Below are 68,211 nucleotides of genomic sequence, written 5' to 3' on the forward strand. Positions count from 1 at the left end.
GTGTATTACCTTCTGTTACATGTTGTTTGGCCTTTTATGTATGAAGAAGCTCTATGGGGTATTCTGATCAGAAAAATGCTGGTGGGGAAATTTGGCAATGACTCTGGATTGGCTTTACTCCAGCTAGTTGGTAGAGTTGGTATAAGCAACTATTTGAATGAAAAGAATTGAATTAAGGTAGCATGGCAAGGTGTCATTGTAGTATTGCTTAGAGGCAAGACAGCTAACAGAAAAGGCTCATCTAATTTTTCTTAGTCAATCAGAATTAGAAGCTCCAGAAAGACACCTGCAGACTTTTACTTACACACAGGTCCAAGATAGGCTTTCCATTTCTCCCTAAGCCAAATTTCTTCTTACGTCATATAGAAGGAACAAGAATTTTGGAGGATGGTTGGTGACCCTTACAGTGGATCATCAGCAGGGATTAGAGGTTAAACGCCAAGCTACAATTCTCAAAACTACTGCTAAAGTTCCACACAGCACAAGTGCACAGATTCAGTGACAGCAGTTAACTCTTATTCAAACACCAGGAGAAGTTTAAGGTTTTCTTCAAGATATTACGAAGGAAGACTGACAATACGAAGTAATGTGGCGCTTGCCTTGTACTTAAACCTTGTGCCCTCCAAAAAATTGAGATTTTACAGATGGACAGAAATTATGGCATGTATTTGTACTATGGATTTTTATGCAAATGTATTATGTAAAAGAGGAATAGAAGAGAACATATTTCTATCTTTTCCCTGGCATTTTAAAGTTTAGATGTTAATTTGAGAGAGATGGGCTCGAGTCTGAATTTTTGAATTTAAGGTTCAGCTAGAAGATCATCATAACCATGAGGTATTAAGCTATTTTGGAATGGATCACCCACCATTCTTGTAAAGAACTCTGCAGTCACTAGCTCAAAGTCACTGGTTTGAGTGATGAATGCAGTTGTTGCAAAGGTGAAATAATTACAGAAAAGGTTTCCTGCAAAATATATATCCACTCCTTTCAGAAGAAATGAGGTGTGTGTGGGAGGCAGCAGGAGGAATGGTACTAAAAGCTAAGTCAGACAGATAGGCTCTCAGTTCTGGGCACTATGAGTCTTGAAGCAGAACAGCATCACGAGAAGGGAGTGGGAGTTAGAGTGCTCCTCCCCACATCCTTGTCTTCAGTTTGCTGATTAGGGCATTCTTGTGGGAGGTGAAATGCTGGTTTTGGTGCCCTGGACTCCCACATCCTATATAAGGATGTTCTCTTATCTGATGCTCCAGTAGGAAATGAAAGCATCACAGTAACAGATCCTCCTCCAGCTGTCTGTTACAGTAAGCAGTGATTCATGTTCCATTTAGAAAAAGATGTGAAAAATGCCTAGTACAGCAAGAGGGCCTGGCGAACAAAAATGCTTCTCAGTAACACCGAGTACATTTAACACAATCTCTCCTTAGGTTTCTCTGTATGCTGGTTTAGCAAGTTTCCTAAGCTATGTGTTTTTGGACCCCATTCACAGTATGGGTTAATGGGGAATCCAAGGTAATTCATTCAAGGAATGCAGATTTGGTTATGAGGATCAGAGATTTCTATCTCTTTTGGAACCTGAGGCTGCAACTCTTATATATATGTATATCATAGAATCATAGAATATCCGAGTTGGAAGTGACCCACAAGGATCATTGAGTCCAACTCCTGAGTCCCCAAAGGACCACTCAAAATACAAACAAACAAAAAACCAGATCATGCGTCTTGAACTCCAGCAGACTCAGTGTCGTGACCACTTCCCTGAAGAGCCTGTTCCAGTGCCTGACCACCCTCTCAGTGAAGAACCTCTTCCTGATATCCAGCCTGAACCTTCCCTGTCACAGCTTTGAGATGTTCCCTCCAGTGCTGTTGCTGTCAGCAGAGATCAGTGCTTGCCTCTCCACTCCCCTTTACGAGGAAGCTGTAGACTGCGACAAGGTCTCCCCTCAGTCTCCTCTTCTGCAGGCTGAACAACCCAGGTGACTTTATCTGCTCCTTATATGTCTAAACTGTTGTTAAAGCACTGCAGAGAATATTTATTCAGTGAGCAATGAGTCAGAGAAAAGTGAAAGTTCTGGATTTAAATATCTACATATATGTATATTTTATGTATTTTTTTTTCCACAAAGGAGTAATGAAAGCTCTTGAACTTAAAATGAATATTTTTAGAAGGTTTCATATCATCTTTTTTTTTTTTTTTAAAAAAAAAAAAAGAATCACTCATTTCTGTGATGATATATAAACTGTACTTGTATCCTATGTATTACCTCAGGCTTCCTTGTGATATTTCTGGAAGTCCCATTTGTTCTTTTTTTCTTTTTTTTTTTTTTGGGGGGGGGGGGGGGTTGGGGTCAGAGTAAAAGTTTCAAAAAAACCTTTTCTGATATTATTTTTGACTTCCATCTAGAATCCTCAAAAATCAAAAGTAGTTAGGGCAGATAGTTTGGGGATTTCTTTTATTATTATTATTATTATTATTTATTATTTTTTATTTAGGTCTCGGCAGTTTAAACTTGCATTTGGCTTGACTTCCAGGTAGATCTGATTTTAGTTTACCCATATTGATTTTTGCATTCTGATGGGAAGATATAGCTTTCCATAAAGGGATAGCTTCTCAGATGAAGTAAATCAATGTTGTTCAACTGACTTTAGCGTTATGCTGATCTGTACAAACTGATGATCTAGCCCAAAGCTGAGCTTGTTCATTTTATGACCTAGAGCAAAGCTGTTTTTGTTTGATTATTTTCTTGTTTTTAATTCATCTAAAAAGCAAAATTATACTTTGCCTAGACTCCTAGTTAGGCAAAACAGCTGACATCCAGTACCTCTAGTGCTGCCTAATCACTAGGAAGTACTATAGACAGCAAAACAAAAGATTTGTAATTTACTCCCATGCCTCCCTGCATCTTAAATCTACAAGATAAAAGAGCTCAAATGTTGCAGCATCTACAGTAAATTAACATTCATGGAACATTTAGTCAGTTGAATCATTTAAATGGCCTAATGAGGTTAATGAAAACACAAAAGAGACTGAAATTTGCTACATTGAAGCTAGAGGGTGATTTTCAAAAAATAAAAACTGCAATATCTTAGATATTTCAAGAGGACAGTGCAAGGATCCTTTAACTAATATACTTCACAGTAAAGGAAGAAAGTAAATATCATCAGCCTGATTTAAGAGTTTTGATTCCTAAAACAACAAACAGTGGATTAACAAATATTGCATCATATGGTGTTTTTCGTTTGTTTTCTCTTTCCTGTGTAACAAAGTAAATAAAATACACAGTTTAAAATGCAATGCACAGAGACAGTTTAATAAAATAAAAATTTTGATCCTGCTTAGGTTGATATGTTGAGATTTAACTGGAAACAAAAAGTATGAGGACTACCTTATTTTAAATGAGAAGGTTCTTGAGTTTTGCTCACTTGTAAGTGTCATAGACTTGGAGCCAACATCTCCACTGGAATCTCAGCTGCACTACTATTCTGAATTGCCCTTGTTAAAATTTTAATTTGTGCTTTGACTATGTTTCTACACTAAATTGATTCAACAGACCTGTCAGTTTTCAGTATACCTGACTATAGGTATACTGTATACCCAAAGCAAAATTAAGGAATGTTTGTTTCTTGCAGAAATGAGGAAGAGTTGCTGCCACGTCTTTCAGTAAAAGCATGTAGATGAGTTTAGATATAGCTTATTTATAGACTTACTGCTACGAGCCGCTGCAGTTTCCAGTATCTTCCTGACACAAAGATCACAATAGAACAAAACAACACTAAACACTAAATAGTGGTGGTGTTTTTATTCCTTCTTTAAAAAATATAGTCATTCTTGGAATACTTTGTGCCCAAGCTAAAAAGGTCCGGCCATCATACCTGATCTGCAAATTTTCAACCTAAAATATTCACGTAGAGCTTTCAGGACACCATAGTCATTCTTTTTTTTTTTTTTTTTCCTTTATTCATGTTTGTCACTTACTGGAGTATATAATTATAAAATAGCCATCATATATGTGGCACAAAAGTGAAATCAATTTAATAATTTCTTAGATGTAAAAGAAATCACCTATCAAGAAATAATAAAAAAAACCTGAATTTGCCTAAAGGATGGGATTAATTGTGCACTTAGTTCATTAGTAGGTAACATCCAACCATAAGATGATAGCTGCTAAGGTTAGGATTACTTTTTGCTGTAAAAATACAGACTTTTTTTTCAGATTTTCTGCAACACATTTTTGCAATGTCCATGTTTAGATATATTTCATCAAACTTTTGCAAATTAAGCAGTAATTCAACACAATAATTTCTGAACATTTAATGGGCAAAGCACTGCTGATAAGTTATTGCTTTTATCAAAATTCAACAGATATAGACAGAATGTATTCTTTAAATTAAAAGCATTTCTGAGTCCTTTGAAGAACTTAAATGCCTATAGTCTTTTATTTATTATTATTATTTTTTAAGGTCTTCCAACTTTCCTAAGTGTTTTAACTAGAAAAACTTAGTTTCCTACTAATAATCTTTCCTCAGGTGAGAGTCCCTCATTTTGGAAATCTCATTAATGCTGTAGGCAGAAACTAAGCAGGCTACCCAGGTGTAACTATTTTAAAAATACTTAAGTGAACTGCTGGTGGGGTCAGCTTGCAATCAGGATGGATACTCAGATTTTTTTATTTTTTATTTTTAGTAACTGATTTATCCAGTCCCCAGTTAGTACCTGATTGGCATTCAGAATCACATCTCATCTCACCATTTGTGCGGATGTTGTATGTCATCACTCCACTTTAATAAACATTTGTGATCTCAACTTCTCTTAATTCCTAGCAACTGTGTAAACAAAAATGCAAAGGATAATCTTGAAGAGAAAAAAAATAATAAAGTGGGGAAATAAACTCTTTCACCTGTGAAACCTCACTCTGCGTTGTTAAAATGAAAGAGGTTTAACTTGGCTCCTATTCATTTCTTAACTTACATCCCAAAATTGTCATGCATAATTTGATCCAAATGGATTGCTTTAATTTCAGGAGGCAAAACACACAGCTCAACTAGTGGAAAAGAGTGAATCACCTGTAAGTTATTGAGAAGTCAGACTTCCCCTCTGGGATAAGGTTAGGGTAATTAACTGGTCAGTCCAAACTGTGATTTGCCTGAGGAGAAATGAATTCGGTCTCTACTTTTTCATCATGACCCTTGCTGCATTCTTCCTGAATCCAACAACCTCTTCCTTATACATGACCAAAAATCATTTTCCCACTGCTAAATAGTAATATTTCTTTCAAAGACAGCAGTGGGTGTCAGCAGTCAGCTCCATTCATGAATGTCTCTAATTTCTTGCTAGTCTGCTACAGTCTTCACACTTTCTACCATTGACATTGCAGACTAAATCAACTGTAACTAGATTATGCATGCCTTTTGTTTTTCAGTGCCCCATCATTTTCTCAGTAAATACAGAAACCTGAGTTATTTGCTGCAGCACATTGCCCAAGGTTTTGCAATACAAGCACGTTTAGTCGTGATTCTTGTCTTTCTCAGCAGTTTTTTTCATATTGTATTGTTAAATGCTATATGTTTTTTGTAGCTTTATGCATGTGTAAAAATGCCTTATTCAGCAATTACAGACACCAAATCATTTAATCGCCTCCAGCAAAGACACAACTAAAGCTTTCAACTGATCTCATTATTGTACCTTAGCCAGTGTCTAGGATAATCACAACATGGGATTAAGCTCTGTCTAAGCAGTCTGTTCTACTTGCTGCACCAGAAAAATTAAAATTAGTATCTTTTCTGTAGTTCTTTAGTCAAAATCTTCCTTACACATAGACATAAACGTACACGTAGATATACACACGTATGTACACACAACTGTTAAGTTGAAAGAAAGTATTAAGATCTAAGATGAGGACTATATCTGATTCCAGCATGAGGCTGGCCTACATGCCTCTGAGAGGCTCCTTCCAACCTAAATTTTTCTGTGATTTTCAGTTAGTAACAAATACTGCTTACTGTTGCTGTCTTGACAAAGCTTCCTTAAATCACTGAATCAGTGACAAATATTTCTCTGATAACTTATCAATATTGCCAAAATTCATTCCTCTCTACTGGTCAGATTTTCATGTGTTAAAAATGGTAAAAAAGGCTTCTCATGTGTTTAATACTAGTATTATCTTTAATAAAATAAAGATCTTCTTGTGATGTGTGTTGCACAAAGACATATACAGAGACAGCCTATACTCTTAAGATAAACTAATTTCAAGGTCCTGTTTGTGGAACTAGAACCATTTAAGGTTTGGCTCATATGGCTCTTCTCCTGAGGGAGTGAGCCTGTGACTCACAGAATATAAAGAATGTAAAGTGGCATGTTGATGGGACTGTCAACAGAGATGGACAGTGGAGAACAAAAGGTATTGAATAAAGCAGCTAAAATCATGTTGTTGGTCTAAGCTAGATTAGCACAGATCTTGACTCACACATCTTCAGTCAAAAGTTTTTGCCCGCATATAAAGGTACAAATAGAACTGACATTTATCAAAGAAAACAATTTAGAGCATGAAGGTTAGAGAATGGAAAAGCCATGAAAACAAGTGAAGAAAGTGTGCTATTGTGTGGGATTTATAAGAATTATGAAACAATCATAGAAATTAAAAGATTCTGAGAAACCCAGCATCCTGAGAGTTTTGCTTACCTCTGTGGTGAATCACACTGCTGGATTGTTACTTTCACCTTGGCTCCCACCCTTATCCACATTGCATAAGGTGCAGGAGAGAACTCATAAAGCAATTGCAAGATTTACTTTTTATTTAAAAAGTCCACAGGTGCATGTGGGAAAAATAATCTGTTTTAGGGCAAAAGTTATTTAGACATGCTGTACAGAAAGATTTCAATATTCCCACAAATCAGTCAGTATCCTCAAGTCAAGTCTAACCTTTTCAGATCATACCCTGTGGTTACCACTCAATTGGTTGTTTATTTGCACAGTTCATTAAGATATCATACCATGAGCTACTTTTACAAAGTGAGGACCTCATGTATCAGCAAGTCATTTTCAGCCCTGTATAAATGTATCTTGTTTCTGCTTGCTTTCTTTTAGTAAACAATCTGTCCTTTTCTATTTCACATCTTCCTGCCAAAAATATATCACAGTTGCTTGAAGTAACGACTAGGCAGAGCTTCAGGGTGAAATTTAGTTTCCCCTTGGGGGAAAACACGTGAACACAAAAATACATATATGCACGCACTGTCAGCCACTGCCTGAGGCTTAGCATCAACCAGCTTAGATTGCTTCAGGACAGATTTCCTGTGCTCCATTCTTGTGCTATTTTGTTACTGGTGATTTGGTGACGAAACAGTATTTTTCTGCCTCTATTTGTAATCTTTAAATCATTCACAAAAGGCCTCTAAAACTGTCCAGCATATTTGGCTTTGAATACTTAAATGCTGCCACTAAGTTTGGATGAAGCAACTCTCAGTGTGAAAGCAAATGACAGAAAGCCAGTATGCTTATATTATGACTATCAAAGCAAATACAACACAAATTTGAAGTCCATGCCAGCCCATTAGAACCATTTCAGCTCACTGACAAACTGGCATTAGACTTCATTTAAACCTCATCAACAAGCCATTCAATTTAAGGTTCAGTACTTAGTTTTCATATAGGATGCAGTAGAACAACATGATCTTAGTTGCAGATATTTGTATACCACACAAAGTATAGCATACACATCAGAGACCAAGACAAATATGCATTTTTATGCCTAAGGAATTTGTTATTGCAGGCAACCTATTTTATGTGAAAATATCTTCTGTAACCTCTGTTTTACAAGATAAAAGGGAAGAGTTTAAGCTATTTCCTTCAGCTAGCCACAAAACATTGAAATGGAGCAATATTTTGATGTTCAGGTTTGATAGCTGCACCAAGATGGTGACTGAGCTATCTGCCAGGACACCTTGTCTGTCTTGCCCACAAGATCATAGCTAATACCAAAATCAGGCTAATTAGACAGATATTATCCTCCATGCCATGTTTCCCAGAATTGTGTTAAGACACGAATACCACAACGAAATGGCTGGACCGTAGCCACCAAGGGAGGCAGAAGAAAGGCATTGTGGAGTAATTATGCTCCATTTCCTTAATGTAATTTATATGATCTTGCAAGTGGTAAGGCTGATGATATACCATTCTGTAGTTACTAAGGGATAAAATAGCATTAAACACATGTATGTACTTTTCATGTGCCATCTAGGCATATGATGATCAGCTGATATCAGTGCTTGTAGTGGGTTGGCCCCAGATGGCATCTGCTCACTCACTCCCTTCTCTCCAGTGAGATTGAGAAAATAAGAGGAAGAGGAGCGTGAAAACACTTGTCAATCGAAAGGCAGAAATTGCTCACAAAGTACCATCATGGGCATAACAGACTTGACTTTGAGACTAAATGAATATATTGACAAGTAATTATTTATTAATTACTCATTTGGATATTGGGAAACAAACAAACAAAAAGACAAACATTAAAACACCCAGGGAAAAAACAAACAAACAAACCTTCCCTTACTACCTTTCCCAGGCTCCCTATCATTCTCAGACTTGCTTCACTTCAAATACATTTCTATTCTGTGCTTCAGTTCCTCACTCCAGACACCTCTCCTTCCCACTTTCACTACTGCAGCTCTTACTTAGTCCATCAGCATGACAGCAAGCAGCAGAAGAGATTGGGGTCAGGATGTTTATCTTTGCTGCTCCCTCCTTCTCATACTTTGCTCCAGAGCAGCAGGGTTACAGTCTCTCTAGGAACATCTGCTCTGCCATGGACCACCTCATCCTCCCCTTTTACCCTGGGTGTTCCTTCTGCTTTTTCTTACTCTTTTTTTCTTCTGTCTCATTTTGATTTCAAGTATTTCTGCCCTGTCTTAAATATGTATTTCCCAGAAGTGCAACCAGCTTGGCTGGTAGGTTCAGCTGTGCCCTGTTGGTGGGGCAATTCAAGCCAGCTGGAAGTGTCTGTATAAGTCACAGGGCAGGCTTGGCCTCTCCTCCTATAGGCCAATCATGTAGTCCCTCTACTACATGGCAGATTTGGCCTGCCCTGAGATATTTGTTTGGGTAGGTCAGAGCAGAGCTTTCTGTAAAGGGGTTAGACAGGATTTTAGAGGTATACGTGGGCCAAACGGGCAGCTCTTTACCTGTATCTGAGAGCAAGAAGGATTTGATTTTGCTTGAGCGTGTGTGCTAATTCCTTCTCCAAACCTCATGAATTTTTCTCCTGAGGAGTCATAATTTTAGAATCTCTACTGGATTTACGTGGCAAGGACTTGATAGCAGTGGGGCTCACAGAGCGCCCTTTGTGAAAATAGTCAAGAAGTTGTCTGATGTTAGATCAGAGTCACTGTTGGCCAGAGCTAAGCCAGTGAGCAATGTTGATTGTGCCTTTGTGAGAGCAGATTTAAGAAAGGGAAAAAAAAAAAAAAAAAAAACAACTGCTGCATGACAGCTGCTGGGAGAGTAAAGAGAAGTTCGCCTGTGGAGAGGCCGCTGGTGTAGGAGGCTGTCCCCCTGCAGCCCATGGGTCCCACATGGAGCAGATCTCTGCGCTGCAGCCTGTGGAGGAGCCCCCAGTGGAGAAGGTGGATATGGCCTGGAGGAGGCTGCGGCCCATGGAGAGCCCCCACAGGAGCAGGTCTAGGGCTAGAGCTGCAGCCTGTGGAGAAGAGCCCACACAGGAGGAGGTGATCTGGGGGAGCTGCTGCCTGTGGGGGACCCAGGTTGGAGCAGTTTGCTCCTGACGGATGGATCCTGTGGTGTGGGCCCATGTTGGAGCAGTTCTTGAAGAGCTGCTGCCTATGGGCAGCCCCCGCAGGCTCAGTTTGGGAAGGACGACATCCCGTGGGAGGGACCCCATGTGGAGCAGGGGCAGAGGGTGACTGTAAAAGAGCGGCAGAGACAATGTGTCGTGGACTGACTGCAGCCCCCATTCCCTGTTCCCCTGCACCATTTGAGGGGAGGAGGTATAAGGGGATGGACGGGGGAAGGCGGTTTTAATTTGCTTTTAGTTTGTCATTGCTCCAGCCTGTCAGTAATAGGTAATAAATTACATTAATCTCCCTATGCTGAGTCTGTTTTGCCCAGGACAATAATTGGTGAGTGATCTTGTCCTTGTCTCAATCCTTGAGCCCTTTCCATTGTATTTTCTCCACATTTTCCTTTGAGTAGGGGAAGTGAGGGAGTGGCTTTGGTGGAATTCAGCTGCCCAGCAGTGTAAAGCTACTACAGAGTCATAGAATCATAGAATGGGTTGGGTTGGAAGGGACCTTAAAGATCATCTAGTTCCAATGCCTCTGACTTGGGCAAGGATACCTTCCACTAGGCAAGGTTTCCCAAAGCCCAGTCCAACCTGGACTTGAACATTTCCAGGGGTGAGGCATCCACAACTTCTCTGGGCAGCCTGTTCTGGTGCCTCACCACACTCAGAGTAAAGAATTTCTTCCTTATATTTGATCTAAATCTACCCTGTTTCAGTTCAAAGTCATTACCCCTTGTCGTATCAATACAATTGCTGATAAAGAGCTTTTCCTGTAAGCTTCCTTTAAGTACTGGAAGGCTGCTATAAAGTATCCCCTTACAGAGAAGGAAAAAAAAAAAAAAGTTTCTCTACTTTAGGCTAAATAACCTCAATGTTCTCAGCTTTTCTTCTTATGAGAGTTGTCCCAGTCCTCTGATCATTCTTGTGGCATTCCTCTGGACTTGCTCCAACATGTTCATGTCCTTTTGTTGTGTGTCCTAAAGCTGAATGTAGTACTCCAGGTGAGGTCTCATGAACGCAGAGTAAAAGGGGAGAATCACCTCCCTCGACCTCGTTGTCATGCTTCTTTTGATGCAGCCCAAGGTATGGTTGGCTTTCTGGGCTTCAAGTGCAGATTGTCGGCTGACCAGCCCATATTTGTGCTTGGGATTACCCTGACTCAGGTGCAGCACCTTGCACTTGGCCTTGTCTGCACCACACAGCTTGGTGTGTTGGCAAAGTCATTAAGGGCGTACTCAGGCCCGCTGTCCTTGTCCGCAACAAAGATGTTAAACAATGCTGGACCCAGTACCGATCCTTGAGGAATGCCACTTGTCAGCAGTCTCCACCTGGACATTGAGCCATTGACCACAACTTTTTGACTGCAACCATCCAGTCAATTCCTTTTCCAGTGAGTGGTCCATCCATCAAATGAATGTCTCTCATGGGGACATGCAGACAAGGATGTCATGCAGGACTGTATCAAATACTTTCTGTATGTCCAGGTAGATGACATAAGTTGTTCTTCCCTTATCCACCAATGCTGTAATGCTATTGTAGAAGGCCACCAGATTTGTCAGGCACAATTTGCCCTTGGTGGAGTCATGTTGTCTGTCACCTCTCACCTCCTTATTTTTTATGTGCCTTAGCATAGTTTCCAGGAGGATTTGCTCCATGATGTTGCTAGGCACAGAGGTGAGACTGACTGGCCTGTAGGGCCTCCTTTTAAAAAATGGGAGTTATATTTCCCCTCTTCCAGTCAGTGGGAACTTCAATGGACTTCCATGACCTCTCAAATATCACAGAATCACGTTGTGGATCGTGGATTAACGTCTTTATCCACAAGTTCCCTCGGGCCTGCAGATGCTCATCAGATCCCTTGTGCACCTTCAGGTTCATTAGGTAATCTTGAACCTGCTTCTCCTTCAGCAGGCAGTTTTTCATTCTCTCAGTCCCTGCCTTTGCTTTCTGTGACTTGGGTGGCGTGGCTAGAGCACTTGCTGGTGAAGACAGAGACAAAAAACTTGTTGAGTACCTCAGCCTTCTCCATATTCTAGGTAACCAGGTCTCCCATTTCCTTCTGGAGGGTGCACACGTTTTCCCTAGTGTTTCTTTATCGCTGACATACCTACAGAAGCTTTTCTTGTTGCCCTTGACATCCCTGGAGAGATTTAATTCTATCAGGGCTTTTGCTTTCCTAACCTGATCTCATGCTGCTTGGACGATTTCTCTATATTCCTTCCCATGCAGGTCTCCTGGCCTTTCTGCTTGAATTCCTGTTTTAGGGGATGCATCAGTGCTGAGCTTGGAGGTGTTTCTTGATTATTAACTAGCTTTCTTATGCTGTTCTTCCCTCCAGGGCTTTATCCCAGGATACTCTACCAAGCATATTCCTGAAGAGGTCAAATTCTGCACTCCTGAAGTCTAGGGTAGTGAAATTGCTGTGCACAGTCCTCACTGTCCTAAGGACCTTGATTTCCACCATTTCATGGTCACTGCAGCCAAGGCTGCCCTTGAGCAATCCCTCTCTATCCATCAGTTTCACGGGACACCCCTGTAGACTCTGACCAATGGATTCAAGAGAATGGATTGAGAGCCACCCTGAGGAAGAGGACTTTGAGGTGTAGGTTGGCGAGAAACTCAATATGAGCCAACAACATGCGCTTGCAGCCCAGAAAGCCAACCATATCCTGGGCTGCATCAAAAGAAGTGTGGCTACCAAGCCAAGGGAGGTGATTCTCCCCCTCTGCTCTTGTGAGACCCCATCTGGAGTACTGCATTCAGCTCTGGGGCCCCCAACATAAGAAGGATATGGACGTGTTGGAGCAAGTCCAGAGGAGGACCACAAGGATGATCAGAGGGCTGGAGTACCTCTCCTGTCTTCAACAGGTTAAGGGAGTTGGGGTTGTTCAACCAAGAGAAGAGAAGGCTCCAGGGAGACCTTATAGCATTGTTCCAGTACCTAAAGGGGGCCTACAAGAAATCTGGAGAGGGACATTTTATAAGAGTATGTAGTGATATAGGTCAAGGCATAATGGCTTTGAACTGAAAGAGGGTAGATTTAGATTAGATGTAAGGAAGCAATTCTTCACTGTTAGAGGGTGGTGAGGCAATGGAACAGGTTGCCCAGACAAGTTGTGGATGCCGCATCCCTGGAAGTGTTCAAGGCCAGGTTGGGTGGGGCTTTGAGCTATCTGGTCTAGTGGGAGGTATCCCTGCCCAAGGCGGGGGGTGAAACTAGGTGATCTTTAAGGTCCCTTCCACCCCAAACCCTTCTATGATTCTTTGATTCTATGTCAATACAAAGGCTGTCAAACACTGCCAAGGACTCAGGTGCTGCTACCAAAAAGGTAAAGAACTGATCTTCATTTTCTGTTTGCTGTGGTTAATATCACTAGTACACCATCATGGATTCTTACATTAATTAATCTAGTGTGAAGAGTCTCAAACAATACATTTGTTTAAAGTAACATCTGTTTTAGGTTTCTTACCCTGTCCTCCCTTTAATTTATCATAAAGATCTTTCATCTCATTTTGTTGTGTTTGTCTAAGTTTACTCAAAGAATAAATATACCAAGGATTTGTGTCTGCTGAGTGAATGCCATTTCCAGAGGACAATCCTCTAATTATCTTCACCATGTGATCTATTTGTTTATAAAAATGTATTAAATGACAGTACATTTCTTCAACGTAAGAGTACTTTTTTGCTCTTGGGCTGGCTAAGTAATATTTGTGAATTGTTTATTTGATTTCTGCTTTTCTCTCACTAATTGATGAATACATTTGTTCACAAATGAATTGTGTTCATTATTTTACTTCTTTGCAGATGGTTGGATAATATTAAGCAAAGAAATGATCTGCAATATTTTTTCCTGTTTAACTGACAATCATAGTTGATTCTCGTCTCACCTTATTTGACCTCCAATTTTGCGCATCACCCAAACCACATTTAATAATTTCTGTTGGATATGAACTATGTAACAACAGTTTCCTAGATCACAGCAAGCTTTCATATACAGCTATACACAGCTCTCAAGACTTCAGTATGTCTAAATAGCCTGCTGAGAGCCACAAAAATCCTCCAAACTCGACCCACTATTTTTCCTATCTCAGGTGCACCAGGAACAACTTCTCCAGAGCACAGTGCACACCATGCCCTTGGGCACTGTCACAGCAATGCTGGACTGGGTGACCCTTACAGATTCTCAGGTTTTTGCTATGTGCATAGATTTCTATGCACAATAGATCATTGCACAGTTTCTATGTACAGTATATCCTGGCTTTCTGCTTTTTTAAGAATACTTCATCTGTAGCCAAATGTTACTGCCATTTACAGCTGAGGATGTCTAAACAGAACTAGTGTCTGGGTATGTAGCTAAAAGCATTTGACCCAAACGTTTATTTTTAAGAAAGGAATAGGCTTAATGGACTGTGTCCTGAGAAATCTGACTTCATCTCCTGTGTTGACCTCAAATGTCTTCTCAAAACTATGAAGAAAAAGAAAGGGAAAGGAGACGGAAGGGAAAGGAAAAAGAAGATAAAATAGTGGTCTTCATCAACTGTGTTCTGGCTGAGTTGCCTTCTTCCACACAGACTTTGGTCTAATGGGTAGGATATGCAAGTTTGTTTTCTTCCTTGCTTCATCACTGTGTCTATTCACTTTATTTTCTTGCACTGCATGCTCCCCTTGTATAAAATGGGAATATTATTTATGCTACCTTTAAAATTAAATTAAAAAATGTTTGGGTCAAAGACTTGCCATTTTTGTTATACGTTAGACTACCACAATGGTACTCTAATTTCTGTTTTCGTTTTAGGCATTATATTACAGTGAAATAGTAATGATTATTGTAAACAACAGTATGTTTCTATGATTCATTTCGGGGGGGTGGGGGGGGGGGGGGCGGGGGGAGAGACGCAGGGGAGTTGTTCCTGGTTTGGAGCACCATGACAAGTCATCATGACAAATGCATTATGTCTTATGTACTGTTTAGTTTAACCAGAAGTGGTAGACATCTCCTACTGCATAAACTATGCTTGCACAAGCAAAAAGCAGTATGAAATATTAATGTCTACCTTAATCAGTGAGAAACTCTTTAAAGTTCATGTTTTATTTCACTTCGGAAATTAAATCTCATTGTATCTAACAGTATGCCTTGGTTTGCCTTTAAAGAAAGAAAGGTATATTTTGGTGAAATTTTGATTGCTTTACTTTGAAACAATAATAAAGTGCAATTAAACCAATGTGCCATGAAAGCTGGGATATTTTTTCACTGCGGATTCCTCTTGTTCCTGCTGTTTAGGTTGTATAGGCTAGGTAACTAGGCTGCATATTCCACACAATCTTTAATGTAGAAATTTCAGTTTCAGTTTCTCTCAAATACTTAAACTGTTTTCTTCCTATTTTTCATTTAGTAATGCCACTGCCTTCTCTCGCTGTCATTGTTAGAGTTCAGATTTTAAAAAATTTAGGAGTCACTCCTTTGTAGAGGAGTCAAGAAAGATTTCTTCTTTCTCAGGTAAAAATAGCATAGGCATGATGGATTTGCTCAGCTTCCTCAAAGTGTAAGGGAAGCAAGGGTATATATTCTTTGAGGAGGATTCAGGAATTGTCATTAGTATTGTGCCCAGTGTGAATAAAGGTCAAATAATTTTTCTAAGTAAAGTAATCCTGAGATTTCAGCAGATCGTGATCGAGAAAGCGGTAGAATAGAGAAGAATCAGTTTTTATAAACTAATATCATAAACATTTGAGATCTTTTCACCTATTGCACACCTGTAAGATGGTGGGATAAAAAAGACTAATGAGAATATCTTTTGGAACAGCTTGAAGACAACACTATGTCTGCAATGCATTGTATCATGTAAGTCTTGTAACTTGACCCATTTAAAGGTCTGGAAAATTAAGTTAATATACTGAAGTCTGCTGCTTAAATTGTTCCTGTTATTTCAATTACCTGTATATTCAATTACTTATTGAATTGTATTTTGGTCAATCAGCTTTTTTTCTAGGAACTCTCTGTCACTGAACTGTACTCTCTCTAAGCTTTTTTAAACCCTATACTGATGGGATGATAAACTTGCTTTTATAAAGGCTCTTCAGTTCCAAAGGAATTCAGTGTAACTGGTGCAGAGTTTCAGAGCAACAAGAAAAAATGTCAGACTTGGATCCCAAAATCTTTTGAATAAGGCAACAAGCTGTCTAGTGAAATTAAGATAGCTCCAGTGGCTCAGCCAGTAGGGGGAACTCTTACACAGTACAAAGTCAGGCCAGGAACACGTAGTAAATTAAGGGTGTAAACATGCAATGTGTGTACATTGCAAAAATCTAACAATGTTTTTTGACTTCATTGTACATGGCACATTAACCTTCGTGTTTTCTTCCGGCTGTAATTTACCACAGTGAAAATGTGACACTGCTAGATACCAGACTGCAACTGATTTCAATCCCAAAGTCACCTTACACGGAAGTCAGTGTATGTTTAGAGGGAAAAATAAAAATCTGTGTACCTGTGGCTACTCTTTTCTTTAAAACCTGTGAATTGTCTTTGAGAATGGAAAACCACTTTTTTTCGTTTTCTGGGAACATTTGTTTCAGATTTCTTTTTTTTTTTTTTTTTTTTTGTTTTGTTTTTTATGTATTTCGTTATGTATTTCGCTTTGAAACTTTCATTGCTGTGACTGTATGACTTAAGACTTTTGTTCCCTGTGCTCAGGACAAATGTATCTGACTGAAGTGAGAAACAGGCATCTTTACATTGGCCCCAGGGGCTAGATTTACAACAGTGCTTTGCATTTTCCTTCTAGGTACTTCCAGAAGGCATCCAGATTTCTGTTAGTGGTTTTGCCCATTAAATGCTTTTAAAATTTTCACAGAATAAAAGATCTTTTTCTATTTATATCTGATATTAATGTGAGCCCTGAAGTTAAGCATAAAATTTACTTTTAAGAAAGGCAGCTATACATGGAAGAACCCTTATAATTAGGCATAGTGCCATCTATGATCCTACATCTCATTCCTGTCTGGCAAACCAAATACAGTGTTTTTGCAAAGTGTTTTGCATCATTGCTGACCTTCTACAGGAACACAGAAACAGATTCTATTTTGTTTTGATGGCTCTAACCATGCATTTTTGTTGCTTTATTATTATTATTATTTGGTCTCATCTTTCCTATTCCTTTTCCCTTGTTTTGTCAGTATCTCTCTGCTAATTTGCTAATTTTGTGGCTGGTAATGGTGGCCTGTTTTCCAATGGTTTGAATGTTTCATCCTTTTTTTTTTTTTTTCCTTTGAGTTCTTTACTAGTGCCCTTCCATCTATGGAAAGAGAAGAAGTGAGATGTACAGTAGACTGGATACTGTTTTCTCATAGCTGTAAATTCAGAGTAACTTCTCTGAAAACACATATCCCGTATTCAGTGAATGGATATTTTATCCCAACACTTACTCATTTCCTAAAGAAAGGCATTATGTTCCCATATCAAACAGCTGTGATGGACATTTTGACATGTAAATAAGTGATTTTTTTTTTTTTAATCTTCTCACGTCACTCAATCACTAAGGCTGATCATTATCTTTTTCAACGTTTCCATGGAGTTCAGAAAGCTCTTTTCAGCAAAGTTGAAAACATGGCATGTAGGTCTCTACTTATGATGCATTTTGTGGGTTTGGAAGCTATGCTATATGGAGCCCTCCCTGTTTCATTTCTCTCTCTTGGATCATTTTGTTACATATTTCTGTAGCCTGAAATAGGATCATTTCAGGCCTTTTGGCTTCATAGGTGCAGATGCACCCAAATGACTGTGCAGATGCACCCAACTGACTTTGCAGCTGCTGGTTGCAATCCCAGCAAAAACACCCCAACTCATGCAGAATTGCGATTTTGCTTGCTCAGTGCTGCACACACTAATGATCTCCTCCAAGCTGATAGTCCTGCTAGCCTTCTCAGTGCTGCTCCATAATATGCAGACTTAAACTATACATCATTTAACAGTACTGTATGGATGTCAGATTAGACATATTCTAGTCTAGGCATCCATGTTGACATACAGATCATTTTACTGTCAGTATGAGTATGCTTAAGTCAAAACGGATTAAATCAAAGCAGAGATCATTATACATAACGGCGTTGGGAGTGTGTTTGGGGGAGTTGTCTAAATATAACATTTTCACACTAATCATGAAGATACACTTTTCACTTACATATGAAGAAGCAGCAGAGACATCATTGAAGTCAGTCTGGCAAAGTCACATTTAACCTTCATGTGACAGGGTTCTTTTTGGTCATTGCAGCAAACTTTGGTAGCTGTTTAGAACAAGACAAAAAGGAAAATTATATCATAAGTAGCACAGTGGAAAGAGTCGGGAAATAATATAAATCACACCCTGTTACCTCAGCAACCCCCCCTCTTGCCCCAACAGATCAAAGTCTTTCTATTTCAGAACCAAAGCTTCTTTATATTAAATACCAAGAAAGTATGTTTAGATAACATTAAGGAACTGACTGAAACCATAAAAGTCAGGAAATTCAGAATTAAGACTGGCACTCTGATCTTAAATCACACAGTGAAAAAAGGCAATGTTGGGGATGGGAAGGTGAACCCAGGCATGGCAGTGTAAGCTGAGAAGGTAAAGTGAGATCTGCCTTGGCATCTTCATGCCTGTATCACTGAAAGCTGAAAGGATGTGTGGTTTGAGGATTTTATTAATGTTCATTATACAACTGCTTGCAGTTTTTTTCTGGCATATTGGTCAAATAAATATGTGTCTTGGCAGTTTAATAATGTTTCCAGTGTATGCTCATCAGAGATCAACTATGCTTTCTGTAGCCATCCTGTTTAGGCAAAGGATAGAGAGGGTGATGTGATTATTTAGCTTTGTTTTCTTTTTCTTCTGAAATTTGTGCTGCTCTTAGCCATGCTGGTATCAAGTTTTAGCTGCTCTGTCCTGAACTCTAGCATTAAACCTTTTAAAAACTGAAATCCCAGTTATATCCTTACAGATTTTCCTATGCAACTTCAGTAGAACTCAGTTTTTCTCTTACATTTCTGAGTAGACTGTTGTTAAAAAAAAGCTGAATATCTCCACTCTGAATGTGGCTTCATTTCAGTCATGACTAAATTGATTTCTGTATTTAGACACATACAATTTGTATAATCACAATGTACAAGTCTGAGATAATTGATGGTGAAAAAAAAACAAACACTATAAATGTCACAGTATTTATTCACTATGAACATAAAATTACTTTACAGAATCAAGAATGAAGTCTACTTAATAATTTTTTATATTTTTAAATAGCTGTGTGCTTGATAAGAAACTCTGCACCTAACTGTAAGACTGAAAGTGGCAGCTATGGAAAATGTTAACATTAAAACTTATTTTCCATTTTTCAGTGTTTTTTTTTTTTTTTTTCTCTGTAAATTTTTCAGATGTTTGTTCCTAATGTGCTGGTCTTGTATTATAGGTGTCAGAAACTAAATTTCCTCTTTTGTTTATTAAAATCAGAAAGAATACTAATTGTAATAAGTTTAAATATGAAAACATAGAAATACTGTGTTTCAATATGTATGTGCATGATAAACTGTGAACAAGATAAGAATAACAATGTACCTTCCTCTTTTTTTGAAATGAAAAATACAGAAATATAAGAAAGAAAAAAAATCTGCTAGCTGTATGATTTACTTTTCTGTTTATTCTTCATGATAAAGTGTTGCCTCCCCAACACTTACCAGTGTTGCCTTCTTCAGGTAGAAAAATTGCTGAACAATCCCAGAAATTGTCATTTACATTTTGACATAAAATATGTAAATTCTATTTTTTGTATTCAGTCTTTGTCAACAATGATTTCACCAGCAGGATGGTCTTGGAAAGATGTTAGTGTATTTGGAAACTAATCAGAAAAATATATAGTGATGAATAAGTAGGAAAAGCATAAGCATATTTATACAGGATATCTGATTTAAGAGAAAAAATACCTGAGTAGGGTACAGATACAGAATATATGAAGAAAGCTTAATGGTGTGGAAAGAATGATATTTCTATAGCTTGAGATATATAAGCATTTTCACTTTTCCATTTGAGATGAAAAATTGATATTGACAATGCTTTACAATCTTTTTTTTTTAAAGAGTTCTGAATACTTTTGTTTGTTCATTTGTTTTCCAATGATTTAGAATATTATCACTTGAATTAAAAAAGAAGCTTAGCATTTCAAAGAAAAAAAAAAAAAAGCATAAAGCAAATCATGAAATTCAAGATTTGTTTCCACTCAAGCGTATGAAAATGAAATGTTTCTGCAATTTCTAAACTTCTGTTTGATACTTCTTTTCAAGTTTTTCTTCTTGATTAAATAAAAATAACTGTCTCTTTGTATTGAATACAGATTTAATTTCCAGCATATAGCAGTGAAACAAAATTAAGTCAGAACATTCTGGCTAGTTCTGCATGGAAAAAAAGAGTAAAGAGTTGGTTCACACAAAACACTAGCCAATATCCCACTGACTCTTACCTGATATCAAAACTTTTTCATTTTCCCTTCCATCTAACAATTTTTGTGTGTTTGGGGGGGGTGGGGGGGGTGTAAAAAAATTTTTATACAATACAAGCTACAAGTCTGAAATTCTTTACAGGAATTACTAATAAGTTGTTCCAAAACCTAAAAAATACTTGAAAGAAATTACTATTTTTCATTGGAGACCACCTGTAAACAGGCTTAAATATTAATGTACTATTGCACAAGTAGTCCAAATACTAGCTTGTAATCTTCTGAAAACTGGAGGGCTTTTATGGAATTTTAAGTTACATAAAAGGTAACAATTTATATAGTAATACCTTTTAACTTTCCAACCACAAGGGATTTTCCATTAGAGGGAATCAGAGTAGTTGGTGAAATTAATTAAAAACCATGACATATCTGTTATATTCGTAACATGCCTTTTATAAGCAGACAGATTTAAGTGCAAAGAAATAAGAAGTGTGCTGATATGATGTAAAGAAGTGTTATGTAAACATAGCTGAGGATAGAAATATATAAGGTAGTTAGGTTGCCAAAAAGGCGCACAAACTGTAAGGCCAATCCTTTTTAGCAGTGTGGCTGCTGACTTTGCCTTGCCTTGCCTTGCCTTGCCTTTGCCTTGCCTTGCCTTTGCCTTGCCTTGCCTTGCCTTTCCCTTTCCCTTTCCCTTTCCCTTTCCCTTTCCCTTTCCCTTTCCCTTTCCCTTTCCCTTTCCCTTTCCCTTTCCCTTTCCCTTTCCCTTTCCCTTTCCCTTTCCCTTTCCCTTTCCCTTTCCCTTCTCCTTCTCCTTCTCCTTCTCCTTCTCCTTCTCCTTCTCCTTCTCCTTCTCCTTCTCCTTCTCCTTCTCCTTCTCCTTCTCCTTCTCCTTCTCCTTCTCCTTCTCCTCCTTCTCCTTCTCCTTCTCCTTCTCCTTCTCCTTCTCCTTCTCCTTCTCCTTCTCCTTCTCCTTCTCCTTCTCCTTCTCCTTCCCTTTCACATATAAGTGGGCTAGCTCTCATACAGTTCAGAAAGGTATGGCATTGTGCCAGGCAGACAAAGCATATATGTGTTTGTTGGAGGTATGAATGCAGTTCCATATCTGAACTACAACAGAACACAACTCCCCTTTTCTATTTCCTTTGGACACAGGTAGTGGAATAAAGGACCCGTTTTAACAGATCAACATCCTTCTTGTGCAGGACGCCCCAGACCTGGACACAGTATTCCAAGTAAGGCCTCACAAGGGCACAGTGGAAGGGGGACAATCCCCTCCCTTGACCTGATGGCCACTCCACTGTTGATGCAGCCCAGGATGCAGTTGGCCTTTTGGGCTGCAAATGCACACTGCTGTCTCAAGGATGCTTAATTCTAGTTTGGTAGAATTCAGAGTACAAAAATACAAAAAAAAAATTATTGTGGAAATGCTGACAAACCTTTAACTGGCATTGAAAACAGAGATGCTATAATCAGAATTAAGTTAACTATCTTTTATCCTTATTATGATTGGCTTCACCAAGTTAAGACAACTATAAATTGAAGCTACTAACATACACATAATTGATCTTCGCTGCTTTAATGTAATTAGTTCTTCATTCTTTTACTAGGTCCTCTGGATCTGCTTAAATTTTGAAAACTATTCAAAGAGATGCCTTAATTATTAGAATATGCAGCTTAACACATATTCCACAGAATCTCATCAGTGAACACCTATGTGCCGCTCAATCCAGCCCTTCTCCCAATGTCCGTATTCAATTTCAAAATTTCTAAAATCCAACATGCAGTCTCAGCAGACTCACAAAACAAGTTAATCATTGTCCTATTACAGCATACACATATTCTGGCCTTGTCTTTTAGCTGATTTCTATGAAGCATATATTTCTCTCTCTCTCTCTCTCTCTTTTTTTTTTTTCTCCTCTCCTTTCCACTGTCCTGGTGTGTCAAGTTGACAATGTCTTTGCAATAAATACCATATCTTCTCTTTTATTTCTTTATTATGGATTAGATGCCATGTGCTTTAGTGTCACCCTCTTCAAGCGAGCTAATGTGGAAACAAAGGATCAAGAGACCTAGTAAGCACATTGCTAAGCAAAACTGATTTCACTGAGAAATTATGTTTAGTGCTTGGTAGCATCACGCATATCACAGTTGTCAACATACAGAGAACATCCTATTCTTTAGGTTGTTTTTGTTGGCTGTTTATTGAACCTGCAAAGTAAAGACACAACTATTGTATTGACTTAGCTGTGTTTTCCCTGTAGTCAAGAGTACGAAATATTTTAAAACGCACTTCTTTTATATAGATATTGTCTATTAATATAGCAAGAAAACATATTTCTGTTATTTGGATTGATACAGGACTGATAACTTAATATCATTAATATCCGTACAAGCATCCAATCCAATCTGGTAATTTTAATGGTTTCTGTAATTTCCCTGGGAAGAGGTAATAAAGTATAATGTCATTTTGAATTTGAATTTAACTCTTTCTAAATTTAGTGTGCCCTGTTGTTCTTGTGTTAAAGCTAGAGAATGCTGTAGCAACTGAACTAGCTGTCTAAATCATACATGTTTCTTTCACTAACACCTTCACACGTTAAATTTCCAATATTCATTTTTCTGGAAATACTGATATATGTCAATTAAGCTTTTGACAACATTACTTATAAATTAAATTTCCTATTTTTTTTTCCAGAAATAAGGTTATATATCAATTAAGATTTTGACAATATTAATTGTAGAAGGAGAACGTTACAGATTTGGCATTCTTTACTCTTAGATACCTGTAACATGATGGAATTTACTTGAAATTACAGTAAAAGATATTGCAGGGAGTTATATCTATCTTTTTAGAAATGTTCTCTTCCATTTTGATAGTAGTGATAATGATGACACTCTAAGAGACTGCTTTGATACATATCACTTCATATCATAAAGAAACATCACTTTGTCTTTTAACAGCTTGGCACAAAGCCCTAGGAACTTAAATCCCTATGATACAGAAAAGCTCGAAAACCTTGATTCAGGAAAATCCTGAAGTTTTAAACATGTCAGAAGCAAACTAAATCATCTGAAATAATTAAAGTCTTATGCTTTTAAACACGATGCTGAATTGAGCCAAAATGCTATGAAGTCCCACAGAAATCATGTGCTAATATGTGAGTTTTTAATAGCAACCATTGTCTTCACATGTTCAGAAACACTTCTAAGGGGTCTGGGTTAGAGATGAGCATGCTGATATCTACAGTGATAAGTATGGAGTTTGTATACTGAAAACTAAATTAAAATAAAGAGAGAACAAGTGTTTAAGCAAGTAGATAAATTGTAAAGTATTACAATGATGTATAGAGAAGAAAGAAGTAAAGCAAGAGTGTAAGAAGTAAGATTATAAAACTACATTGAGAGAGTAATAACCAGTGTCAGTATTATACCAAATGTTATAAGGAGTGATTTCCATTTATTTTAAAGCATTTCCAATTAAAGTTTTAATGGGAAGAAAAGCCTTGACAATAATTAGTTCTCCTAAAAGAAAAGATAATCTCCAATAATTAAAGAGTTAGAATTAATCTTTTTTATAGACAGAACATTCACCTTGATGACATTAAATTACTCTTTTGAACATTGTTAAAAAGGAAAAAAAATATTTAACAGGGACAAGTTTTGTTGAAAATTGTCAGATGAAAGAATTTCCAAATTTAATTTTATTTGCATCAATATGAAATATATAATATCTGATTATCTTTAATGTTATCTACCATGAGATGCAGTGTAATCAGGCTGTATTTATATTCATGGTTAAAATTGCTGTGCTGTTGTGTCAGTGCTTAGAAATCCCAATTTTCAAGCATTTCTGCAACACCAGCAAATTTAATTTCATATAGATAAGTATAATCTGTACTTTAGACCAATACCACAGGAAGTTAATCAAATTTTTCAGAAAGTATTTTTGCAGTTTTCAGGTGCCTCCCTCTCAATACTGTGAACTTGCCTCAGTGTGTGAGGCATGTAACAAAACAGAACTATTGGAAAACTGAATTTAACAGTTATACATTCACAAATTATTTCATCTTATATAGTTTCACCATTGCACTGTAGGCTTCTAGTTCTTTTCTCAGGTGCTACAGAATACATCAACTCCTACATGAGATAAATTTAGAGTAAAAATGTAAAATTTTGAAAATAATGCATGTTACAAGTGTGTGTTGTCCTGGTTTCAGCTAGGATAGAGTTAATTATCCTCCTAGTAGCTGGTAGGGTGCTATGTTTTGGATTTGGGATGAGAAGAGCGCTGATAACATGCTGATGTTTTAATTGTTGCAGAGCAGTGCTTACACTAAACCAAGGTCTTTTCAGCTTCTCTCTCTGTCCTGCCAGCAGTCAGGCTGGGGCTGCAGCAGGAGCTGGGAGAGGACAGACCCAGGACAGCTGATCCAAACTGGCCAAAGGGGTATTCCATACCATCTGACGTCATGCTGAACAATATGTAGGCGTGGCTGGGGTGGGGGGGGGGCAGCTGCTCTGGGGGTAGGCTGGGCATCGGTCAGCAGGTAGTGAGCAATTGCATTGTGCATCACTTGTTTCATACACATTAGTAGTAGTAGTACTGTTATCATTATTATTATTTTTTTCTGTCCTAATAAACTGTCTCTATCTCAACCCACAGGCTTCATTTTCCTGATTCTCTCCCCCATCCCAGAGAGGGAGGGGTGAGGGTGAGTGAACAGCTGTGTGGTGCTTAGCTGCCAGCCGGGTTAAACCACAACAGTGTGCTCTCTGGTGGAAAAGGAGAATCTGGGTGGCTTCACTTGAGCAGTACAATGGCAGAATATGCCTTGAGATGAATCAGGAGGATGATGAGCAGTTTCATTGCTGTGGACAGGTTTTTCCCAGATTTCCACAAATCAGAAACATAATGAGCAACAAACAAGTAAACACATCCAGTAGCAAAGTAAACTCTGTCAAAAGCCTATAAGGAAAAACAACAGCACTGGGTAGATATTTCTGGGGATGAGCAAGCACCCCCCTCATGGAGCAAAGATGGGTTTCTTTTGGAAAGATATTAAGATATTAACATCATAAACTCTAAAATATCTGGATCACTAGATATGATAATTTTGATGACATGATTCCTGAAAACATGTCAAGGGGCAAATATCTGAAATTTAGGATTAATGATATAGCTTTATTTTGAAGAGAAATATTGATCTGGGGTCATTTGCGCTTTGTTTGTTTGTTTGTTTGTTTGTTTTCTCCTTACCTCTAAATGCTAGGTATAACAGATCTAAGTTAATCTAATTGTGGCATGTAGTAATAGATGCAAATGCTTACCAAGCCAATGAAAAAGCTTACCTAGTGCTTAGATTAAGCCCCACGCTACTTCTCATATAACAATTATGAGAAATGGATGAGATGTTGGCAATTAATCTATCAGCAAGTAACCTCAGACCATCCCTCTGTTTGCATCTTACTTCAGAGGACTGATTTAACTTGAATTTCTCAAGGGAATATAGAGGTCCAGTCTAGCCGTGCATCAATTGGGAAGATAAAATCTTGATTCCCAGACCCTTTATTTGCCCACAGTACTAGGTTGTACATTAGTTACAGAATCTGTCTTGCTTCTTCATACAGATACAGTTCAAGCATTTTACCGAAGCTCAGGGGCAAACTAAACTCTAAATAGTCCCGCTGGAACTTGCTCAAGTATCTTGGCTGAACTAGACTCCTTTTCTTTGCCTTAAAATTAAAACAGTAGAACATGCTCAAAAGCTTCCATATTCAAGCCTCAAATAGCAGGTCTCTGCATTTAAAACAGTTTGTTGATCTTTCTTGTGATTGTTTCAACCTTTTTTGGTAGACATTAATCTTACACTCTTTAATATAAAATGAAGGAAGGAGGGAAGGAAGGAAGGAAGGAAGGAAGGAAGGAAGGAAGGAAGGAAGGGGCACCAATTAAGCCTGTTATCTTGGGAAAAGTAGGCAATTTCTTCATTAATTGAATTAAGGATTGTGGAAGGCAGCCATTTCACTATAATCCAAATTTGCTTCTGTAATTAATAAAATACATCTCTGATACTGACCAGTTAAAATCATAACCTTAACTAATATTTCAGCTTAGGGAAAGATCATTATTTCTAATACATGGACAAATGTATTTTCAGCTGAGTTTATTCAGTAATATCAGCAATTATTTATTTTTATTTTTATTTTTAAATGTGACAATATTTTCTTTAAATGAAAGAAGATTACACTAGATGGTAGTATAAACCCTCATAAATGCATAACTTTATCAGAAAGAGAGATAGAAAGAGAGATACAGGGAATGTAATGCCTAAATAGTACCACTGGTTAAATAAAATGGCACAAAAAAGGTAAATCTATGCTTTGATACAAACTTTGTGTTTGGATGCTGCCACATATGACAAAGCTGAAGGTATGATTTTCGTTCAGATATTATAGCCATAACAGAATGAAAATAAGCTTTCCCTCTGTATCACTGTTTTACATTTCCTTTATGGTTGTTATTGTTGTTATCATTTTTGGAGTTTTTGTTGAGTATGTTAGCCAGCACCATTATCTTCAATACATTTTTAGTCTCCTACATGGAAACTTTCTTTCTTGCAGAAATCATTGTATAGTAAGGAGAACCCACCTTGCTGGGTACTAGTGTGTTATTGTCAGACAAGTCGCAGAAAAGAATACAAAATATTTTTAATGCATCTTCTAAGATGACACTTTAACTGTGGGATAGCATGACAGGCAGTGTTTAAGGAATAAAATAGTTTCCTATTCAGTGAGATATTTAACCATTTTACCAATGTTTTAAACTATTGCCTGATATCTAGAGTAGTTTCCATCAAAGTTAATAGAGAAACATGACTTGATCTTTGTCAGAAACTGTCATTTACTAAGTAGTTCTTCAGTTCTGTTGACTCCAAGTTGGCCTATGCCCAAGAATCTTAATTTTCATATGTTAATTTTGATAATTTAGGTTCAGCATGTGTTAACAAAGTTCATAACTTATTTTTATGAAAACATAATGTAAGGTATCTGATGCACATGTATTTTTCAGTAGGTACTGGACTGAAGATGATGGGCTTCTACCCATATTATTTTAGAAAACCCAATTAAATATATATTTAAGTAAATGAGGAGTGTGTATTTCAAACATGTAGATCACTTTAAATGAAAACTACAGATTAGCACTGAATGTTGATACTTTAAAAACTCTTCATGAATATTCAATTAAATGACACAAACTCAGCCAGTTCACAATATCCTTGCTTTCCAAAGATCTCTAAATATAAAAGACCTAATCCACTCACTACATAATAGCTAGAAGTGTATGCTGGAATAATACTAAAGATGCCAACAGAATCACATTTATTTTATATTGGAGTAAAGTCATGGTGATTTAGGCCTGAAGAATTAAAAAGCCTATTAAACTGGCTTCACACAGCAAAAGGTCTAAGCATCTGAAGAAATAACTCCAATAAAGTACCACACTACCACCACCAAACCCCAGCCCTCAGAGCTTGCTTGGAAGCTGTAGAAACCTCTCTCTACAAAATACACCATGATCCTTTTTCATCAAGGAACACAGGGTGACATTAGCAGTGCAATTAATAAAACTACAACAGCCAGCATTTGCAGTATATGAAAAGGCTGTTCAGGGAAAGAATAAAAAGAGTTCATAAATGTTCACTAAGGGTGGAAAAAGAGAAGAAAAGGAAAACAATCTACCCACAGAATACAGTCACTGGAAAACAAAGCTTTAATTTCTCAGACAGTATAAATTAACACACCTTCCCTGGCATGAATAGAGTTTTGCCAGAAACCCAATAGTTGGGAATCTCGACTAATAAAGAAAAAAAGATTGTTGTGGGAGAAATGAAAGGATTACAAGAACAGAAGATTCAGAAATACCCTTTATTTTAGTGTGTACACATTTGTGGTTCTTAAATGTATAGGTGTGAATCTGAAACAAACAAGCCAAAAAGAAAATATTTTTATATTAGTACTTGGATAACCTAAAAACACATGGCCCAGCTGGAGAACTGTCAATATTCTTGAAAATGTGGAAAGTGCTTGAAGAAGAATATATTTCTTCTCAGAAAAAAAAAAATGCAAAGTGAAATAAAAGTGCCCTAACAAGTGTCCTGTATCTGCTTTGACAAAACAAATGCATCAAAACACAGCAATATGTTGACAGAAATGTCACTGTCATATCATTTCCAGCTGCTGCAAACATGATCTGAATTTTAGACACAAAACCACAGTAGCCTTGCTGTTCTGGCAGAATATGGTATAATGCTTGTTATGTGTCTCAGTGTTCAACAGGAGACTATCATAAGAATCAAATGCCAGGGCACTGAGGAGAGCATGAAATAAAGGGATGCCTGCTGTGAAAAGGTTATCATTACCATTGTAGGGCAGAGAACTTGGATAAGATAGGCAAGCAGCTATTATATGCTTAATAAAGATAATGCCAGACTACACCCAGTAATTCTAGATTTCATTTTATTTTTTATTTATTTCTAAAATTCAATATAGAACCAGAGAATGTCTGTTTTCTGAGATACATATATGTACCCCCCGTCGAGGTATGTAGCAAATAAAGAACAATAAGGATAGCAGAAGCCTATAGACTATAGTGCTACTAACAATTTCTTGCCTGCCCTGATTCCATTTACTCCACTTACCATAAAGTCTCTCTTGTTTAACTATAATGAGCTCCATTTTCTGAATTGAATTATTATACATGCAAACACATGTGCACAAAAGTTTGTCTTCAGTATTCTTTCTTTCCTACAACTATTGAGGTCCTATTGAGGCCCTACTGAGTCCCTGTTGAGGCATACCAGTTTTCTAGTGACTGTTAGTTGATGGCACCAGCCATAGTTGTTTATTAATATACATGCTTCTGTTCCCTGCCACTACAGGATTTAAGTATGTGCTTGCTAGGAAGAAGGGCTCTGTGGAAAGTAATAGCAGATCACAGAATCACAGAATGTTAGGGATTGGAAGGGACCTTGAAAGATCATCTAGTCCAATCCCCCAAATCTTGCATATCATGCTTTTGTTTATTCTCATGCAAAGCATTACTGTTACTACACTTGTTCTTTTCTTCTATTTACTTCTGATCTGAAAGAAAACAACTCAGGTTTATCTGTCTTTTATCTTAGATAGTAATAATTCCAGGAGTAAGGCAGGAACTGAGACTGGCTACCGCCCAGAGGACTGTTCAAACTAGCAAGCGCTACATGCCATGCTCAGGGCTACATCACGCTTTCTGGACCCTGGCTCTGGCATTCTTGGATCCACATTTACTCAGATACAAAAAGAGGTATGAGATATTTTCATTCAGACTAGTTTCAACAAGCACTTAAATTATGTTTTCAGATTGTATGAGATGTAGGGTTGGGACCTTTCAGGCTGAAAAACAAGACTCCTACAATATAAGTATATATTTTATCTAACATTGTTATACAAAAGATGCAAGCCTATAGTTATGCACTATATTGGACTCTGATTATAGGTCTTCAGAACACTTATAGAGATATTAAGCAGGTTTAAGTTAACCTCTAAATGACAATAAAGTATACTGCTAAAGTAGAAGCTTTATTCCCAGACAGTATATGTTCCTGGTATTCAGTCCCCAGAGAATTAGTGTGCCCTTTAAACATGGATATCATAGATGGATTTATTGGTATAAAGCAATCGAATTCCACAAAAAAAAAAAAAAAAGTAACCAAAGTAGGAATTCTGGATGTCATTTCTGACCCCTGTTGCTTGTTCATCCACTGACCTGCTGTGTAGCTCCAAACAAGTCACTGTACCTTCTGTTATCTTTTTGTTGTTGTTGTTTGCCATACAGACAAAGTTTCTAAAAAGAAAAAATGATTCAGTATGCTTTTTGAAGAAAGGGAATGACTAAGAAGAAAACACTACCAATGGCTGTGAAAAAGGATGAGAGCAAAGCTGAGGTTCAGCTTTTTCTAAATTCATTCAATTTCTACTTTTATATGGCCAAAAATATCAAAATGCAAAGATCTAACGCAATCACTCAAAGCATAATATTCTCTTACGTCATACTAAAAGCACATCTGGCTTTTGCAATGGACCCATCCTCTAAGCTATGAAATATTTCAAACATAACTAAAAAAAAATCTCTGCCACAATTAACTTGTGTTTTATGCATAAAAAACAGTAGTAAGAGGTGGAAAACAAAAACTATGAGACAATGTGAGACAATATTGGCTAGGAATGACTGCATCGGCAGCCAGTTTGATACTGATACATTTCATAAGCATCATGATGCAGAATTTTAAGGAAAGAGATGAAATATGGTAACAGTTATCTGCTCTGAAAATATTTCTGAGAAACTCCTCCTATGTCTGAGAGGCGGCATGAAGCTTACTTGAAAATACAACAAATAGTGGTACATCCAGCCAAGGTATGAGCTGACATTTTATCATAAATAAGATATGATAATTGGGTGTTTCAAGGTTGTGAAGGTCCTTGAAAATGAAGGGAAGTGGATTATGCTTGATTTGAAAGAGATCAAGTAGCTGATGGAAGAGTTTAAAAAGGGAGGGAAAAAGCAATGAAGAAAGAATAGCAGATGAATATGAGTGGATCAGCACTTATCCGTGGATGTCAAATCAGAGAGAAATCATTGCATTAATTAAAAAAAAACTAGAAGATAGAATCTAGACAAGAGTTTTAGCTGTGTAATTTGTAAGAAACTACACCTTAGACATGTGCAAAGAAAATTAGGTTCCAAATAGCCAGAGTGAAATCAAAGATAAAATACAGCATTTAAGACGCATGGTGTTATTTTGGAAAAAGGGCATCATAGTTGTAGCTCTGCTTTAGAGCCTCTGCTGGTGCTATTACCCTGAGATGATGTAACAGGAATGATTTGCATTTGCCAGGTAAGAAAGTTGTAAACAGTAAACAATGAAAGTATCATCTTACTGTGAATTCTGCTTTTGCATAATATTTTCTGTAGAAAATACCCTGAAAGAACATAATTAGTAAGGAATGGGAAGCTGAGGGTAATAGGAAAGAGAAGGACATAACCTGATCTTTAAAAGACAAACTATTAAACAAAGTATAACCAAAAAAGGACAGAGGCAACAAAACAAAAGCATGAACATTTTCAGGAAGATCTTAAAAACACCAGTCAAGGAGTGTGAAAGTGGGATAACTGTACTGAATTTAACTACATTTCAAAACTCTAGGAAGAATAGCTTCATGCCAATATTGACAAGTTATTAAATTAGTCCCACTGAAATTCTATTGCTTAGTGTTTTTATTAATTCACCTTGAATAAATAAATAAATGTAGAGACAGTTGCCATACAGAATTTACAGAGGTCGTTAACAGGTTCCTTTTGATTACTTTTTCATTTGTAATTACATTTCTCTTTCAGAGATGCTTAGTTATCTAACACATGATAAATCCAGAACCTTCTTTCCCTCTTTTATTTTTATTTTTTTTTTCCCCAAGAGTGGTTCAAGATAAAGCATGAATTCATATTTTAAAATTGTAGAAAAATATTAAAAATATATATAAAAGAGAAGGAAATTCCTTTTAGATTCCTGCTTTTGGAGTAGCAGGTCCATAGCATGCCCAATAAAGACCCTACCATTACTTCTTTTTTTGTAAGCCAACAAATATTTCATCTTTAGAAAAGGATCAGAATGATAGCATATAAAACTAGATAGTCAAGTGTTCATTGAGATTATATGAAAGAGGAGAGAAAAGTTTTTTTTTTTTTTTTTTTTTTTTTTAATGAAGTCTCTTATGAAATGACACCATCAGACAAGCAGACTCCTTAGAAAAACACACTGCTTAGGACATATCAATTATTTCACATCCAGGGTAGTAAGTACCCAGAAACAGACAGAAATCTTTAGAAACAAACAAACAAAATAATAATAATATATATTAAAAAAAATAGATCTTTAATGTACTGCTGAAATATTAGAAATGCACTCATAATAGCAGATTCTAGAGGTTTTGGGTGCTTTTTATGCTACCAGCAAAAGAAGTGAAGGTGCTTATTTCTGAGGATTGTATGTGTCTCAAATGTATATGCAGTAGAATTTGAAGAGGAACTGACAACCTTATCTTTAATGACAGTCTGCTTCTGTGACTACTGAAGTACTTTAACTAATCTCATTTAACAGAACATCCGTACTTTGAGTTAAGTATCTTTGGAAATCTGGTCCAAGGTTTTTTTTATTAGTTATGGATCTTGCAGCTGCCATCTTTGTCATCTCAAAATCAGAATATTTTGAGATTTCATGCATCTTTCATTTCTTTATTTCAACACTATTTAAATACAGAAGATACTCCAGAATGCATATACTCAACTGTTATTTTAACAGTTCTTAAAAAAACAAACAAATAAACAAACAAAACAAACAAAAACACCTTGCTCTTTGTTACTGTATTTGTTGCCAGGCAAAACTGAACATGTCATACTTGAACATTTGAGTCCATATTCCTTGAAATCCAGCCTTCTCAGGCATTGCACCAATAAGGACTGTGATTTTAATTTTGTGTCATCCTTTATTATAATTATTTTTTCTTCGGATCTGAAAACTTCAAAATAATTGCCACAATCAAGTGCATTTTTTTTTATTGCATTGGACTTTTTTTTTTTTTTTTTCCTAAAACAGATTGGAAAATTACAGTTTTCCACGGTCCATGTATCTATCTACATATCTTTCAGCAGTCTATCCTATTCTTCATTAAAGTTCATTCCCGGGCAGACTGTCATGTTAAAGAGAAGTCACACTTCATGAGAAAAAATTCTAAACCGACTAATTGCAGCTTAACACTTGCTGGATGCCAACTCTGTTAAACAGTTTCTGTGGCTCAGGCACTCTGTAGCTAAGAGAACTAAAATACTCAAGCATAGATATAACCTGTGAAGGTTGTGATTTCATTTGGGTTTACTGAGATCTGTTACAGACAGAATATTGGATGTAGCTAAGGGTGGAGATTCACTGCCTGGTATTGATACAGAATGGAACCATTGAACATTTGCAAGTACATAAAATACTGGATTAAATTAAGAGAAAGGACCTTAGGTTAGCTTCCAGAAAGAAACACACACACACACTGAATTTTTAAGCTCTAAAATTAGTTTTGAGAAATGCAGAGAGACGTGACGATTCCATCCATAGTTCCAGAGTTTCTTTGATGTCTCTTTCTGTTACTGTGTGAAATGTTTTGTCAGGTTTTGAAAATACTCTCAAGAAAAATCATTTTCCTGTGTATGGGACTTCTTAGATTCTTTGCCCATGTTTTTGACATTTCTCTTTGCACCACAGTTTTCTGCAGTTATTGATATCTGCAGATGTTGATCTAGACTGTATAGATTTGTCAAATCTGTCAATTTTCAGGTTTCATCTGTAATATCTAGAGTCTATATGTTTTGTTTCCTTTTTGTCTGTATTAGTTGCTGCATACTTGGCAGACTATGTCTGAATGGCTGAGGAATAGAAAAAATGGGCAACATCTTCTCACTTAACTTTTTTTTTTTTTTTAATTACCATCATATTTTAAACATTTTTTTTACTAATACATTATGGCAGCTTATCTAAACAGGAATATGATACCAGAGAAACAATCCAGCAGTAAACTTCTCTTGAAGAGCAATTGTAAAGGTGAATTATCTGAAAAATAAGGCACTTAGTTAAATATTATGGCTCAAGAATGCCAAAACATGTCTGCCTTTCCAAATTCCAAAAAGTCAGGACCTGAAAGTTCAGTATTTCCATTTTTTCCCCCAGGTTTAGACAAAAAATAATGAACTCATCCCTATATGATAGGATTATTTATCAGGAGTCACTGCAGAGCAAGATGAAGAAAGAGCGTAAGAATTCTTCTCCATATGGCCTCTTATTCTGGGGTTTTACATTCTTATGGTTGCTTTTTAAATTACTAGTGATGTCTTAATATTAGCAAAAATTGAAAGTACTGCAAACAGCTGCTTTTTTTGGGGGGGTGGGAGGGGGGTGGGGCGGAGAGGGGGAGCAGGGGATGTGCAATGGTAGTGCAAATCCATGGATAATTAAAGATAGGAAGCATTAATGTCTATTTTTCAGGATTCATTATTTCTGAGGACATTCAGAACAGCACTCTAACACTGTGATTAACCCTACTTTCTCCTGCTTGTGTCTTTTCCTATATCATAAATAACCCACGGAAACGTAAACAATGCCTTGATTAGAGAGTAAGATATGAAAATATGTGTATAGAAATGGGATCAATGTGAAGACAATTAAGTCTGCCATAAATTGGCATCTCAGCCAAAATTTTTCAATTACACTTGTTATCTGAAAATGACTCTCCACAAATTGTCTCTAAAAAGATAGTTTCCATAGTTACTTCATGTTCTGTTATTAAAATTCTACCCAAATGAATTCACTGCATGTATATATATAAAAATACATATAATATTTGTGAAATGCTATGTTAATTTCTTTGACATTTTGAAGTCTGCACAACTTCAGTCCTGAGTACAAGCATTTGATTAATGTTGGTCCTGAATCAGATGCAGATTAAGGATTAATTCACCACTGTGTAACTGTAGCAATAGATTAGTCCAGCTCCACAGAAATAACACTTTTAACAACAGATGAGAAATAAAATAGGACCTTAACTGGAGCCAAAGATAATTCTTTAAAATAAATAAAGTATTTAAACTTTAATTCCCAAGAAGATCAATCTAAATTAAGAAAAAAAAAAAAACATATTTTTAAACTTTTTTTTTTTTCCCTGTAGATCCTCCTATACCAGGTACTTTATTTATCAAACTTAAGTAAGAATCTTAACTGCTGTCAATATACTGCTAAAGGTAACCACAAATATCAATGGGTAGATCTCTACTCTATACTTCCCATTTCATTGGCTAAACAGGGATAAAAATTATTATTGTTATTCTTTTGTTTACAGTTGCAGATAGAAACTATAAAGATCATATACTGATGCTGTAGTTGCTGTGTGTGTGTTTACACATAAAAAGAGAATATTCCTGACAAAAGCTGGTGAGGTCAAGAGAAGCTCAAAATTTTCCAGCTGGATACTTTGAGTGACTTAGTGACATTCAAAAACTGAGACATATATATGATGCACAATAAACAAATCCTGGTGATTTAAATTTTCCTTTGATTTCCAAAGCCTCTCTCTTCATGAGATTTCTTTCATAAACTCCTAGTCCTTTATTTATACCTCTGCAGATTATTTTAGCATAAATGTTCACTGACTTGACAATCTTGAACACTTCAAATCAGGTAGTAGTATATTTCCTTACAACGAATTTCAGCACAATGAAGTACCAACTTTTAAGTGACAGTGTAGCAGAAAATATTTAGATTGACTATCAATCTTCAAGCCTCTCTTTGTGCTGTGCTACTTCATAAACTTGGAGGAGAGACAAAACTCTTGATAATCACACACACACAGTCATGCACACATATTATTGCGCATTCCTCCTATCACATATTTAACTGTAATTTTTTTCTCATCCTAGAGAAATTAATTAAATCTGTAACCTTTGTTATGACCATTTTGTAAGTGATTTTACCTTAATTTTGGTATATTTAATTCAAGAAATATTATAATTATCTTTTTTTTTTTAAATTTCCCTCCCTATTTTTTTCTTATGTACCTTAAAATGTGCCTAAATAAATAATAATAATAATAACAAAAATAAAAACAATAATTAAAAGTCTGGATATCTCTACATAAAGAGTTATACAAATAGCTTGGTGAATAGTGAAAATGAGACAAAAAATGAAAAGTTAGTTTAAGCTGGAACAAAAATGAATCACCACAGTTAGGCTGTATTTTATCTTAATACGCTGCACTATGAACATTTTAATGCTAAACTGGCCCAAGAATATAAGTCCTCAAATTAATCTGTGTGTGATAGAGAGCTGACAATGAAGTTATGTACCTCTATGTTGAAGGTTTAACCATCAGGCATGTCTTTTTCCCATCAGGATTTAGGTAGGATTGATAGGGCAGGATGAATACTTCAGTATTCTATAACATGCTCTGGTGAAGCTCTTTCAGGATGCCAAACCAATGCTGACCATGCAAGAAATATGAGTTTTTAAAACCAGTGCACAAAATTGATCATAAACAAAGTAGTCAGAGGCATCTGAGGAGTATGGCATGATTAACATGAACTTTCTACAAGACCAAGAAGTCTCTTATTTTACTACTTCTTTCTTGTCATTTGCTGGGCAGACTGGGCTCCAACTTGTCCGATGGCATAAATCACTACAGTTTCATAAATGTCAATGTTTGTAAGAAGGATCCTTCCTGGTCTAGTCGCAGGAATCCTTTTACAGCAGATGGATCTTTTGATGATCAGGAAAAGAGTTTCTTTGCAACCCAGAGCACACCTTTCAAGGGTTAGCATTTGTGACAATGGGCAAAAATGATGGAAGAATGGAGATACGTTGAATTACTTATGAATAATAGTAGGCATCAGGAATGGTTGTTTGCAGGAAACCCTCTCATTATAGCTCAGAAAATAAATTTTAACAAATACATTTTTCTCTTAAAATAAATGCTGAAGGTCTTATTCATATAACAGAAAGCAAGATATACTAACACTACTTTTCACAGAGCATGACTGGAATGTGTTTGGGGTTAAGATAATAGCTGCTTTGCAGGCCTGAGTTAAAAAAAATATTGCATTTGTGTTAAGTTTATTCATTATACATTTCCCTCTATATGTGTATATGCAGACACACACACACAAAGCAATTAGCACATCTGAAAAAACTACGAAATAAATGCATTTTCATTTTGATCCCATGGGTCGATTCATTATTAAATTTCAGGGGATTTGATGAAAGAAAATATAGTACTTAGTAAAGAAAATATGTACTAGCATCAATTTATATATGCAAAAATACAGATTTGCATTATAGAGATCATTTCATATGCATGTTTTTTTGAGGAGTATGTACAGTAATTCAGTTCACATCAGTGCATATCTAATTATGAAGATTATTTATTTTTCTGGTGTCACTGACCACCCAACAGTTAACTTCTTAAAACATCACACCTGTTCATTACACCATCTTCCCTGTCACAAGTGCATTTTCATGAGGTAACTCTGCTATAAATATGTTTTTATGTGTACATCTATATACCATGTTAGAGTACTTTAGAAAGCCATAAATATATATATGTATGTAGTTCTTTTAAATGACTGCTTTCATGACAGTAGGAAGAACCAAAATCAAATGCATCTGAGCAAATCTATAAACAATTCACTTATCTGCAAGTTTTCAATATTTTCCATTTGCAGTAATCAGTAATAGTGTCTGTCTTGTTTAGCATACATAAAAATAGTTATAAAAGAGAAAAATTTACAAGTAATAATAATTTGGAAGAATTTGTGAATACCAGCAAAAATGCAGTAATACCACAAAGACAAAGCAAAAGAAGCATGGGTTAAAACATTATAAAACAAAACTAAGCATAGAAAAATCTCAAACAAGTGTAAAATCTGGCATACAATGATCTAAATAAGACATGTCATCAATATGAGTCATCAATACTGGAACAGACTATAACGGAAAACAATTTGGAAATGGGTTGATAATGAGATATAGTTGCAGTGAAACAGTGCAAAAAGGGATTCTTCATTCAAAAGAAAATACCTTAAGTGAAGTGAGTGCACAAGGAAAAAGGGAGAAATCCTTGTACTAGTAAACCTTGAAGAAAATGAAGGATCACCAAGGTAAATATAGCTTCCAGTATTTGAATATAGTGTTAGGATTTGTGCTATCCAGACTTGCATGAACTTGCATGCAGAATATATCTTGCTGATGCACAAAAAGAAAAGGTATGCTGGTGCTTAAGAAACTGTATTTGACAAATATAACAGTTTTATCAGGATGGTCTCCATGTCAGAGGATATAGAACGTACAAAGTAGAAATTCTCCTTGAACATTAAAAAAATATCTTGAATATATGGAAAAAAGATATGGAAGATACGATAAAAATGATATGACATGGAAAAATATTCCATATCTTGGAAGACTGGAACAAGGGTAGAACAAGGGTAGAACAAGGGTAGAATCCTAATTTTTTTGTAAGGTCAAATTTCATTTGTCATTCTTGCCTAATAACGGAGATTGGTCTGAACTTCTATGTGTGCAGCCAGAGTCTAACCATTTAGGAAGACTTTCTATTTCTATGTACAAAGAACATACTCAAACAAAATCCTGGCAAATGGCCAAGGAAGGTCAGTCCTAAAATAGCAAATATTTTTCCAAAATTTAATATGCAAAAAAATCTCCCAACACACTGGCTAAATTTATTATTCTTCCTAAATTTTGCTGCTTCTTCTGTTCTCAATTAAGAATCAGAAGTAGGGAGAAAAATACCTTTTGTCCTCTTTTATAAGAGTTGAGTACCCCAGTGTAAAAAGGGAGTGTTAAAAACTTTAGTGTTAAAAGCGAGTAAGAAAGTCTGACACCTACCAATTTAATGATATTGTAGGGTTAAACTCAGCTCTGGTACAAATGAGCACCAGCCAAATGAAAACAATGGGATTAGTTCCACAAACAGAGTCTGAGTTTGGCTCCAAGACACTGTTTTGTTTAGACGCGCTACAGAAAATTTAAATGACACTAATACAGCCAGAATTTCACTCTTTCAATCCTTATGTTTATCTACTCCAAGCCTCTGAACATTGAAAAGTTCAACTATCACTCATCAAATCATGTTTCCAAAAAAGACAGGATTCATATATTGATCTACTGTCATAGTTCAGGCTATTTCCTAAGCTGTCTGCTGCATTCTGTGGCTAGATTTCACCATCAAAGGTCAATGTGGAAATCAAGCCTTAGAGAGGCAACAGGTTTCTTGAAAAAGTAGTATGCAGGCACCAAAATTCATGAGTTTCCAACAGGCAAGGCTTCATTAAACAGATTGGCCTCTATTCTCTGTTCTACATTTTGCTGGTGATTTGACAGCTTAACAGCTGTTGCCAAAAATTTCCATAAATCTATGTGTTTTGAAAAAAAGATGAAAATATTCTACTTTCTTCCTCAATTCCAACAAAAACAAGGCCATTCAAGACCATTTTTCCTCTACAGGAAGTGAAGTTAATCACAGAAAAAGAATAATTATATACTTTGAACCATCTGCCTCACATCTTTCAGTGGCTTTCTCAGTAGTCTCCACCTAAGAATTAAGGGTGATACTTCTGCATTTTTTGCTTGAAAAAGTTTAGATAAGGAGGAAGAATTCAAGGTTATTCATGCTGGTTGGTGGAAAGATTCTTTCTTTGAGATTAGAGTGGGCTATCTGAACAGCCACTCAACAATGTCCCAGTGTACTTTCACTCCGTTCCATGTATTTTATGGAGTTATCTGCTAACCAGCTTAAATGGCACCACATGGAGGAGGCTGATTTGCTAGCTACTGTGAATTTTTACTCCTGGTGCTCAGATCTCCCATATGACATAAATTAAAACTATGAATTTCATTCTAGGTAAAGGCACCTAGAAATAAGGCATCACACTGAGCATTGAAAATTCATTTTTAGATTTTGTCTTTTTTTCCTCTGCAGCCCTGTATTATATTTAATAGATAGAGATGAAGATCATGAGCAGAAGTACTCTGTTTCTTTGTTAATTAAATCTATAGCAGTGTCTTCAGGATTACCAAATATATATGATAAATTTATATTAAAAAAAAAAAAGGAAACCACCATGTGCATGAACTAAAAAGCTAACTTTTCTTGCTGTGTTTCCTTGTGTAGTTGCTACTTCATGCTTAAAACTAACAGTTCTCCCCATTGTTATTGCCAATATGCTCAGGGGGTTACAATTAAGAAAACTTTGTAAACACAGAAACCAGCAGAAATGCTAAGCCTCAAGGTAAGAATAATTTAAAAAGAAAGCACTGTATCATCTCATACCCATGACTACCATTTATTTATTTATTTATTTATTTGAGCTTGTCCTTATAGTGAGAACTTAACATTACAAATAAATGAATAAAGCAAGCTTGTTGGCCAGACTGGTTTTTGGATTACTATGCCCTACTGTGCATTCCCATAGGCAATTCACTTAAGACTTTAGGACTTGGACATCAATCGACAATCTGTTTTTTCTTCATAAGAACATGCATTATAATGATGGGAAGATTTCCTGTCCCATGTGAATTCACCTTATAAGGCTTCCTTCAGGGAAGATGGAGTGCTGAATAAACTGCAAGTTGCAATGGATGAATTTCAAAAAATGAGAAAGGCATGTCAATATTTTAAGACTAAAGCCAGACTTGGAAAGAGCAGGTCAAGACTTTCTCAAAAAGAGAAGTATGAGACTTCAGACATTTCAAGTCTTCCTTTAGGGAGCGACCATCACAGACCATCACAGTAAGTAAGTAAACAAGTAAATATGTAAGTAAGTGATTATATATATACATATATATATATATATATATACACGCAAGTATGATTATAAAATAAAAAATAAAAAATACAAAACCTGACATACTCAAGTTTGGTTGTTTATCCATAAAGTCCCTGAATCTTCACTACTTTACTGGAATATAATTTGGAAGTGCCCATGGCAGGGGGTTTGGAATTAGATGATACTTAAGCTTCCTTCCTATACAAACCATTCTATGATTCTCTGGTTAGCTGGATGTTCAGGATTTGGTAGCGTACATAGAACCATAGAATAATAAAGCTTGGAAAACTTGTGAAGTCCAGCATCTTCTTTTGTCATTCTAGAAGGGGCCTTCAGTAGACTGAAGAGTGAAAACCTGAGGTATGTCTGGTTTCTGGTCTTTATCTAGGCTTCTGAACTAAAACTCTATCAGAAGGTAATGGGAGTTAGCGAAGAGAAACTAGAATTTCCAAGGCATTATCAATCCAAACTTGTTATTTATGTTATACATATGTATACATGTTGTGCATTCTATTTAAATGGGTAACAACGTGAAAAAAACTAGTCTTAGTGGAAGAAAGGAAAGTAATCTTTGCGTAATTAGTTCAGATGAAGAAACCATCGCTTTCTGGCTAAGATGACTGGGCTACCTTTACAGTAAGCTGATAATAAAGTTTCAAACGAATCAAGACTCATGATTTCTCTCTCTTACCATTCTTCTCTGATAAAAACTTCTGATTAAGAGTTCGACATAACCTTTTTACCCATGTGTAAGAAATGAGGATTTCAAGATAAACATTCATCCAGTAGAAAATGCCACAAATAGCTAGGTCACTAGCACCTTTTACCAAATGCAATCATATACAGATGCGGAGAGAGAGCTTAAAAGCCTGTCCTGAGCATTGTAACCTTTTGGTACAGTGGTGACGCTGTCAGCAAGCTATAACCCAGCACGCCCCTCCAAGTGTCTGTGTCTTGTCCTTTCTTCATTGCTGACTTCCATCAGCTGAAACAGTAAGTGCTTGCCTGAAATATTGCTCCAGTTATGTAAAGCTTTTAGGAAACATCACTTCAGACAGATGTTTAACCTCTGAGCCCTGAAGGGATAGCTCTGCCAGTTGCCAGGCTTGTCAATTAAGTTTACATAGACAATCATGCTAATGTAGTTTGACACAGAGGAAAGTTTTTACGGCCAGCCAGCTACACTAGATAAACAATGTAGATGAGTGCAATTCACTGCAAAATTCATTGGAACACACAATACATCACAAAGTATGTCTCATAAGTGGCAGTGCTCAATTTTCTCTTTTTCTCTCAACTACCACCCAGAAGATCATCAGAAATAGCAAAACTCACTTCTTTTGCTCATCCATGAACTGTCCTTTTCCTTCTTTTCCTTTTTTTTTTTTTTTTTTTTTTTTTTTTGTCAGAAGTTACCACAAATGTGCACTGCAACTATGAGAAGCTAACATAGCTAAATATTTGGCTTCTAGTATGAACTGCCAAGCAAGATATGTACTGCTGAGCTGTCCCTGAGATAAGTGTTTTCAACTTGAGACATCTCATTCAAATCATGTCATCAACCTAGAAGGTGCTCAGAGATGAGCAACAAAGAATATTAAGTCACAGGAAGGAATGATTTATGAGAATACTTCACATAACCTGAATATGTCTAACTTGGTTCAGTAGTAAGGAAGGAGTGATGAGGACATGATAATTGTCTGGAACTACCTAACAAGTAAAAGCAAGGACAAAAGTAGTTGCAATATAAGATGAAAATAGAAGAGATTGGATTAAAATAATAGAAAGTTCAAAAAACAAATTAAAAAAAAAAGTATATATATATTTGACACCAAAGAGAAAGTGTGGACTAATTGCTTCAAGATAAATAAAGTAACATCACTTAGAAAATTTAGAATAAGACTGAACACACATGCAGTCTGGAATCAGGCATGTATTGGCTAATGAAAAGGTTTGAAGGCTTTGTCCTTGTCTCTAACTTCAAATTCTGTGAGTGTCTTTGCTGAGAATTATTTTTTTTTTTTAGGCTTAGAGGTGATGGAAAACTGCAAGGTCAAGAGAACTGTTGTTGTTTTCTTTTTCTTCTGTTTTCTCATTTGTCTTTCCTTTTTGACACTGAATTCATTCTAAGTAAAATTCTCACTTTTAAAAATGACTTGAGCATGCCTAAAGGTTTAATTTCCCTTATGTTAAATAACTATGAGAATAAGGAAATGAGAAATGTTTTCCTTTCATGGGCCTGCAGAAAAAAAACTGAATTCTAAAACTGAATATTGTGACAAATATAAATGAGTCTAGTGTAATACCTATGAATATGAATTCAAACTTTAGTCTTTGACAGTTCCAAACAACCATATAAATTTATGAGCTTGACTGTGAGCCTGATTGTGCCGTGTTTTTTTAAGGTCATGTTGAGGGTGTTAACCCCTCTATTATCAGGATAGCATAATGCCTGGGAAATTATTACCTGTATTATATGTAAGCACTTTTTTTTTTTGTTCCTCTGGGGCAGTCTGTTATAATCTTTAACTATGGAGAATATCACTCCATAAGTGTCTTGAAGTACCTGTTTTCATGCTGGAAAACAAAGACTTGATCACTTTTTTATAATCTTTTTCCAGTAGGCAGGAAAGGAAGGATTATAGAGCAAGCAAGAAACCTTGTAGCCAGTGTGGATAGCAATTGATGACACAACACCTGATATACATCGACATCAACAAGGAACAGGAAACTGCTTATGAAAATAAGACACTGTAAACCAAATCCTAGATGTTTCTAATGAAAATGCCTTCTTGTTTGTATCTGGAAATATATCATTCCCTCTTCAGCTCAGACTCTCAGGACAGAGGTTGTAGTTTTGTTCAATTCTTACATGACTTTTAACCCACTGGACCAGGCCTTTGATAGCCTGTGGTCAACAACATTGAGCAAATAAAAAAAAATACAAAACTCACAGGCTATCTCCATTGATCTCAGTTGGCAGCCTGAGTTTTAGCTTTTTAATTTCCTATGGTCATGAACAATGTCAAGGGCCTCATCTACATGTTTATGAAATGCATGTTGTGGCCATTTATCACAATGCAACTCTCATCTTTGTCTAAGCCATGCACATAATAATAATAATTACTAGTTAAAAAAAGATCCCTTTCTGCTATTCTGTTGTAGAAAAGTAATTATCTTAGTTAAACTATTACGCAGATTTGGCTGATTAAAAAGCTGGACAATATATCAGAACAAACCAGGCAGCTATCAGAGTGGAAATCATCCTGGAACTTTCCAGGAAGTCCTAAAACATTAATTAGGAAGTATTTAAATATTGTAATGAAACAATCAATTCTTGTTCTGTGCATTGTATTTTGTGTAAATATCATGGATTTATACTAAATTTGTGTTAGACAGCACTGCAGGTGAGCGGACAAGGAGCAAAACAAGACGAATTTATAAACAAAGATCACATTGCTTTCTTTAGAAGAGAAGCCATGAAATTTTGTGAAGGGGTAACAGTGACCTATGGAGAAAATCTAAACTTATTCATTATTTTAAGGAAGAAATCAGTGGGACGGCTGTGGCCGTATTGCATATCTAAAGAGACATAAGTAACCCTGTTATACAAGGGCAGCAAGAAGAGAAGAGTTTGACTGATGAGCAGTGATAGGTGGGCCTGGAGAATAGATACAGTCCCATAATTTTGGGAAAGAGAGTTCAGAAGTGTTGGGAGGATGGAAAGATCAAAATTATCTGGAAAAAAATAGATGGAAGTGAGGCTGGAGGTGAGGAACCTGAAATGGTCAGATATTGCAACTAGTGTGTCTGGAAGAGAAAACATGTTAGTCACTATGGGATACAATTAATTTGTTTATTAATTAATTAAATTTGAATCTTATCAACTCCAATTATATATCATTCTTTCTGATCCCTGAATGACTTCCTTGTAGTTTTAAACCGTCTGAAAGAATGTGCTTCATTCCTTTGCAAAAAGGAAAATAAATTATAAAGGCAGAATCTGCATTTTTGTTGACTAGCAACTTTCAAACATTTGTGGTGGAATTCAGTATTCAAGAGTGTTCTTCCTGGCAGAATCTGCTTGCCAATATAGTTTTGTAATCTGAACACATAAAAATTATATACATACATGCACCACCAGGTATTATTTTCTCACAAAGATTCCTCAACGGTCCTTTGAAAATCCATTTTAAAATTCAGTCTCCTTTTGTAGCTAACACACACCCATACAAAAAAAAAAAAAAGCCTCAGATAACCCATAGCAGGTAACCTATGGCATGTGCTAAGCAGTAGTCAGCCCTGAGCAGCTCAAGAATTTTCTGTCTCTTCCAAATAATGGCAAAATTTGTTGTAAACTTGTGGATACCTGCCATCTTCATCTTTTTGGAGCTAGGAATGAACTGATGAGAAAGAAGTAATAAAAGTGATTTTTTTTTGTTAAAGGAGCTCAGTTGTCCTTCTGTGTTTCTGTTTTTAAAAGCAAACTTTCAATTACAACTTAGAAACTAAATATTAGAATTCAAAACTTTCCCTCGCGGTGTCACTTCCCTGCTCTTCTTTATTCTTCTCCTCATACTGGCAATGGTTTAGCAAACTTCTGCCAGACAGATCTCTAAGACTCTCATCATTCTTAAAAAGAAATCCAGTGTTGGCAAGTTCTGACACTGGACAAACACATCAAAAAACACTGAGGGCGCTGCCTCCAAGCAGCAGAGCACACTAGGACTGTGTTTACTCGACCTTCCCACTACCAAGCTTCATTAAGAGTGATGACATATTTAAACACCATCTCTGTAGTACTATGTGATACAAATCAAATCTAGTAGCCACCCTTTGTACCTGCTCAAGGTATGTACCAATTTCCAAGATTAAAGATTGATCATATTTTCTAGCTAATGAAGAAGAACTGTAAGGGACTGATCATAAACTGAGCAAAATGAATAGAAAAGTTGTCCTTTGTAGGAGTAGGTTTAGATTTAAGCTATAAAATATGACATTATACATTCATCCCCACTGCCCCCTCTACTCTCCCACCCCAATATCTAAAGTTATAGAGATGGCACAGACAGCAAGTATATAATTCTAAAGTATAGATGTAGCCACTAAAAAAATATTAAATCACTCTTACTCTTATCTAGGAATTTAGTTTCTGAACTTAGGTATGCCTTCACCAAACAGGGAAATCCACATTTGACCTGTGAAGACAACACAGCAGGAACACTGCTTTACATGTTTGTCCTGTCAGTTTCGACAACTGCTTGAAAGAAACTCATAAATGAAGATAGAAATGAAGGTCCACACTAAGTCCACTAAACTCTGCACAGTGTGCATAGGCACCTTCAAAAGTGAACTATACTAGAGAGGATGGAGATCAAATACTTTCTTGCTGGAGGAGGGGACTAGAATTTGAATTAATGTTAGTACCAAGATGAAATTGATAAAATTCTACAATGTATTTATATAGAGTATTTTAAATGATTTTTTTTTTTCTTTATACTCATATACTCACCTACGTTGTTCTATGTTGTTGCTTTTTTTAACTCTTTTTTTCTTGGAGGGGTGGGAGCAGGGGATAGAATCTCTTATAGGTGTATCTCACCATTCTTGAATATCCAGGAAAGGGCAGAACTCCACTCCAGCAGAGGTTCCACTCCCAAGGATCACAAAATCATCCTATTCATTTGGATGCATAAATATATTGTGCGTGCTTTTCAGATACCTTCTCCCTGGGTCTGGTATAGATATTGAAATAGGATGACTTCTACGGGTAGACTATGATTTCAGTACATACTAAAGATGACCTCATTCCAGAATTATGCATCTGAAACAGAAAGATTTTCTTTTCCATCTTTAATAATTATCTTCAAGAAATCAAGATATAAGTTTCCATTTACTTTGTAAGGTTCTGTAGGTAAAATCCTTAAAAAATGTAGCTGCCTTTTTCTGAGCAGCTTTCTTAGCAGTTTAACAAATGTTTTCAAGTGAGAGGTCTAGCTTGGAAAGTTTGAAAAACACTTTTTCAATATGGAGTACAGAATTCATTAAAAAAAAAAAAACAACAGAGAAAACAAATACATTTACAATGTGGAAATGACATAGGCTGCTGTTTTCACACCTATAGGCTTCTGGATAACTGCCTTAATTTCTGTTTAGGCATCAAACCAGAACAAGCCTGTTTTCAATAGTACTGAATATCTGCAAAGTAATTATATCAGAAATTACACTGAGATAAAAATTTCTCCAGCAAGCATACATTACATAAAAATAAAAATAGCAGCCAATGACATCTGGATTGGTATGTACTGATTCCCTTGGAAAATGTGAGGCCATATCTGAATGCCTAATTTTAGCATTCAGGTATGATTCAGTCATATACTAATACAAGCCTTTAACTTCAAGCATATACTTAAATATATTGTTATTCAGAAAAGCATAAACTTAGCTGCTGCTTATTTTTCAAAGGGATTATATTTTAAATCTATGTTACTGACTGATGGCTGAATTATTAAATCTTCAATATTTGTGATGGGAAATCTAGTACAAGTTCATGCTTACATCAAGCAACAAATTTCTTGTAGAAATATTCCTTTCTAAAGTAGTGAAAGAAATTTGAAACCACCACCTTTTTCAATTTTGTAAACCACTTGGCTCTGCACTGATTTAAGTAAGGCTAATATTTACTTGTTGATGATGTTCACTTATACAGAACATCATTTATCAATTTGTGTGTTTTTTGCAAAACTGTTACTACAAAGCTTTACATGTGATTTGTGAATGTTGTCCTTGCTTTCTTACCCTTTTTAAAAAAACAAACAGGATCTACTTTTGTAAGATCATCATACATTTATGGAATTTGCTCCAGTTCTCCATTGGTTTTGATTGATTGATTGATTTACTTTATTTATTTATTTATTTTGACAGTAGCCAAAATCAAAAGGAACTTATTGCTAAAAACGCACTGAAAGAAACAACAGGGGAAGGAAGGAACAAAAATCTCTGTACATTCAGGAGCAGAGGTAAACTACCACCAACAATGAAAACTGTATAGGGCTGCACTTTATTAACTTTGTCCATTTCAATCTACTAATAATAAGCTCAGCACAAAATGATCGCTTACCATTCAGCAGAGAAGGTAGCATTTCTCCAGAAGGGACTTTGTTTTTGGAGACTGTTTTTATAAATGCATAGTTTCCTTAATTTCTGTATAATGATCTTTCCTGACTTAGTTATTGTTGTTTTAAGTGGCTAAAATAAACACTCTTGCTCGTGTACTTTCAAATGAAAACATGAGTGTTCACGGCTTTGTATTACTGAAGCTTTCCTTTATTCCTCTTACTCTCCCACTGCTTTTTTTTTTTCTTTTCTTTTTTTTTTTTTCCTTTCAGACAACAATCTCTGGGTACTTGAGACTTTATATTTTCTTCTCATAGCATCATAGCAAGGTGTTGCAGTAAAAAAGCTCCTTTGGCAGCTACCATAACATGTCACATTGACTGTAACCTTTTCAAAAGGAAATGCTCCAAGGAGCTTTGATTGTGTAAACAGTGCATTCTGTCCTGAAAATAGGGACATTGTAGAAGAAGAAATGACATGAAAGAATATTAATTTTTTCTAACTTCATTTTGATTCTTAAATGTGCCTGTTTAAAGCTACTGTGCTATGTACATGTATTGCTAAGACAAATTAGTTTTTATGTGTGTTAATGTTTTTATAAACAAATATGTTAGAGACACTGGTTATTGTTTTGAACTTGGTAATTTCCCATGTAAGCCTAAATCAGAGCAGAGCAGATACTTTGTTGGGGCTGCAGGGAAATGGAGGTCTAGAACAGCATGAACATGCCTTTGGTCCTGGGTGAGGGGCCAGGGTATCTGTACAGAAGAGAGTGAGGCACACATCAAGCAGATTTTATTTTATTCAGTATTTGCTAAATGTTGGGATACTTATATGAAAAAGAAAAAAAAAAAACAATGTATAAAACAAGAAACGATCATGTTGTGAAAATCTTGTGCAGCAGAGCTGTGTTACAAATTTTTGTTTCTCCAACTAATTCTGCAACTTGCAGTCTTGGGATAAAGAATGTGGATCAAATTTGCATTTTGTTCAATTAGAGAATGGTTTAATTTAAGGAATAATTCCTTTTGTTGTTGGTTTTTGTTTTTGTTTATGTTTTTATATTGTGGAAAAGATTCTACAACTTCTTTGAAGATTTAAGGTCACCATGAGAGGAGAGAATGGAACATATGACTGCAATCAGCGACTGGTTGTCTCTTCCACATAATCTTTTGCTTAGGAGAGATGTCCCCACACAGCAGCCTGTTTTAAGGTCAATGCTAAAGCATGGGTAATTCAAGATTCTTTCAGGTTAAGTAACTTTGAGTGTATTGAGGCTGGGTGCACATTAGCACATTAGCTTTTTTTTTTTTTTTTTTTTTTTTTTTTTTTATCCCCACAACCCACTAGAAAGATATGGAATTAAATTCTTTTATATATATATCCTGTGCAGTGGTAGTTTGTAGTTTGTCTGTAAGGTACTATTATTTTCAGTGACTGCTTTTCCCCTTTCTCTTTATTCATTCCATCACCATTTTATATTCTACAATGAAGTGCTTTTTGTAGACACCTTATTTAGTTTGGTGTTTGTGAGTCGATAATTAAAATTACATGAGAAGCTGGATCACCTAATTTAAATACTGACATTTCAGCTCTGAGAAGCAAAATAGTGTTGTTCATTATTTTGCAAAGATATCCTTTTTATTAATATCAGACACTAGTGGAGAAGCCATCTATACCTATACAAATCTAAACCCACCATATATTATAATATAAAACTTTTTTCCCTAAATTTTGAAGAATGGGATTTTCGAATTACTTGGGACCTATACAGAGGAATTGGGATATGTACTCATGAATATGCTTTGACTTAAACCCAAAAGCAAACAAAGAAAATGTACAAACAAACAAACAAAAAGTTTCTCCACAGTTTAATTGAAAATCAACCTATGAAAAATCAATTTTGAATTTAAAAAAAGTTTTCAAATTTTATTTGCTTGTGAAAATGTCTCAGAAAAGTCCGTTAGTATTTCCTACATTTTTCTTACTCCTTTATAAACCATGACCAACAACAGCAATTCCATTTGTATTAATGTCATAAAAATGTAGCTTTCTCTTGAAGTATGGGCTTTGTTAGAAAGTTTCTGACCAGTCTAATCTTCAGTGCAGCTTGTTTGGCAACCAGTTCAGGTCACAATATAAGAGGTCATGTTGGCATTACAGATGAGAACAAGAACATATAAAATTATTCGCTCCTAAAGTTCAAAATTAAAAGATCTTCAACCAGTCAGGCTGAGGGTTCAGAACCTGGCAATTACCTTAGTTGAATTTCATGCTGTTGCTGATTGCCCAGTACTACAACCTATCTAGAGCCCTCTGCAAAGCCTCTCATCCCTTCAGGGAATCAAAAGAATCATCAGCAAACTTGCTAAGGATTCTACTCCTTTGTCCACATCATTGATAAAAATGTTGAACAGAAACAGCCCCAGAACTGAGTCCTGGGGAACACCACTAGTTACTGTCCACCAGACAAATGTAGCCCCATTTACTACAACACTTTGAGCTCTACTGTTGACCCAGTTCATCACCCAGCATTGCATGAATCGGTTTATCTCACAGTTGGACAATTTGTCCATAAGAATGCTGTGAAGAACAGTATCATTTTTAACTGCTAAAGAATCAGGGTGGGGTGGAGGGTGGGGGGACAAATTGAGTAAATCAGCTTGAGGAAACCAAGATCTTAATTCTGTAATCAAAGAGCAACAGGAATATTTTTGTCCAGTGGCACACTAATAAACCGTATATTTCCTAATACATGTATTTCCTAATTAATTTTTCCCCTACATTTAGTTCACACACTCTTAAAGTAGGAATAACCTTTTCCTTTAATATCTGATTTTTGTATACTAAACTTCTGCCTTTGTTTTTTTCACATATGGCTGACAACCATTTTATCTTTACCTTGGCTTGCACAACTGTCTTGACCTTAAAATCAGCATTCCTTTTGTTACAAATTCCACCATCTTCTATTGCAAAGTCATTTGCTGTTCTTACAAGGTTTCCCTTGAATTAGGAGCACTGTTGAGATTCTCTTTGCCAACGTCTACATTTGTTACTCCTTGAAATTGAGCCATTCCACTGCAGTTCTTACATCTTTGTCTTAGCAACAGGCATTGATCAAGGTTATATTTGACAGAATATATATGATTGCATATATGATGGTTTGTAAGGTCTAATTTTGAGCTCTGTATGACTTTCTGAATTGTAAGTGATGTCTTCTGTAGCTCTGCTATAATACCCTACATTACTCTTTACAACTGACATTGCTAAAAAAGAGGGGAGATTTAGAATAGAGGTTCGAAGGAAATTCTTCACTCAGAGGGTGGTGAGGCATTGTAATCGGTTGCCCAGAGAGGCTGTGGATGCTTCATCCCTGGAGGTGTTCAAGACCAGGTTAGGTGAGGCCCTGAGCAACCTGATCTAGTGGGTGGAGTCTAGTGGGCTTGGAACTAGATGCTCTTTGAGGTCTCTTCCAGCCATTCAATGATTCTATGCTATGATTCTATAAAGTAAAATATCAAAGACAAAGGTGTTGGGATGGAAAATTATAAACTGTTAAAACAGACAGTTTATATCAAATTGTCTACTGTCATTAAATATATTTCAAAGTGTACTTTGCACTGAAATTAGAGTTATATATATTAAAAAAATAATAATTGGTGGATGTTTGTATTTTGAGACTGTTAATTATGAACTGCACATAGTCTTTCTTTCATATCTCAGAAAAGCTAATACAAATCCCATTGTACATTCCCTAGAAGTAAATTTTCTAACTTCCCAGTTATACTGAAGTAGCAAATTTGCACTGATTATCTTTATTCTATATCTGATGTATAGCTGAAGAGAAGACTCAGACAAGGCAGGCTATTCACCCAATCCCCTTCAAGATGTTTAAATTCTTGAAGAGGAAAAAGTGTGTCTTGTACTTAGATTGCACATTCCAGAAGAAAAAAAAAACAAAAAAAAAACTGAAGAGGCAGAACACACATTTCAAAGACAACTTAATCCCACTAGTGCTGTTAATAAGCTTGTAGAGCTCAGAGCTTTATTACTTTGGTAAAAAAGGTTATACAGCATTCAGTAACACTGGTTTTATGTGCTTCCTTAAATAGTATAATTACACTTTCCAAAGTAACCTATGTTTCTTCTTTCTAGCATCTCCTTAGTGTATTTGATGGATATACCCACAACTTCTAAAAATTATTAAAAAATTGCCAGTCTTAGACTAAAACGGGAACAGTGAACTGAGCTACTTCCAGCCTGTCAAAAGGTTTAACCATTTGAAGATGGAAAGAAAAGTTCAGATTTCATCGCATGCAAATGATTTCATTTAAAGACAGCTAGATTAAACCATGATGATTTACATGTAAAGTAAGTGGATCTACATCACCTTCAAAGAATTCATGATTTATCTGAAAAGAAAAAAAAAAAAATCTGGCAATCTTAGACAGTCTTCTTGTTTCTGAATGAATATTACTTCTGAATATATATATATATATATATTTTTTTTTTTACTGTTGGGCCATGCAGCAGTTGTTGGCTAGACGGTCACCTCATCTATGAGACAGAAAAGAGTGGCGATATAGATTTTCCTTCATTTGGTGTTTACAAAGGTAGAACAAATGAATGGCATGAAGCTGCAAGAGGGGATGTTCAGGCTGGATGTTAGGAAAAGGCTCTGCACTGAGAGTGTATCCAGGCACTGGAACAGGCTCCCCAGGGCAGTGGTCATGACACCAAGCCTGCTGGAGTTCTAGAAGTGTTTGGACAACATTCTCAGACATACAATCTGGTTTTTTTAGGTGGTTCTGTGTGAAGTCATGAGTTGTACTCCTTTCAACTCAATACTCTATGATTGAATGATTCTACGATTCTAGATCTGGATGTTTAATACTGCCTTTAGAGTATGATTAAGAGATTTTATATAGCAATAAGGCACACAGAAACAAAGTTACCTAGGGTACATCATGAACAAAAAGTTTAATTGCGGTGCTACATTCTTCTGTTACACATAATGAAGTGGAAAACAAACATATAATATTTAGACTGTTCTTCCTCCAGGTTGGTGTATGTGTATTGCTTATGGACTGTAAGTAAAATAACCAACAAAAACAAACAAACAAAAAATCAAAGCATGAAAAAAAAAAACAAAAACAAACAACAACAAAATACCAAATGAGATGCAATGTTTATTTGTAGAGAAATTGTAATATATAATGTTACATGTAGCATGCAGCATATCCTATTGAGAATGCCTCAACACATAAATTTGTTGTTTTTCCTTATTTAGCAGAATCCGAAAAATATATATGTATCCAAAATATCTTGTGTTTTCTTCTTTTTCCCACTTTTATTTAGACTGGGGGATACCTGAGATACAACTCTGCCAGTTGTACAGCACTTTTGGTCTCCTATTGTAAGAAAGAGAAAGAACAGAGTGAAAAACAAAGATTTCATGTTTGTTTTTTGTTTGTTTGTTTGTTTTCTTTTCTTTTCTTTGTAGGACTTAGATGTCTCTTTCATTCAAAATACAATTCTTCATTCCCAACACTCCATGTTTAAAAATATTCAAATATAAACAGACACATAAGAGAGGGGAGAAAGTCTGAACTTTCTTCTGTCGTGCTTCTGTCTTTTTCTTGCCTTATACCTCTGAATTCAGCTGTTTCCTTATAATCTGTGTTCTCCCCAAGTGTGGAAATGTCTTTTGAATGTACGACATCTTTTTTTTCCTTTTTATCCTTTTTATCCTTTTTCTTTAATAGGAGTTATCCCAGATTTGCAGAACCACTTGAGCAACTTAATTATGCAAAACTCAGTCACAGTTGATTCAAAATGTGCTGAAAAGCTTTTCAAAATCTAGTATCTTCAGAGTGTAGCTCACTTAGCTTCAGGATTTCAACCCTTTATGGAAAACAGGCACACCCTCTCTGCATTCTCTCAGCAATGATTTATTTGTCTTCCTTCTTGATATTTTGTCTTCTTTTCATGAAATTTAAAATTGTATTAGACTGAACATACTTTCTCCTTGTGCACAGAAAGAACATTAATATCCCTGACTTCTTTGCAGCCAGTTTGTTCCATACCCAATGAACAATGAATGAAGAGGAAGCAGAGCACTGTTTGTAGAAATGCAAGATGTTTCAAAATGAGCTGCAGTCACTCCCACAATTAAGCGGCTTCCCAAGCCAACCACCATAAAATTAATGATTTTATGGGAACTAACTGGTTGAACAGCTAAAAATATTGGCAGAAGAACTGAAGTACAACAAAATCATAATTTCAATCAGAAGTGACTTCTGAAGGTCCTCTGTTCCAAAGTCTCACTCAAAGCAGGCACAACTTCCAAGTTACATTACGTTGATAGGGTCTTTACCCAGTTGGGTTTCTATGTGGAGATTCTACAACTTCTCTTGGCAACCCACCCCAAAGATCAAAGTCATTGTAGATTCTTTTCCCTTATATTCAGAAAATTTGTATCCTCACAATGGGGTTCACGAAGTTTACGTTATGATGTTATAAAAATTATGAATGAAGGTGAAAATGAAGGTGAAAAACCAAATCTACTGAAACAAGAGTCCTATGTCGTTGCACTTAGATGGGAAAAAAAAGCTCAAAATGATGTAAATAGCAAGAGCTATGCCACTTCAAAAATGTTTCAGTAGAACTAGAAAAAGTATACAAAATATAGATGACCAGAAGAACAGAAGAATTATTACCATTTAACAAAACGGTAACTGGAACACAGAACAATTGCATATCACATACAGGGGCTAAATTAACCATTCTGACATTGTGGGTTAAGTTTATTTTAAAGAAAGTTAGTGATATTTTACCATTCAATAATGAAGCAGTTCATGGTGCGGAAATATCTCAGTCACTACATCTTTAAATTCATAGTTTGGAGAAAAAAAAAAAAAAAAAAGGAAAGTGAAAGAAAGTTAAAGGAAAAAATATCCACTTTGAAAAAAAAATGCTTTCATTTCTATAAAATTGTGGTGTGGAGGAAGGGAAAAATCAACATTTTTTTTCCAATTGTGTGACGCAGTTTCTCCTCCAACATAATACCCTGCTAGTTCACTGTGGCAGTGGTAGGAGAATAGCAGTTATTTTTTTCTTACACTTGCTTGTAATGCAAACAAGCAAAACAGGAGTATTACGCAGTAATAACAAAGATCGGGTTTGAATACATGTCCCGGAAGTCTTAATCCAACATATTGATTCAAAATATAAATAAATCAATCAATTCAGAAAATCTGAATTTGGTTTGGGTTTCATTTTGGAATTTGGAGCACTCTCCATGGCTTACAATCCTAGAAGACACTGGACTAAACTCCACTTCTTATTAATACAGTCTTTTTTCCTGTAGTTTATGCTACAGTCAGGTACCATTTTAACTCACTTCTACTATGATAATTTTCCTATCATTTCTTTGGTTGTCTTCAGAACTCACACCCATTCATTACTAAGCAAATGTTATTTACAGCTTTCAACATTTCTCTATCTTTATGGTCAAATTTTTGTCACAGGGTCATACATGAACCCAGGGAAGGAAGTTGTTAGATGCTACTGAAACAGATATTAGCTCTGTATTTTCAAAGAGCAATGGTACAGAAATGAAATTTCTGCTCTGCAAAGTAATTATTAACAAAAACAACACAAAACCAAACAAACCAATGAAACAAACAAAAAACTCATACAGGAGAGATCTTTACAATTCAGAAGGGATCTGAACTATTGTACACAGTTAACCTATGTGGAGCACATTAGTAGCATGTTTTGTTAATCAACACAGTGTGGTTGCCTACAGAATGAAGGAATTGTTATATTACCAACAAAGAGTTTCACTCTTTTAGGTTTATTCTGAATACTGTCAGTGACTTTAAGATATATTTGCCAGAATATGATATGTACATGCATAAAACATGATTTCATTTTCTTTATACTGCTTAAAACATTTCCCAGTGGCCAGGTAAATGAGTGTATATGTCTTGAAAAGCATATACAAGAAGTGAACAACAATAAGCCCTACTTCCCTCATTTCTATTAACTCGGCTTTCTAAACAGTCTTCATGTATTAATTAATTACGACTCATACATACTCCATGAGATTAGGCAGTGTTATTAGTTCTGCTTTATACCAAGGATCTGAGACTCAATGAAAACGAAGGACAAAGAAAGTACAAGTAATTTTTCTCATGACGAATACTACATTAAAACAAGTAATTACCTGAACTGACCACTCCATTTACTTTCTATTTTGACTTTATAATATGCAACCAACCCTACCTAAAGCATTTTCTATGTTCATATTTGCTAAAGAAAGGAAGGAAATATAGCAGCTAGGGTTACAGTCTTGAAGTGCTGGAAGCAAGGAAAGGGAGAGAAGGGAATGGCTGGGAGCTGCAACTAGGATCTGGGAAGGAAAAGAGGCCATATTTACTATTAGTGAAGCAGGGAAGGAAAAGAAGTCAGTCCATATCTTTCTCATACCTTGCAAATCCATCCTGTTGGAGTAGACTCTGAAACTAAAAAGGCTGGAAGGGAGCTGTTTACAAGAATTCATTTCTATTCAATACCCTTCATATTCCAAAGCAGGAAGATCCTGGATCACAGAATTTGAAAAAGCTCTTCAATGCTAGGAACACAATATGCCATTTTGATATTTCTGGCCCATTTAATGGCAACTCCCAGATTATTATTATTATTATTATTATTATTACTATTTATATTATTATTTATATTATTTATATTATTATTATTTATATTATTATTATTATTGCTATTGCTATTATTGTTATTAATTTTGACTTTTCTCAAAACTGCCCATAGATTCAGGAAAGAATATCCCTCTGTCTCAGAAATTTTTGTTTAATTATCAATGCAGAGGTTTCAAGACAAAAGTATCACCTAAATGCAAAATGGAGCTAAAATACTATGCTCAGCTTTGTCTCTCTGCTGCTCATATTCTCACAAGGAATTTTCTAATGCACTGAAGAGCCTTAGAAACTGAAAATTCACTGAAGCATGCAGTAGTTCCCATCATTTAAGTTTTTCTGAAAATCTCTTCAAAACTATCTGTTAAATATCCTTTGAAAGTTCTGATTGAAACACAGTTGTAGAATTCTAGTAACATACCATTCATCTCCCTGTTTTCCTGGAAATTTCATCTAGTGCCTGAAAATACATACACATTTTTTTCCTCACTGCATTTAAGCTGTAAGAGCAAACAGCTTTTAAAACTTATTTCTTTGTTCTGAGTTCCATAGAACTTTTTCATAGACTTCAGCAGTTTTGGTTCAGGAAATATGGGATTAAGACTTTCTGGGGTTCTCCCGTCCCCTAATTTCTGTGCTTCCTCCCCTTTCCAACCCTGTCTGCAGCTAATCTATAATAAAGGTTAATTTTGAAAAGGCAGCTCCATAATATTTATACAATGAAGTCAAATGTTGAATGAAACACACTTGTAAAAACAACAGCAGCCTTTTCCTTGTGCAATATAGGATGTGGTCAATCATTTGGCAATTCAGTTTTGGCACGTCATGAACTATTTATTTGTTAAATCCAGTTCTTGAGACTGTAAAAATTCTGAGAGAGTTTTTCCTTTCTTTCCTTTTCCTTTTTTTTTTTTTTTCCCATTCCTTTCTAGTCCCTCCACTGGAAAATATTAAATTTACAAAGCTCAATGTTTATTTCATACTGCAACATGCACTATTGTATCAATAAATATTTAATGGTGCTGGGGTTCAGTGGATATAACCTCATATGTTTCCTTTAAAAGCGTGCTTTATTACCTGGTGAGTGCACTGTAGTCAATCAAGCAAGAAAAAAAATAAACCCAACACAAAAACTTTCCACCAAAAGATGACACAGTGTTCAGTTTCAGTTTAAAGAGAGTATGGAGGAAACAAGTAACCATATATTTTTCTAAGGCTCTCAGTCTTGGCACTACACAGACAGTTCCATTTGGGATATACAACAGGGGCATTACATAGATCATAAAAGCATTTGAGATGAGAAAGACAAGTGCTAGAAAAGATAAAGTACTAAAAAGAAGCTCTCAAAAACAGTCCACAAAAATAAAACAAAACAAAACAGAGGCAAATTTAATTTTTGTTGAACCTATGCACCTTCTGTGATAGTTTTGCTGTGAGACAATTATGCTCAGACTATAACACTTGTTTAAATGCTCAAAGTGATTTCAAGACTTTCTAGACCTACATCAGTTGAAATGCAATTTTAGATATGATGCTAAAGTATTTAAGCAAATTTTAAAAATTGTTAACATGCCTTTTACCTAATGTTGTACTTGAAACTACCTAGAACAGCTTTGACAAATGAAGATCAAACTGTGACAAAAGAAGAAATCCTACCAACACACAACAGAAAATACAAGGTTCTTCATATTGTCTTTCTAACATTTTAATCTTACTTAAAACATCTCCACATCCACTAACTAAGTAAACAGGTTTGGAAGCCTCAATTTCACCTCATCTAATTTTGTGTTCACTTAGAATATCTGAATAAATAATTTCTAGCTAGGATGTTAATGATTTCTTAACTAGTTATGTAGTCTAGAATTCAGCTGTAAGCCATACTCACATGCAATTTGAGAAATCTGAAAGTCATTCATGTTTCTTAAGAAATCTCATATGAGTTAGTAAGCCAACACCATTCTAACAGGTGACAAGGACAAAAGGACAAAACTCAAGAACTTGTAATTTAGAAGTCTCCAGAAAATGTGATGATCAAGATTAGTCAATGATACCTTACAGGCAATACTGTCTTCTGATTTATAGTTAAGATTTAGTAGCTTACTGAATAACTTGTTTTAAGACTAACTGCAGACTCTTTGAGGATATTACCTCAGTCTCAGCAGATCAGCTGGGCAAAAAACACATACTGTTGTGCCTAAAACGTGCTTGATTCAACATACTTGAATAAAAATAGCAAGAAGACAACCTTGTGCTCTGATGAGAAATGCTACAGTTGAAAAAATAAAGGCCAAAAATGCTATATAAGAATAATAAAAAAGATTATTAAAAGAACGGTGACACACTGAGAGAAAAAAACAATCAGCTTGTAATGAATCTTCAAATTCATCTCTTTTACTTCATGTTTTTTTTACCTGTAGGACAATGAAAGTGACCTGAGCTCAAGTTTCTGCCACCCAAAGAGCACAAGTGTATCTTTAATCAGGGATCACAAATATCCAAAAATAATGCAAATATTTACAATTATAACTGATGTTCTCACAAGTATAGATGAGGTTACTGTGTTTGTGTGCTCACAAACATCATAAGCTAATGAGTCTAGCACGTCTGCTTATATCTTTATAGATTTTATTTAAACACTTCACCTAATTTGGGTGTTGAAAGCTGTAAATTACTTTGAAACACACTGAGCTGAACAGAGGCTACAGACAGAGGTTTGTGGCATTTAAATTACACTCCTGCTGGTTACTACAAATATTGTACAGAAAATTACCTCTAAATAAATGAAGTGGTTTCCCTATGTTCATGTTCATTCATTTCTCAAATTCACAATTCACCATCACAGACAAATATCTGGCTTTTTTTTCTCAACGTTAGTCAAGTGTGAATTTGAAGCTGAGGAAAAAAAAATGAAGTAGAGTCATTTGCAATGATGAATAGTATCTTTTTTTGTGATAGATATCTGAGATTCTTATTTTACTTGTAATATAAAATAAGAATCTCTTACAGGGCTTCTCTGTCATATTTTTAGAGTAATTAGGCTATTTATTCAAATGTTATTATAAAAATCTGTTTTATCTTGATATCACTAGCAAACAGGAACTGCTTCCTCTAGCTATAAGCCATAATACATAATTTGTTTCTGGATCTTTCTAAACAGAAACTTAAATATTGGTGTGTCTCCCTCTTTCTTTGGTTCCAAGAGTGGAATTAGGATTCCTTGTGGTTGTGAAAAACTATAGTGAAATATATATATATATATTTGTTAAATGTCATTCAATATCTCAATGTGCATTGAAGACATTAAAAAAAATTCACATTAGTATTTGAAGACTGAAATTATTGAGTTCAAAATCTACAGGCCAGAGGGTGGTTTAGAAATTGTTATACATCCTACTGTGGTGAAAAGTACTTTTGTGCAATTTTCATATATGAGAAGTAATACTTACATGAAAATGCGAGGCTCAGGTGAGAAAAGATCATTTTGTTTCCAGATTGTGTTGTTTCCATCACAGAAATGGTATCATTTCAGTTTCCATACAAAACCAAGGCTTTCAAAAACCTGACCCAAAGAAGAATTTGTCTGGATGTAACAGACTTTAAGCTTCTTTAATTTGCAGCAATTCCACTTCAAAATCAGGCAAACTGATTTCATGTCCTTTGGTTCCCACTGACTACACTAAAAGAATGCTGTATCTCACAAGAAGCCATCAGAGCCAGTACCTCACATGACTGAACTCTATGACTTGTATGGTTTTCACAGCGAGATTTACCCATTTTTTCTGTCTTTTGTTTTAGTTGAAAGTAAATGGTGATATCTTTACTGTATTTCTGAATGGAACAAAACAAAAATACTGTAAATTGGTCAAGGCAACCTTTGCCCACAGGACTGTTAGAAACTTTAAACCAGAACCTTAGGTTTCTTTTGGTAAACATCTACACTGAACCTCTGAACCTTCAGAGGTTGGCGTGTTGCAATGAAGGATGTGTGCATTTAAATGACAGAAAGAGTGAGAAAAAGATTCTCTTAAATGTCTGCCTTACAGATCAGATAAAGTACCTATTGCTTTCTTTTTAGAAGGAAATGCCACAGTGTAAGTGTTAAAAGAGTAAAATTCTGAAGCTCAGTGAGTAAAAGACTAGTTCCAGCTCTTCATACATTTAAGTTATTTTTAATTTATATATTAATTGTCTCTTTTGATTGTGGCACAGTTCTTTGTTATTGTTATTATTCTTAGCCCTGATTTTAATTAAACATTGTTTTTTTTCTGTAGGTCCTTTAGATAAGCAAAGAGGTGGGAAAAGCATCCACAGTGGTGGTGGCTGGAAATCTCTGCATGAATTGTGGCATTGGTAGCATCTAAATACTGTATCTCAAGTGACGTCTAAGTTATATGGATTCTTGCAATGCAATAAAAGCATGAAGAAAAAAAAATCAGTTGAAAATAGGAGATCTGGAAATGCTATGAAGGAGATGACAGTGCTGAGACTTTAATATGTTGTGTTTGCCACATATATTGATACAGAGAGGATAATTCAGCAAAACATGCCTGAGCAACACATTCCACTCTTATCTGACTTGACAATGTGGGCATTATTGGCAAATGATCAGTTTTTCCCTTCTGATGAGCAGACCACATCTATAACTTTCCTAATTCTCTAATTACATAGAAATTTTGGTCTGTGATTATGTATTTTAGCTCTAGACTAGGTTTCTATAATCCCTTTTCTCAGGCTAGCTTTCTCTTACCACTGTCTCACAAACACTGTAACTACAGAATAAAGGTTCTGTTTTTCTGTCTGCTTCTTGGTCTGGTGAATAAATCATCATTAATTCTCTACATGGGATTTAATTTCTCCAACGCCATATTTATTTTGCAAAACTTGACTTTGAACTTGTAAGCCTTTTTCAAAGATTTTGCTCTTGGATGCAACCTGATCTAATTAGCCTGGTTGTTTTTTATTTCTAATTTTAGCTGTCATTTCAAAAAGTATATATATATGTTTAGATAAATTGATGCACAAAGCTCATAAAAATCACAGACACCAATGCAATTTACCTAATCGTATTTTTATCAGAACTATTCCTGGAATATCCAAATGTGTAATGGATGGGGTAAGGTTCTACCAAGCAATTTTGCCTTTTACCAAAATAGATTTGAAATCAGATGAGATGCAACAAGCCAAGAATGCCAGATTTAAAGTCATGTCATAATAAAACAAGAAGAGGATTTTTCCAGTGCTTGAGGCTCCAGACCAAACCAGATACTGTGTATGAATATGGAAAACATGTCAGCATGATGAGGAGAAAGAAATAGCTAGAGAGAATAATCCTTCCCTAAGCCATATGAGCAATTTGGGCTGGATCATATTTAGTTACAATTAGAAGAAACCTCTCACTCTCACTTTTAATAGACAGCATCAGTCAGCTCTGGACTTTAGCAATGGAGTTTTCTTCTTTAAATTTTATAAAATTACTTTTCAAGACAGAGAAAATATTGGAAAGACAGACATAATGGAAAAGTTTCTTTGTGAATTGGTACCCAAAAAATATTAATTTAGAAAGTTTCAGGTCTCAATTTGAAATTGTTCTCAATTTTTTGTCTTTTATTTAAATTAGAAGCAGGACTACTTTTGTTTCATAAGCAGATGTTTTGATAATGCTCTGAACATTTGGCTTAACTAAGTTGCACCTGAATGCTCTTAGTCTTTGTTTGATCTATCATCTGATACAACATGAAGTAGCAGTCATATCTGCTGGCAATAAATAGTTATGAATACTTTATAGTCAAACAAGGTTTTTCAAATACCTTTCTTGCAGATAAATTCAGTAACAGGCATAAGCTGTGGTGGTTTTACTCAGGTGGGCAGCTGAGCTCCATCAGAACTGCTCTCTCACTCCCCCTCCTCCAAGGAAAAAGGAGGATAAAATACAATGCAAAGAACTCAAGGACTGAGATGAGGACAGGGAGATCACTCAACAAGTATTGTGACAGGCAAAAAAAGATTCAGCACATAGAGATTAGTAAAAATATTGCCTATTACTAACAAGCTAGAGAACTGAGAAACAAAGAGGGAAAAAAAAATCACCTTCCCCCCATCTACCCTCTTCCACTTCCTCCCCCCAAGCAGCACAGGGGAATGGGGGAGTGGGGGCTGCGGTCAGTCTATAGCACTTCTCCTCAGCTGATCCTTCTTGGTCACTCCCTTCCTTCCCATGGGGTCCCTCCCATGGGATCTTCCCGAATTGATTCTGTGTGGGATTCCCACAGGCAGCAGCTCTTCAAGAACTGCTCCAAATACGGTTCTGTAACACAGGGTCCATCCGTCAGTAGCAAACTGCTCCAACATGTGTCCCCCACAGGAAGCAGCTCCCCCAGACCCTGTGCTCCTGCATGGGCTCCTCTCCACGGGCTGCAGCTCCGGCCCGGGGCCTGCTCCTGCGGGGCCTCTCCATGGGCCGCAGCCTCCTCCAGGCCACATCCACCTTCTGCACCAGGGGCTCCTCCACGGGCTGCAGCGTGGAGATCTGCTCCACCGTGGGACCCATGGGCTGCAGGGGGCCAGCCTCCTACACCAGGGGCCTCTCCACAGGCCACAGGGGAACTTCTGCTGCGTGCCTGGAGCACCTCCTGCCCTCCTTCTGCACTGACCTGGGGGGCTGCAGGCCTGGTTCTCACTCCTCACTCTCCCAGCTGCAGTTTTTTTTTTTTTTTCCCTTTCTTGAATCTGCTCTCACAGAGGCACAAACAACACTGCTTATTGGCTTAGCTCTGGCCAGCAGTGGGCGCCTTATCTAACATGGGGCAGCTTCTGGATTCTTCTCACAGAAGCCACCCCAAACCCCCCCCCCCAACTCCCACTACTAAAACTTTGCCGCGTGTACCCACTGCAACTTCAAAAAATGTACCAGCTTAGATAGCCTGATCATTCTCAAAGATTTTGTTTTTAATTTTACCTTTTATTATTATTATTATTATTATTATTATTATTATTATTATTATTATTTAATTCCTATTTATAAGATTCTTCTGTGAAAACTTACAGGTGAATACAAGCTTGGCTCTGGTCAGTGTTAGATACAGTTAATTCCTTCATGCTTCTGAGTTCTCTAGAATTTGTTAGGTCTTACACTACTTTGGTGATGGTAATGACTCCTACCATCAATCCCAGATCTCTGCCTGTGCTCTGGAACTATGCACGTAGAAAACAAAGATCTTCAGATCTCATGCTGCATTACTGCAGGAGAGATGCTGTCATCATCACTATGTGCTTTTGCGCATAGTTGTTTGCGCTGTTGTTGTGTCTTTGTTTCTTTGTTTGTTCTGTGATTATTGTTTGAGCAGGGAAAGATTGAAGTGAATGAAAAATGGGACCATTGCTTTAGGTAGTGGAATTGATGCAAAAGGCCATGGAGCTGCCAATGTCTTTTTGATTTTATTAGAAAGAATGTGTGTGGTCAGGAAGTGATGAGACTGGGACTTCTTGCAAGAGTGCTCTCTGGGGACTCACAAATCTGGTCATTTAAAGCTCATTTATTTGTTTTTAATTCTTTCATATTCTACAACTATAATTTGTCCTTGCTCCTTTCGTATTATTCTTGACCCCTTGGTGCAACACCCACATTAGTTCAAATAGTTTTCAGCAATCCAACACCACACACCATCACTCCTGCCCTGAAGGACAGTTATGGACAGATGGAGCTCAAAGTCATGGACTAAGTGAACTCATCAGACATTTCATGTTCGGAAGGGTGGCCCATCCCATGACTAAGGGAACGATATATGTGTGTATCACAGACAGGAAAGGTGTTGGGGATTAATTGGGATATATTGGAAAGTGTGGAACCTCAAGCATGATGTAGATGGTATATAATAGATATTGTCCTGCTTCAGCTGGGATAGTTAATTTTCTTCATAGTAGCTGATATAGTATTGTGTTTGGATTGAGGATGAGGATAACCTTGATAACATTAATGTTTTAGTTGCTGCTGAGCAGTGTTTACACTAAGTCAAGGATTTTCTTCTCACACTGCCCTGCCAGGGAGGAGAAGCCAGGAAGGTACAGAGTCAGGACAGCTGACTCAAACTGGCCAAAGGGTTATTCCATACCATATAACGTCATACAGAACAATAAAACTGGGGGGAGTTTGCTGGAGGATAGCCACTGCTCAGGGACGGGCTGGGCATTTGTCAGCAGGTGGTGAGCAACTGCATTGTGAATAACTTGTTTTGCATATTCTTTTATTAGTAGTAGTAGTAGTATTTCTCTTCCTTTTCTGTCCTGTTAAGCTGTATTTCAACCTATGAGTTTTGCCTTTTTCCCAGTTCTTTCCCCCATCCCACTAGGAGGGGGAGTGAGTGAACATCTGTGTGTGTTTAGATGCCTGCCAGGTTAAAACACAACAAAAAGAAAAAACAAACAAAAAAACATGGAAACACATCTCTGAACACAGCAATAGATAATACCATTTAAATGGCAGCCAAAAGAGGGACTGGGAACAAATGCTTAGTCTGCTTTCTGATTAGAGTGGTTTCTTTGATGTTTTCTCAGTGTTGCTAAGGTGGTGCATTATCATTGCTCAAAGCACACTATATCTACAAATTGTTCATACATATGGAAATGCCATTTTTTTTGCAGATGCATGTTTACCTTGACAACAATCGGGTTTAGCCCTTGTCTTTTATTAACATCAGCAGGTGTAGCATTGCTATCGTGTGTTATCACAACTGCTGACAGCTCAGATGTCTTCTTTCCTCCATACATCCCTCATTTGTATGAAAAAATGAATCAGTGAGCTACCCCAAGTTAAAGGATACAGATTAAACAAATTGACCGAAAATTAAGTTATAGCTATGATCTGTCCTTTATGTTAAGCACATTACTTAAAAGTTATTGTCCTTGTTGGAGTTCCAAAGTTTCCTGGGGAGATCGTTCAACAGGTTCTTTTTTGCTCTCCATAACCACATCTCTAGCAAAAGCATGAAGGTGACAAGGAGAGAGAGAAAAAATCTGGTGCTGAAGAAAAAGTTTAAGAACCAGAATGAAAACTGACAAAAAATGTGTGAAGGAAGAGGCCAATCCAGCATGAAGACAGATATGAAGTGTTATAAATATGTTCAGCCCAACACTTTCCCGGACAGAAGAAGACATCTTGTTCCTTGATACTACAAGTTAAAGCCTGTATTTGATTTAGGGCCAGAAAACTTTTCATTTTAGGTAGGAACCAATTGCCAAAGGAGTCCCACTCTGCGTATTTTACTTCTGGCTCAAAAATACATTTTTTTTTTAGTCCATAAATTAGGTTTATGGAAGACCTTCAGGCTTCAAATTTGGGGGAAGAGTAGATATTTTGAGCCAGATCATAGAGCTTTTCTCTACTATGATTCAGAATGCTGCTGCTGCTTGTAGGGTGTGAACTGGAAAAAGCTCAATTTTTTCATAAAATTTTATTAGCACAGTTGTGTTTTGTAAAGAAAACACCAATCATTAGAAATATAAATATAAACAGTTTGATATAAACCCATATTCTGAGTTTGGGGTCTTCTGTCTTTCTATGTCTTCTATTCCTTCTCCAAGATAATAAAATTATTAGTTGATCCCTAAAAATGTGAGTTTTAATGAATAAAATAAGAATATTACCTTGTTATTTTTAAATAAATTCTACTGTTGTAATTTAAATTTAATTAATTAATTAATTTATTATTGATCAGCTTTTTAATTTCACTAGTCTTAGAATGCAAGCTTTTCTTCACAGCATTTTGGAAAAGACCACTTTCAAAATGATGGGCTCCCTTACCATGGAATAAAGCTTAGAATTTTACAGAAAAAACACAACATATAAATAATGTGACAAAGATTACACAGGAAACCTGAGACAGTTTGGGTATAAGCCCTCAGCCAGTTAACTAAGGAAAACCCATCATTGATAAAACTTTCCATTTTACTTCTGTTGTACAAGCTTTGTGCATGTCTGCACATATCAAATAAGTAATTATTTCAGATTGACATAATATGTAATGCTGTAATTTCATATGCTGTTCCCTGAATCATTTTTAATTTTGTGTTTGGACACGTTGCACAACAGGATCCCACTGCAGTCTAAGGATTAAGCTATTTGTACTACTGTGGCATCAAAATTACAACAACAGCTGGGCAGTTGAACCAGAACCACTGAGAGGTAGTATTTCATTGAATTGCCATCTAGTGACAAACACTGTATGATCTTTGACTTCCAAGGTCTATTTTTGCACTGTTTCCATCTGACTTCTGTGAAACCTATCATTCCTCTGTTAATTCCTTGCTCCTTGCTAACAGAGGAAAACAGCCCAGATAATTAAGTTGAGTTAGAACTGTGGTCTGACTCTTTCAAGCTGGCTTCCTTTACTAAATAATGTTTTGACCACATTTCTGTGGAGTGGCTAATGTTGATTCCAGTAGTTCTTCAAACCATTTCCAATACAGTTTATAAGACAGATAGCAAGTAACACAGGAAACAGACACCAGTGGTGAAAACAAAGTTTTGGGATTCTGTGGCTTTGGTTCTGTTCCTGCTTTGATAAATTGTATGACCTTGGGTAAATCACGTAAACTTTTTGTTCCCTTTGTAAACGAGCTTAGTTTTCTTATTAGTTTCTAAGGGTTTTCTGAGGATTAATTAATGAACATCATGTTAAGCCCTTTTAAAAAGTGAAAAATAAAGAAGCTAGAGAAATGTGGAGGATTGTTGTCTTTGCTATATTTGTTTGCTGGTGTGATGCGTTTCCCATTTTATTGATGGACTGTAATTGTATAACTCCCTCATATACTATCCTTGAATAAATCCTTCCAATATAGCTAGGAGAAACACAGAGCAGTTATGTTTTCTAGTCATGAAGGTTTACCTATTGCAGTAAAGTCAGGACATTCATTTCTTAGTGCTCCCTGTTCCTGAGGACTGTTTATGCTGTTAGTTCATTTTGCTTACCTGTCAGAGACCTGTCTTCCCATGACTGTCAAACATTTGGAACACAGTCTTTTTCTGCCTTTTTCTTGGGCCAAGTAACCTCAAAACTTCATTGATTTATCCCTTACAAATATTTTTTTATCTGCTTTTAGAATATTAAGATCAGCTGGAACAGTGACAGTACTAGTTATCATTAGCCTGAAGTTCACATCTATGAAGGATGTCAAGCTTGATCATGCCATCAGAAGAGAACTTTTGCTGACTGTTGGACTCATACTGGAAGATATGCTCAAATCTATTGCACAAGCAGTAGATTGTCTCACAAACACAGAAAATTAAAGATGTAACATCTCTCTAAGGGGTGGGAATATAATTATCACAGAGTTCAGAAGCCTTGCTGTGCAGAAGAAGGATTTAGGAGAGACAGTCAACCCCCAAATATATTACATGAAAGTGTAGAGATTTTAGCATTGTATTGCACCTAGGGTATGGGTGTAAATGAGAGAACCACTCATGGTAAATCTGAGTACACTTAAGTTAACCATATCTCCCTAATAAAAAGAAACTACCAGGGAAAGTTTAAAGGAAAAGTGGCTCGGGAGAAAGCTTATGTACAAGGCTTATATCAGCCTTAAAGAAAATACTAGAGACAGTTTCCAAATGTGTTCATAATACTTCATCTCATTTAAACAGCAGTTTGAGCA

The 68,211-nt window shown here is 36.1% G+C and overlaps 1 long non-coding RNA gene across 1 annotated transcript; it reads right to left on the minus strand.

Moving 5' to 3' along the window:
- Positions 1–53,029: 53,029 nt before the first annotated feature.
- On the minus strand, positions 53,030–59,739 carry LOC121071494. The gene is made up of 3 exons (XR_005820630.1): positions 59,336–59,739; positions 58,146–58,197; positions 53,030–56,453 (listed from the first exon to the last, which is right to left on the minus strand). It is a non-coding gene; the product is annotated as an uncharacterized LOC121071494 (long non-coding RNA).
- Between the last annotated feature and the right edge of the window lie 8,472 nt (positions 59,740–68,211).

Source organism: Cygnus olor, chromosome 5 (genome assembly GCF_009769625.2).
Source record: "Cygnus olor isolate bCygOlo1 chromosome 5, bCygOlo1.pri.v2, whole genome shotgun sequence".
Taxonomy (NCBI): domain Eukaryota; kingdom Metazoa; phylum Chordata; class Aves; order Anseriformes; family Anatidae; genus Cygnus; species Cygnus olor.